The 71,824-nt window shown below is 38.4% G+C and overlaps 5 protein-coding genes and 1 long non-coding RNA gene across 9 annotated transcripts; 3 read left to right on the top strand and 3 right to left on the bottom strand.

Annotated features, from left to right (window-relative positions):
* Positions 1-25,056: 25,056 nt before the first annotated feature.
* On the bottom strand, positions 25,057-31,920 carry LOC141613305 (putative pentatricopeptide repeat-containing protein At1g77010, mitochondrial). 2 transcript variants are annotated; one of them, XM_074432040.1, is made up of 5 exons: positions 29,637-31,920; positions 28,238-28,300; positions 25,965-26,149; positions 25,596-25,720; positions 25,057-25,440 (listed from the first exon to the last, which is right to left on the bottom strand). In XM_074432040.1, the coding sequence occupies exon 1, from the start codon at positions 31,683-31,685 to the stop codon at positions 29,658-29,660; it is 2,028 nt and encodes a 675-aa protein (XP_074288141.1). In that variant the 5' UTR covers positions 31,686-31,920; the 3' UTR covers positions 25,057-25,440; positions 25,596-25,720; positions 25,965-26,149; positions 28,238-28,300; positions 29,637-29,657. The 2 variants fall into 2 exon arrangements, with proteins under 2 accessions (XP_074288141.1, XP_074288145.1); XM_074432044.1 differs by having other exon boundaries at positions 28,238-28,294; positions 29,637-31,882.
* Positions 31,921-39,167: 7,247 nt separating this feature from the next.
* Positions 39,168-40,358, top strand: LOC141588747 (uncharacterized). The gene has a single exon (XM_074410175.1). The coding sequence runs from the start codon at positions 39,168-39,170 to the stop codon at positions 40,356-40,358; it is 1,191 nt and encodes a 396-aa protein (XP_074266276.1).
* A 233-nt stretch (positions 40,359-40,591) lies between these two features.
* Positions 40,592-46,531, bottom strand: LOC141613314 (alanine aminotransferase 2-like). Its single transcript, XM_074432049.1, has 15 exons — positions 46,148-46,531; positions 45,544-45,594; positions 45,124-45,174; positions 44,775-44,840; positions 44,629-44,690; positions 44,302-44,380; positions 43,691-43,795; positions 43,489-43,599; positions 43,255-43,392; positions 43,072-43,146; positions 42,759-42,879; positions 42,503-42,657; positions 42,007-42,081; positions 41,295-41,498; positions 40,592-40,965 (listed from the first exon to the last, which is right to left on the bottom strand). The coding sequence occupies exons 1-15, from the start codon at positions 46,346-46,348 to the stop codon at positions 40,849-40,851; spliced, it is 1,611 nt and encodes a 536-aa protein (XP_074288150.1). The 5' UTR covers positions 46,349-46,531; the 3' UTR covers positions 40,592-40,848.
* A 1,062-nt stretch (positions 46,532-47,593) lies between these two features.
* LOC141613303 (uncharacterized) lies at positions 47,594-49,045 on the top strand. Its single transcript, XR_012529239.1, has 2 exons — positions 47,594-47,845; positions 48,080-49,045. It is a non-coding gene; the product is annotated as an uncharacterized LOC141613303 (long non-coding RNA).
* Positions 48,103-52,106, bottom strand: LOC141613300 (pectinesterase). The gene is made up of 2 exons (XM_074432037.1): positions 50,935-52,106; positions 48,103-48,914 (listed from the first exon to the last, which is right to left on the bottom strand). The coding sequence occupies exons 1-2, from the start codon at positions 52,004-52,006 to the stop codon at positions 48,223-48,225; spliced, it is 1,764 nt and encodes a 587-aa protein (XP_074288138.1). The 5' UTR covers positions 52,007-52,106; the 3' UTR covers positions 48,103-48,222.
* Positions 52,107-59,152: 7,046 nt separating this feature from the next.
* LOC141613287 (ubiquitin-conjugating enzyme E2 34-like) lies at positions 59,153-63,542 on the top strand. 3 transcript variants are annotated; one of them, XM_074432027.1, is made up of 10 exons: positions 59,215-59,373; positions 60,838-60,925; positions 61,520-61,574; positions 61,985-62,023; positions 62,155-62,218; positions 62,325-62,386; positions 62,493-62,532; positions 62,630-62,657; positions 62,885-62,976; positions 63,123-63,542. In XM_074432027.1, exons 2-10 carry the CDS (start codon positions 60,878-60,880, stop codon positions 63,358-63,360), a joined length of 666 nt encoding a protein of 221 aa, XP_074288128.1. In that variant the 5' UTR covers positions 59,215-59,373; positions 60,838-60,877; the 3' UTR covers positions 63,361-63,542. The 3 variants fall into 3 exon arrangements, with proteins under 3 accessions (XP_074288125.1, XP_074288128.1, XP_074288131.1); XM_074432030.1 differs by having other exon boundaries at positions 59,218-59,347; XM_074432024.1 differs by lacking the exon at positions 60,838-60,925 and having other exon boundaries at positions 59,153-59,373.
* Positions 63,543-71,824: the final 8,282 nt, after the last annotated feature.

The following is a 71,824-nucleotide window of genomic DNA, read 5'->3' as shown; positions in this document are numbered from 1 at the left end:
TCTAGGGCATAATCGTCGTTATAACGAAATGCTGCCGAAATTTCGACTCGAACCCGAAACTAGGCTTCAACTTAGGCTTAACTTGACCCTAATTACCACATGAGGGATCGGTTTTGTGAGAATGCGGCCAAAGATGGCGAGAAAAGAGCGATTTTAGGGCTTCGAAAATCTCTTAACTAAGGCTCGTCGCCACGTGACGCGGCCTAAATTTGCTTTAATATCGCAGGTGATGAGGCTTCTACTTCTGGGAGAGCTCCCATAGAGATAGACGCTGCTGTTGTCGAGGAGGCTTTGGAGCAGGCTTTCACCGCCGCGGTGATGGCTGCTGGGGACGAGGTCCACGAGGAGGAGGCTGTTGAGGAGGAGGAGGCCCCGAGGCGGGCTAACGTCGGGCGAGGAGGTCGTCAGCTGAGGGGAGCGCCCGCGTGGGCTGAGACCTGGGAGAGTAGGTACTTGCTTTGGGCGGCAGAGGGTCACCTGTCCTACAGGACGGTGAAGAGCTTGGAAATTTTGAATTCATTACTCATCACTCACCTTATTTCATTTCATTTGCTCATATCTTTTCCAATTTTCATTCAAAACTAAAGATAGCTTTTGTTTTAAATCACAATAGGAGGCCGGGAACATCAGGTCGTTCTCGGGTTACACGACAGCAATGGAGTGCTACGAGCGGCTGTCGGCGGAGGAGCGCGCCATGATCGAGCGTGGAGCGTTTGGTGCCTTGGTGCAGGCCTGGAGGGATATCGCGAAGAGGAAGTTGCGGGCTAACCTTAGCCTGGTCCGCGCTTTCTTGGACCGATTCTGGGACACAACTTCCACTTTTCACATGCCTTTTGGTGAGGTGGGAGTCACTCTGGAGGACTACGACATGATTTCTGGTCTGCCGTGTGGGTCTGAGGCTGTGGAGTGGCCGGAGACTGCCATGAGGGTGGACTCGGCCGAGGCTATGAGGTTGATCGGCTGGAACTTGTCGCCGAAGGCTGTTCAAAGATGCGATCCGGTGCCCGTTCCTATGTCCGAGACTACTTTGCGGGAAGACCCGGCGCCGGGTGACGATTGACGGGAGAGAGACGGCTCCTCCTCCCTGTACAGCTGAGCAGAGGGCTCGTTTGTGGCTTTGGTGGTTTCTGTCTTCGATCTACCTCGGAGACAAGGGAGAGAGGCTGTCGACGAAGCTTCTTCCCTTCCCTTCTGACCTGAGCTCCCTAGGGCGTTGGGACTGGGTCACTGCTGGTTTTGCGGTCCTCATCCGCTTCATGAGGGCCATGGTTCGCCCTGAGTTGATGGAGAAGGGGACTTCTCCTGGTGTTGTAGGACCTGGACTGCTGTTGGAGGTATGAACCTTCATTTAGACTAAAATCGATTCTTTTCTTTATCGAATTACGAAAGATCGTTATTGACTATCTTGTTTTACAGGCGTGGGTGTACTCCTACTTTCCGAGCCTCTCGCCCAAGAGGACGGAGCCGCTGGAGAGGACCTATCCCGTCGTGAGGGATTGGGTGATGTGCAGGACGAGGAGCAAGCGTTCCTCTCACGGTGTTTACCGGTGGAACGTGAATGCTCTGCAGCTGGACAGCGTGAGCATCTCACTTATATTCATTTTGCTTCTTCATTACTTCTAACCGATCATAAGAATGATTCCTTATTTGTTTTGTCCCAGTGGGTTCCCAGGCCTTGGGCGGAGTACGCTGAAGCGCCTCCTTTTGTGGCTGAGGTCCTTCGACCTAGGAGCTCGAGTCGGCTGCTGTTGAGGACGTCGATGAGTCATGTATGGTAGTTGGGCGAGCGCTTGGCTCGTCAGTGCTCTCGGGATGTGTTGATGGTTCCCATCGATCCTCCTAGGACGATGTTCAGGGAGCCTTCTGAGGCATAGAGAGAGGCTGACTTGGCTGGCGTCGGTGGTGACGCCCTCCTTCTTCCTGGCGAGGACTACTCGGCGTTCCTCTATGGGAGGTTGGCGTACTGGCCGGTAGTGGTGAGCATCTTTACTCTTCTTCATTCTTGAATTTTAAAATTACGATGAAAGATCATCGATTAACGAGAGATATTTGACTTTGAAGGAGGTTGAGGCGGCGGGCATCGAGCCCCCAGAGTACCTCGAGACCCTTGAGTACACTGACGCGACCAGGAGGACGACGATCTCCGAGCTACGTGACTTTGACGTGGCTGTGACGGATGCTGGTCTGGTCGACTGGCAGCATCTGATTCGGAGGGTGAGCCTCTAATTTGCATAATTTTTATGTAAGAACACATTTGGTTGAACTTATTCAATTATTGAGAACTTCTTCTTGAAAATGCAGGTTGCGCCGTCTCGGTTTGTGGCATTATGAAGGGTGGCCAACCGGCTGCGAGCTACTGCCGTCGAGGCACTTGTCGGCGGTCGAGGTCGTCAGGTATGAACCTTATGCCTATTCCATTTTTGAATTTTGATTTATCTTGTAATTGTTTGAAATGATTGACATGAGCCCATTTTGTCGTTTACAGGGGGACCGCGAGCTGGAGCGAGAGTTGGCTCATTCTCGGGAGGAGACAGCTCGCTTGTTGAGGGAGCTTGAGGTTCGGGACACCGAGGTTGCTGCTCTCGCGGCAAGAGTTGCGAAGCTGGAGGGCGACCGACAGTAGTTTTGTTTTGTTTTTGTTTGTATTTTGTACACTTGTACATTTCGGACCTTTATTTTGAACATTTTGGACTTTGCTTGGGGCTCGAGCCCCCAGTTTGCTGTACATTTCCCTTTTTGGTTGTATATATGACGGCCTGAGTGCCTTTGCTGCTGGGTTGCGTTGCTTGTACCTGCAGGTTAGCTTTGAACAGGTTTGGTAGATGACGGTTTACGCCGTCATGCTGCCGAAATTTACATAGAAATCACGCAAAACATAAATTTGTATACACACACGGCCTGATTTAGTGCAAAACGAACCGACTCAAGAGAAAGAAAATGTAAAAATGCAAAAAATTTGCCGGAAATGACCGGACGGTAGGGAGGGTTACCCCATAAAAAAAAAATAGAACCATATAAGTTAGAAATGAAATGATTAAAAAGAAATGAAAGAAATATATAAATGGAATAAATATGTGAATTTTGGAATGAATTAAATTGGAATTGAAAATTATTTCCTAAAATGAATTACATTAATTATTTCCTAAAATGAAAAAGTATAAGTGTGGTAAAATGACGAAAATGTTGATATCGCCTCGAGATGCGTGCCCGCGGAATTAGGAAACACGAAATATGGTAATTTCCACGTATTTACCAAAACAATAACCCGTAGGAATAGGAAATTATTCGTCACGGAATTTAGGAAAGATCCAACGCGGAAAATCACCGAAACCTTGGTGAGGAAGAGGCGCAACATGAGCTGCGTCCCATTGAAGAGGCGCAGCAGGTGCTGCGCCTGTTCCCAGGTGTGTCTGCTCTAGCAGATTTTAGGAAACATAAATTAGTATAAATAGAGACGTCGATAGAGCTTTGGTTCACATAATTCTTCCGTCTCTTCTTCGTCTTATTACATAAAATTTCTCAATATAAGCACTCATCATGAATACTTTGGAGATTCGCCTAAAGGAGTGGACCAACGAGTTTTCCAACATGGAGAAACACGACATGGGCGCCTATAATCTTGGATCATTGTTGAGTTTGAAGCTCATCAAGGTTGTCAAACCGTTCTTGGATTCTTGTCTTGATTATTGGGACCCGAATTATCATGTTTTTGCTTTCCCTGGAGGCGACATTTGCCCGTTTCCTGAAGAAATTGCTGCGATTGGTGGGTGGAACACTGAACACTTGCCTGCTATTCCTTCTACTTCGCAAGTGTATAAGAGCAAATTTAGAGACTTGCTTGGATTGACTAGACTTGAGGTGGACCGTCTAGTGACCTCGAAAGGAGTGTGAATGTTGGACTTCATTGACCGATTCATTAACAGGGCCGACCCCACCGTTTCTTATGTTGCTAGGCGAAGAGCATTTGGGTTTTGCTTGTTGCATGTGTATGTCCTCCAAGGGCATGTTGATGAAGACTTGAGAGGTGATCCTTGTCTTTTGGGCCTAGTTGAGCAAATGGAGCTGCGCAGGAGCCCAGCTTGTTTATGCTTAGGAGAGATCCTGTTGGGCTTGGATAATAGAAAAGCCAACCGTGACCTACCGTACTTGGGAAGTCCCGTTATCTTGCAGGTAAAAGAACACTTTCTTCTTCTTTTTTTTTTTTTTTGCTTTTTTGTTTTTCTTTTTTCGTTTTTTTTTTTTTGATGTCTAATACCCGCATTTGGTAGGTCTGGCTTATGGAACGGCTTCGATTGATCGAGCCCCCAGTTCATGTTCCTTCTTATCATGCTCGTTCGATTGCAATGAGGACCAGGTTGTACATGGTGGACTTCACTCGAGTCTGCGATTACTGGAAGAATAAACTGAAGAGTGATGATGGCCCCTTGATTAGGTGGATTGTACCATGGTGGCACCTCAAATCACACCGGAGTGTCTTCTTTGGATCCTACCCGATCTGTGCGCATTCCTGGCTTGGAATTCATGGTGTGCATCTTCCCGGAAAGGCTGATGAGACAGGTTGGACTAAAGCAGACGATCCCGAAGCTTGATACCATCCCGCAGACCGCTGTGGCGCTTACTACTGAAAGTCAAAGAGAATGGGCCATTAAATGGGCCCAAGAAACATATGGTTCTTGAATTCTTCTGCTAATGCCTTATGGGTGTAGGATTCTTATCTGCGATGGAGGAAAGCTACTACTCCGGAAGAACGCGAGAGATTGAGGAAGCGTGAGCCTGTTGATTACAAGGTGCGCGAGGTGGAAAAGGAGAAAGAGAAGCATCTGACCGAGGGAGAGAAATAAGTCGGGTTCCGAGTTGTTCATCCTTCGAAGAAACCGAAGACTTCTCCTGTCGTGGAGATGGTGACTGGCAAGAATGGTAAGGCTAGGCCTCGAGAAAGACCGTTGGTGATTAGGTCTGAAGTGGCGCAAGAACATCCGGCTCGAGGTCGTGACAAGAAATATGACAAGAATGACAAGGGCAAGGGGAAAATGGAGGAATAGCCCTAGTCTTTATTATTATTTATTATTATTATTATTATTGTTGTTGTAATAAAAAGGTGGGGTTTTAGAATCCTAGCCTATTTTATTTATTATTATGTGGCGTATTATTATTAGAAAAAAGAATGAAATAAAAAGTTTAAATGGTTACGAAACCGTTGTGATTTTCTATTTATTATTCTTGTCGAATTCCAAATGCAATGCAAATGTCCTTCTATTTACATTTTTAAAATTAATGGGTTGTATCCCGTGAAGGATTGCCTACGTATTCATTTAAAAAATGAAATCAAACCCTTGCGCGTAGTTCGAGTAAATGTAAAAGAATAATTGTTCTAAGCAAGAGCTTGTAATGAACTTAGAAAATAAGCATGAGCTTTTGCTTACTCTGAAGGTGCAGTTTAGTTTATTTGATGATATGAGGATGACAAATTTGTCAAAATACAAGAGCAGAGTGACATTAGCTTATTTCAGCTTGGCCAGGGGCCGTTTATTTAGTGCCACAAGAGCGACACGTGAGGTTACGCGAGGCGCGTTTTTGTTCCTATTCTAGGCATAGTACCGTTTTAGTTGGTCAAGGTTTGTCGGGTTGGAAAACTCATTCCCATCTAGGTCTGTGATTCTAACCGCACCCCCTGAAAGTATGGATTTGACTAGAAATGGTCCGGCCCAATTAGGTTTGAATTTTCCCCGTGGGTCAACAGGAAAAGAGCTCTAACCGACTTGAGTACTAAGTCTCCTTCTTTGATGTTTCTGGGCCTAACCCTTTTGTTGAATGCGCGTTTGATACGTGCTTGATATGTTTGGACATTGTGCAAGGCGCGTAGCCTACGTTCATCCAGGAGGATGAGTTCTTCATATCTATCCCTCTTCCAGTCGGCTTCTGGGATTTGACTTTCGAGTAAGATACGCAAAGATGGTATCTCTAACTCGACTGGTTGTATAGCTTCCATGCCATAAGTCAAATAGAAAGGAATGGCCCTAGTGGGCGTCCTAACAGATGTGCGATATCCCCACAAAGCAAAGGGTATCTTGCTTGGCCAATCTCGATAGTTGTCAATCATTTTCTTGAGAATTGTGACAACGTTCTTGTTTGCTGCCTCTACCGCGCCATTAGTCTGTGGTCTATATGGCGAAGAGTGGTGATGCCTAATTTTGTACTTGGCTAGCAATTGCTCCGTCTCAGCTTGGAAATGTGATCCGTTATCACTAATGATCTCATGTGGGCAACTGTATCGACAGATGATGTTGTTTTGTATGAACTTTGCCATGTTTTTAGCCGTGAGACTAGTGTAGGAAGCCGCTTCTACCCATTTGGTGAAATAGTCATTTGCCACTAGGATGAAACAGTGACCTCCTGTTCCAGCTGGAGTTATCCTCCCGATTATGTCGATTCCCCAGGCAGAAAATGGCCAAGGAGATGTCATTGTATAGAGCAATGAAGGAGGGACATGTTGTACATTCCCGAAGATTTGGCAATTGTGGCAATGTCTTACGTATTTGATGCAATCGGATTCCATTGTGGTCCAATAATACCCCAAACGTGTGATTTTCTTTGCCATCATGGGCCCACTCATGTAGGGACCGCATTCTCCATCGTGGACTTCTTCCATCACTTTCCGCGCCTGTGAATGATCAAGGCAACGTAGGATTACACCAAGAGGTGTTCTTTTGTATAACTCTCCTTGCATGAGAACGTATTGGGAAGCTAGCAGGCGTATAGCGCGCTGTCCCCTCTTGTCCATATCCGGTGGATAGGTACCGTTGAGCTTGAAATTTAGGATTGCTTGGAACCAGGGTTCCTGTGCGATTTCCACTTCGTTGGTGATTTGATGGACATAAGCTGGCTCTGACCGTCATTCGATATATAAAGGCATTTCCACCATGTCATCTGGCATATTAATCAAAGATGCGAGTTTTGCAAGAGCATCCGCAAATTGATTTTCTTCCCGAGGTAGGTGTAGATATGTCACGTGATCAAAGAACTGAGCAACTTGGTCTATTCTGGCTTGATAAGGTGCTAGGCTTTCGCTTCGGATTTTCCAAGATCCCGTAACTTGGTTGATGATCAGGGATGAATCCCCATGTACTCGGAGGTTTTTAATGCCTAAGCTCACTGCCTCTTGTAGTCCAATGAGACAAGCTTCGTATTCTGCAGCATTGTTTGTCACCTCGAAGTCGAGTTTGACAGAGATTGGTGTATGCTCACCTTCAGGAGAAATGAGCAACACTCCTATTCCAAATCCCCTTAGGTTTGATGCTCCATCAAAGTAAAGGTCCCAGGAGTCTACGTCGGTTTGGAGTATATCCTCGTCTGGGAATGACCAAGTGTCTATTGTTTGTGCATCATTGAGGGGATTCTCTGCGAAGAATTCGGCGACGGCGCGTCCTTTTATTACTTTCAGAGGCACATACTTGAGATCGAACTCTGAGAGCATCAAAGTCCATCTTGCTAGGCGTCCGTTGAGGACGGGTTTTTCGAAGAGGTATTTGACTGGATCCATTTTGGAGTATATTTTGACGGAGTAGCTAAGCATGTAATGACGTAGCCTCTTCGTTTCCCAAACAAGAGCGAGGCATGTCTTTTCGAGTTGTGAGTATTCGCACTCGTACTCCAAGAACTTCTTACTAAGGTAGTAGATAGCCCTTTCTTCGCTTCCTACAGTTTGAGCTAGCATGGCACCCATAGCGGTTTCGGTTACTGTGAGATATAAACCAAGAGGTTGATCTCGTTGAGGTGGCATGAGCACTGGTGGTTTAGTCAATATCTCCTTTATTCGATCAAATGCCTTTTGACAATCATCATCCCACATGGTGTGATCCGTTTTCTTGAGTTTCTTGAAGATAGGCTCGCAAATCATGGTGAGTTTCGATATGAATCGACTTATATATTGCACTTTCCCTAGGAATCCTCTGACTTCTTTTTCCGTTTGAGGTTGTGGCATTTCGATCAGAGCCTTGATCTTGGAAGGGTCTATTTCTATACCTCGTTGGCTAACGACGTATCCTAGGAGTTTGCCAGATGTTACTCCGAATGTGCACTTCTGAGGGTTGAGCCTCATGTTGTACTTTCGTAGCCTTGCGAAAAATTTGCAAAGGTTCGCGATATGCCCTTTTCTATCTTTGGACTTGACAATCATGTCGTCTACGTATACCTCAACTTCTTTGTGCATCATGTCATGTAAGAGTGTAGTTGCGGTGCGTTGATATGTAGCTCCGGCGTTGATTAACCTAAACGGCTTTACCGTATAGTAATAGGTTCCCCATTGAGTGAAAAAAGCGGTCTTATGCATGTCTTATATGGCCATCTTGATTTGGTTATAACCCGCATACCCATCCATGAAGGATAGTAATGTGTGGTCTGCAGTATTGTCCACCAATATGTCGATATGTGGTAGAGGGAAGTCATCTTTAGGACTTGCTTTGTTTAAATCCCTAAAATCAACACAAACACGGATTCTCCTATCCTTTTTGGGTACAGGTACTATGTTAGCTACCCAGTCAGAATACTCGGAAACTTTGATGAACCCGGCTTTGAATTGCTTATCAACTTCTTCCTTAATCTTGAGAGCCCATTCCGTTCTCATTCGACGAAGCTTCTGTTTTACATGCTTGAAACCTTGCTTAATCGGAATTCTATGCTCGGTGATATCCCTGTCGATCCCTGGCATGTCTTTGTAGGACCAAGCGAAGACGTCTTTGAACTCGTTTAGGAGGTCTATGAAATCGGCCCTTTCGGTAGAGCTCAAGGTAGTCCCTATCCTAAGTTCTTGGGGTTCTAGTTCGGTTCCTACATTGATGGGTTCGGTGTCCTCTATTACTGGTCCCCCTTCCCCTTCCTGTAGTATTTCTTTGGCTACGTAGGGAGGTATTTCAATTGAATTTGGGACTTGGTCATCCTCAGTATCATCGTAAACAGAATTGCACTCAAGATAACACAAAGAGTAAGCAGAACCTGATTTATTCATATTAAAGTTTGAGAAAAGTTGAAACAAAGAAGCCATATGATCTGTGGTCAGTGGCGGTAAAGGGACAGTGGTTGGGACATTTCCCGAACTACTGTTACTACACGAGGCTAAGCTAGGAGAAACAAAGGGAATGGGGATGACGACAGGAAGAGACTCCCTAGTGACTTCTCTAGACTCTGACTCTGACTCCGACTCCGACTCGAATTCATCGTCTTTTGGTTCTCTTTTGAACATCTTTCCTTCTCCAGTGGTGAGCTTGAAGAGTCTTCCTTGATTGTTGGTCCACTTGATTGATTTTCTCCATCCTTTCTGCTGATTCGCATTCGTTTCTGTGATTAACGCGGTAGGGTTGAAGTGATCGTCTTGAAGTATCATGGTAATGATCTCATCCTGCGCGGCTCTAACAAATCGATCCTCCCCAAACAATAGACTAACAGCTTGTTCGTCTAAGCAAGGTGCTTGACGGGCTTTGACGGTAGGAACCGTTTCTAGAGGGATGAAGTAGCAATCGTGAAAGATCTCGATTCCGGCTAGCTTCCTCTCGAGATAGTGCCAAGGTTCGGGAAATCCGTGAAAGAGTTCTAGGCTTCCTTCCTTAACGAAGTATCCGTTTAGGGTAGGGAGATAGGGTCGCATTTGGACTCCCACGTACTTACGGTTTTGAACTTGAGCAAGCATCTCGAGAACTTCCTCTTTAGTGGGTTTGTACCCTAGTCCAAGTGGTATCCTTTTTTAGTTGCCTTCCTTGTATGGTGCGAAGGTGTTTCTTCGGATAGGGTTTAAAGGCATTCCAGGGAAGTATCCCTGGGATTTGAGTATGTGGTTGACCACCAAGTTGGAGTAGGGATCATAGTGTAAGGGTGCCAATTCGCTTTCTATGACATTTATGCTTTGGAAGCCCCCAAGTTCATATACTGGATCCGTAAGGACTTGATTGTTCGACTTCTTTTCGATTATTGCCTTGATGGGTGACGAAGTGATCGTCACCACTTTGCCATTTAATGGGATTTTGATCTTTTGATGAAGGGTGGATGTCACCGCTTTGGAAGCGTGGATCCAAGGTCTTCCTAGAAGTATATTGAAGGAAGCTTCAATGTCCACTATTTGGAAGTTAACCTTTCGCTCAATTGGCCCTGTGGCTATGGTTAGGTTAACGAGTCCTACTACCTTTCGTCGTGTACCATCATATGCGCGAACACCTTGATTGGTAGGGGTCCAATATGACTCTTTCATGCCTAATTTGTATGCCGTTTTGAGGGGTATGACGTTGACCGCGGAGCCATCATCTACCAAGGTCATTGGCAAGATCTTCTTTAGACAAATGACGGTGATGTAAAGAGCCAAGTTGTGACTAGCGCCAAAAGGTGGCAAATCTTCGTCTGAGAAAGTAATAGGATTACTTAGCTTTGGTGATTCTTGGAAGACCAAGTTGACTACATCTTTGGGTGTGGAGTTATGTGCTACGTTTAGTTTGGCCAAGGCTTGCAGTAAAGCTTGGCGATGTGGGAATGAGCTTGCTACCAATTGCCAGACTGAAAGATCAGCCTTTGTCTTTTGTAATTGCTTGAGCAAATGATCAATGGAGTCATCTTCGTTATCATTTGGCGTGACAACGTTGGTTGGACCATTTTGAGTAGTGCTTTGATATGGACGGCCCGAACGAGTTAGGTGGTCCACATCTTGGTCCTCACCATTTTGGACTATTTCTTTGACTAGGGAGTTTTCAATGAGATACTCGTCCTCATCGTCATCGGCCCATACTCCATTGATTGTAGCTAGTTCTCTCATTCTTATGATCTCGTCTTCCAGTCGTGTGATTTGGTCGACTAGTTTATCAACCACGGCGACTATTTCTTGCATAGTAGCGTTTTGAGAGAAGATTAGCGGCACATGCTCTTTAGGTGTTGCGTTGGGATCATGTAAAGTCATCACCACATTTTCTACTTCCCAAACTTGTCTATCCACACTCCTTGCCCATGTGATGAAGTCGGAAATGGTAGGAGAGATAGTAGAGTAGAACCCTTCATTTTCAATCGCGTGGATCTCATCTTCAATTGGAGAAATGAGGTGTGAACAATCTAAGGTAGATTCTTCACTTGTGATCACTAGAATCCCAAGAGGGTTCTGAGTGTTGTTGGGTTTACCTCCCGGCGGTATTGGTAGTCGGCCATCTTCAATAATGTCTTGAAGCACATTTTACAATTTTTAGCATTTTTCTGTGTCATGCCCCTTGCCCCTATGGTATTCACAGTACGAGTTCTCGTCCCAGAATTTGGATTTCTTTTCGGGTTCGGGAGTAGGTCCTATGGGTTGGAGTTTGCCTTGCTTCATTAACCTTTTTAGAGCGTTGGAGTAAGTATCCCCAGGGTTCGTGAATTTCCTTGGTGGGGTACTTTTCTTGGATGGTTCGAGAAGGTTAACTTCATCGGTCTTGTTAGTGGATCCGTATGAACGACTTGTTGAGCCTTGATATCCTCGACCTACCGTTTTGGACAAGAGCCATTTACGGATGTCATCTTCAATCCTTGTTCCTAGTACGGTTAAGTCCTTGAAAGTTTTGATGTTTTAGTATCTCAAATGATTGGCATAGATGGGTTTGAGATTATCCACGAACTTTTCCACAAGGGTAGCCTCATCCGGGCGTTCAACTAGTTGGGTACTAGTCTTCCTCCACCTACTTAGGAAGTCGGTGAATCCTTCTTTGTCATTTTGGGTAAGAACCTCTAGAGTGTGCATGTTAACTTAGATCTCGGCATTATCCGCATATTGCTTAGCAAACTCGATCGCGGCATCTTCCCAAGTAGCGATTTTCTTGTGTTCTAAAGAGTAGAACCATTGCTTTGGGATGGTGTCAAGAGATGAAGGAAAGATCCTTAAGAACATCTCGGGTTTGATGCCTTTGATAGACATGTAATCCTTGAAGGCACGGATGTGGTTCAAAGGGTTCTCATGCCCTTTGAATTTAGGGATATCCGTCATATTGAAGTTGGTTGGCAATTTGGAATTGACGGCCTCATTCTTGCGGTTGTTCTCCCTATAAATGTCATCTCCTTTAAGGTACATCAATTGCTCCTCTAAGTATTGGAGTCTTTTCTCGGCTACAGTCATTCCCATGAGAGGATTTTCGTCCTTGGATTCACTCGCGAAGTCACCTACTACTTCACTTTCGTGAGGAGGCAACCTCCCCTCTACGGAATAGATCCGACCATCGATGGTGTCAAGGCGATCATACACTTGATCTTGGGTAACTTGGATTTGAGCTAACGCGGCTAGGATTCGATCATTACCATCTTGAAGTTGGTTGATGTTCGCGTCACTGGTTCCAGGCATCTTGAAAAATGGATAAGAGATCGATGACGAATCAAAACACGATCGACCATTCTAACACACTTGCAAAGAGAAGAAATGTTTTGACTCTTGAAATGGGTGTGTGTCACTTGTGTTGAGTGAGCTTTGAAGAAAAGACGAAGTTTTGAAAATGTGTATCCTAGTCAACTATAGTGTAGTTGTAGGAGTGGACTCGAAGTGAGGTTTTGAAATGGGCTTGGGCCCGAATTTTGACTCGACAAACGGACAGAGTTTTGACTGGATTTTGCGCTAATCAATGGCCTTTTTCGAGAATTCTTGTTAAAAAAGGATTTTGATTTTTACAAAAATCGTCATGGTTTTGTTTAGAAATGGTGATCACGTAAGGTACAAACATTCATACAAGCATTATAACGGGATGCTGAGTGCTTTTAAAAGGGTTTTGGTTTAAAGGGTGGGTTGCCATACCGAACAATCAAACCCGAAGTCTGTGGAGAGGCTCGTACCAAACAAGAGTAAGACCGATTCCTAGTCCATTTCCTCAAGTAGTGAAGGTCCTTGATACAAACAAGAGTAAGCATCATGGTATGGATGACGTCAATCGCAATCCATTCTTAGGCCCAAATAAGAATTAGGACCGTTTAGACGGGACGATTGGTCGAATGGGTTGGGTTGGGCCTAGGAAGGCCGAATAAAACGGTCTAGGAAGACCGAGTTATGAAAACCGACAATTGTCTTGTACAAATTATTCCCTAACCTTGTTCAAGTTTCACCCTTGGCTACACGTAAGTGTATTATTCCCCAGTGGAGTCGCCAAACTGTGGACAACGGGGGCCTACGGGGGCGCTTGGGAGGAGAGAACAAGCGTTTGCATTTGTTGGAGTCGCCACCAATTTTTATGGGAAATTGGAACCGTTTGAATACCTCGTGCCATGTCAAGACACAAAGTAGAGACATGAACACTAAGAAATCGTTACCCTTAGCATTCTATGTCTAGAATGACTCTCGTGGATGCCAATGAACACGGATGTTCACAGAGATCTGGAGTAAGGGGTGAGGGTACGTATTAGGAAGCTCTTTTGATCGAACACCTGATCCCGCCCGCCTCTATAGCGGCCTCTACTAATGATTAGGGACGTCATCTATACTCGATATACCGTCGGTCATATGCATGCAATGCAATATCCAAGTTTTAATCCTAACATGTGAGAATTAGACTAGGTCGGTTGACACATAATTTAGCATACAATTGGGTCGAAGTAGGATTTAATGCTTAATTACACGTGAAAACACGTAAATAAATCATACAAATGCGATAAATATTACAATGATAGAAAATTATAATAAAAATTACAACAATTACATCGGGTTTCATTGATTTATGTCGAAAATACCTTTGAAACGGACAATTTGAGAAAAAGGATAAGAGAAAGAATTAACAAACGAATCAGATCAGTGGGTGATAATACGAGTAATAGTCAATTGTACGTAAGCTAATTAAACTAGGTCAAGCAACAACGGAGTTCAGAGACAGAATTCATCCTGGAACAGGCGCAGCAGGACTGCGCCCTCAGGAAGAGGCGCAGCAGATGCTGCGTCTGTTCCAAGGGTGAGTTCTGGCTGTGAAGCCGGAACTGCAAATCGTTAATGTAAATTGGCGATTTTAATGGTTAATTAATATATTTACTCGGATGAAAGTGATTAATAGGTTACTTACATGTGAATGGGTCATAAAAGCAATAAAACATGGATGAGACGGAATTAAGACGGATTATTTACATGGATGAATGATTGATTAGTGACATAGGTGAACAAATAGGTTAAACAAGATGAATTAACGACAAATTAATGACGAATACGACAAAAGACAGATGAAAATATATCAAAGGTCGAATTCCAGAAACCCGGTATGAACAAATCGAATCTCTACAATCCGGGTTGGGTTTAATGACGAAAACCCACAAATATGAGATTATAAGGGATTTAAGTCGGATTTAATGATGAATTATACGTGTGAATGAATGATAAACAACATACATGAAATTATTAGACTATTGTATCGAAGAATTAAAGAAAACAAACGAAACAAGCAAAGAATGATGAATTACAGAGGACGAAGGAAGAAGAAAGGAAGCAGGAACTGCGGCAGCCTCACGAAGAGGCGCAGCAATTGCTGCGTCCTTTCTCGACGGTTTATCTTCTGGAAATCCGTAAAAAGAGATTTTAAAGCACGGTTTTAGAAATCGGTTTTAAGAGGTGTTTTCGACATAAACCTTACATTAATGATGATACAAAAAGGTAAATAACAATAAATAAAGAAGGATTTACACCCTCAGACTTACATGTTTGACAAAACGAGAAGGACTAAGTTATCGATTAGTGATGCTCGACTCGAATGTAGACGAAAGTGCCCTCGTAAGAGGAAAAACGATTAGATTAATTAAGTTGATTGATGTGGAGTTGGTCAAATTGGTCGGTCATGCAAACGAGGCTGGTACTCAGAAGGATCCGAGCTTACGTGGTTGAATGTTCAAGCACATAGACGCCAAAAAGTAAGAACAAAGGTCTAGAATGCAAAGGGAGAAGAGAAGGGCGGACACTCACGTGAGAAATATGAGGAGCGGAGGCTCCTATTTATACTAATCACGTAAAGGAATAGGGTTTTCGGAGAGACTTTGGAAGTGAATCTCGGAAAGATATGAAAAAGATACGAAAAATACGCAGAAAAGGACCTGGGAAGAGGCGCAGCACCTGCTGCGTCTGTTCCCAAGTGGTTTCCTCCTGCGGAAGAAAGATTTCCATGTTTAAGTTATGGAAGGACGGAATAATTTGGTTTTCCTTAATATTTTGTATGAATATTACGGGAAATTATTTACCAAAGAATAAAGATTGTGAAATAATTATAAAATATGGAATAGAAATATCCGGAACATTCCAGAACATTCTGACTCGGATTTAACGGTTATCAGAAAATGGAGACGGTTTTAGGCTCGGACTCCAAATGTACTCTAATTACTGCCAAAACGACCGTATCGGTACGTAGATGACAACTAAGAGGTAGACATTAATGTTTGATCAATCACTTGACGATAAACTTACGAACTGTCATAAATCGTTCCGCGTACCAAACATGCGGCCCAATCATCACCGGGTGGTTTGCGAGAGGTGCAGAAATGAGGTATCTACATCCATAAACCTAATACGGTAAATGGATGTTTAATTTCCGTCTTGCATGCAAATCAACCATAAATCCAACTCGACATCGTATACTTGATACTTGGATTAAATCAACCGACTTAGAAAGCTCTCACATGTTTGGTTTAAATTATTGGATGCGCATTCATGCATTTAAACCGTTATATGAACTTCGCATCTCTATCGGACACTATATCCTTAGGCACCCCATGAAAACGAACCACATGCTTCCTATAAGCCAAAGCCAATTGTATCTTGGTCCAATTATTTTTCATCGGCACAAAGTGAGCTGATTTCGACAGACGGTCAACTATAACCCATATCATGTTATTATCCTGTTGACTCCTCGGCAAACCCACTATAAAATCCATATAAATGGACTCCCACTTCCACTCAGGTACCTCAAGAGACTGAATCTTACCTTGTGGTCGTCGCTGCTCCCCTTTCACTCTCTGACATGTCAAACAACGAGCCACAAACTCAGCTGTTTCCATCCTCATCCCAGGCCACTAGAAATTCTTCTTCAAATCTTTATATAGCTTGTCACCACCTGGATGTCCCGAGTATGGTATGCAATGTGCCTATGTCATGATTATCTTTTTCAATTCCTCATCACTAAGAACACACCATGTCCCATCAAATCTCACACTACCATCTGTATGAATATAGAATCTAAGCACCGTCCCTTTCTCTACTCCAGCTCTCCACTCCTCAATCTTGGGATCCAAAGCCTGTTTGTTGCGAATGTCATCATAAAGGTCTGGCTCCACTGTCAAATCCCCTCTAGCATCCCCTTTCTAGATCATGTGTATCCCCATCTTCCCCACCTCATCTCTCAACCTCATCAAAGACATAGATGTGCATAGAGAATGCACACTCTTCCAGCTCAAGGTATCTGTAACCACATTAGCTTTCCCTTCATGGTAAATGATATCCATGTCATAATCTCCAGTCAGCTCCATCCACCTCCTCTGTCTTATGTTCAATTCCTTTTGAGTGAAGATGTACTTAAGACTCTTGTGATCTAAAAACACCTTAAAGATCGTACCATAAAGATAGTGCCTCCAAATCTTGAGAGCAAACACAACTGCACCCAACTCTAGATCATATGTCGGATAGTTCTCCTCATAAGGCTTCAATTGCCTAGAAGCATAAGCAATCACTTTCCCATTCTGCATCAACACATAACCCAACCCATTCTTTGAAGCATCGGTATACACCTCAAAGTTCTCGCTCCCTTCAGGTAATGCTAAGATTACAGCTGTGGTCAAACGCTCCTTTAATGTTTGGAACGCCATCTCACAACTTTCATCACAACGAAACCTATTCTCTTTCCTCACCAAAGTTGTCATAGGTCTGGCTATCTTGGAGAAATCTTTCACAAACCGTCGATAGTACCCTGCCAAACCTAAGAAACTTCTGATCTCTGTCACATTCTTTGGTCCTTCCTACTTGGTAACTGCCTCAATCTTTGCAGGATCCACAGCTACACCCTTCTTTGAAATCACATGTCCCAGAAAAGAAACTTCCTCTAACCAGAACTCACACTTAGACAACTTTGCATACAGCTGATGTTCTCGCAAAGTCTGCAACACTATCCCCAGATGCTCCTCATGCTCCTCCTTAGTCTTAGAAAAGACTAAGATATCATCCATAAAGACCACACAAACCGATCCAAGAACTGACTGAAGACCCGGTTCATCAAATCCATAAACACTGCAGGTGCATTAGACAACCCAAACGGTATCACAACATACTCATAGTGACCATACCTCGATGTAAAAGCCGTCTTTGGTATGTCTTCTTCCCTAATCTTCACCTGATAGTAACCCGACCTCAAATCAATCTTAGAAAAGACCGATGCACCATTCAACTGATCAAACAAATCATCTATCCTCGGCAAAGGATACTTGTTCTTTATTGTAACTCTGTTCAGCTTTCTATAATCGATGCACAACCTCAAGCTCCCATCTTTCTTCTTCACAAACAAGACTGGTGCTCCCCACGGTGATACACTAGGTCTAATGTATCCCTTCTCAATCAGATCATCCAGCTGTTTCTTCATCTCCTCCAATTCCTTAGGACCCATACGGTACGGTGCCTTACATATTGGCCCCGTCCCCGGTTTCAACTCAACACTGAAATCTATCTCCCTCTTCGGTGGTAACCCCGATATCTCCTCTGAAAAGACATCTAGAAACTCTCCCACCACTAGTATATACTCAACTGACGGACTCTCCACTCTATGGTCTCTTAGATGGCATAAGAGCAACGGACACCCTTTCCTCAGATAGGACTTCAAGGTCACTGTTGCAATCAACTTAACTTTGGGTTTGACAACAAACCCACGATAAGACACACTAATCCCCTTAGGACCTCTCAAAGAAACCCTCTTTTGATGAAAATCTATCTTAGCTTTATACTTACCCAACCAGTCCATACCAACTATCATCTCAAAACCCTCCAAAGGAAACTCTAACAAGTCCACTGGTAGGTCAACCTGCCCAACTATCATAGACACCCCTCTATACAACCGCCCACAAGATACAGACTCACCCGAAGGTATAAAAACTTCCTCTTTTACAGACTCATACCCACTCAAACCCAACCGTTTAGCATGACTCGATGATACAAACGACTGTGACGCTCCCGAATCAAACAAAACAAAGGTAAAGACTCCATTAACAAGAAAAGTACCGGTGATAACGTGAGCATCATCCTCAGCTGCTTTCTTCTCCATCATAAACAGCTTACCACTGGTCTTCTGCCCACCTCTCTGGACAGTACTAGCTGAGGTAGTTGGCTTACCAGCCGACCCCTGGTTGTTGTTGTTGGTTACCGATTTCTGGTATGAATTACCGCCATTTCGGTTAGCCCCACCGTTGTTGTTACTATGGCCACCCATGTTGTTCCACGACCCAGCCGGCCTGTTACTAGCATAACTCTGCGAAGGACCCTGAGGGAAACTCCCCTGCGACGGCCTCTGGAAACCCTCACTTATAGCACTAGTGCACTCATGCCTCTTGTGGCCCACACCGCCACAGTTATGACAGGTCATACCTCAACTGCTACTACCAATCCCACGGCCACGCGCGTAAGAAGCTCCAGCACTAAACCTCGAACCTGATGAATACGCTTTTGTCTGGTTATGGCCGCCCCTTTTGTAACTAGATTGACCACCACCCTCACTCTCAGCCTTTCTATTTTCAGAGGCTCTCTCTCGGCTCTCCTTAGCCATCTCAACTAACCTCTCAGCCCTCTTAGCACGCTCATAGACCTCCTTAACATCAGTAAGATCTCCCACCGGTAACTTTTCCATAATCTTGGGAGTCAACCCCTTCTCAAACCTCAATGCTAAGTTCTCTTGGCTCAGCCCCATGTCCTCAGCATACCTAGATTTCTCATTAAACTTGTGGTAGTACTCAGCAACTGTCATCTCAGAAGTAATCTTAAAATCATCAAACTCCGCTCTCATCTTACTACGCACATGCTCTGGCACAAACTCTCGCCTCATCGCCCTCTTAAACTCATCCCAAGGTATCGCAGGTAACCCTTGTTCAGATATATCTCCAAAGCACTCACCTTAACCTTGTCCCGCCACTCTCCAGCTACTTCTCTCAAGTAGAACGCAGCTTGTTCCACAAGAAGCTCATCTGGGCAATGAAACAGATTGAGTATATTTTCCATCTCTCTATGCCAATTATCCAGCAAAATTGGCACCCATGTCCCCATATACTCCTTAGGGTTGAACCTCGCTATGTGTATACTGATCTTTGAGTGATCAGGCCCCACATCCTTATCTTTTCCCACCTTTTTCAAAGCCTCGATGAAAGCATCCTGGTGCTCCAACATCTTTATGATCTCATCAATGCTCATATTCTCTGCTCTAGCATACAACGCGTTTCTCTTTGGTGGCATCTTGAAACTATATAAGAGAGAGATAAACATAAACACACATCCCACATCTCAAACACGCATATGACTTGTACTGAACCTACACGATCGAGCCCCATAACCCACTCGATCGAGTTGAGGTCACTTGATCGAGTTGCCCACTTACTCGATCGAGTGCTTCGACTCCAAAACCTGACCAGAAAGCTCCCAAAAACATACTCGATCAAGCCAACTATCTACTCGATCGAGCTGCCTCTACTCGATCGAGTGCCACCACCTACTCGATCGAGTTCCCAAAAACTGACTTCTGCCCAGAAACGAAAAACTACCTACTCGATCGAGTCACACCCACTCGATCGAGTCTCTCACCTACTTGATCAAGTGCCCCCCACTCGATCGAGTCATGCAGACTCGTACACTACCCGCATGTTCAAACTCACACTCCCAACTTTCTATACCCATATGCAAAACGACAAACAACAACATATATACATACGTATCGCTTTATATATATTCAAACAAAACACTTTTCCTTTCGTAATTCTAACATGCCACATTATAAATCAAACATCATGCTTTTCAATCAATCAACATACAATTCACATCATCATCATCTTCCAATTCATATCTCTCATCCTCCACATACATACATCCACCGATTCATACCACACATTACTATATAGATACACAAAGCACAAGGTAAACACATAATGATCCCGACACACACCCCCATGTGACCGGTTCAAAATTGCAGGGCGAGTTCGCGACTTTAGGACGTCTCCCAAGCCTTTGCATTAGCTCCTACAACTCCTACCCCGTGTTCATTTTAATTTGACTTCATATGTTCATTAGGTTCATTGGTTACAGGTTTCAAGATCGTCACTCTGATACCACTTTGTGATACCCCCATACTCCAAGTGCCTTATCAAGACCACTTATGGTATGAGAACGTCACCATCTCGGTTACCCGAGGCAATGATAATCAAATGACAAAAAAGAAACATACTTAAATAGTAATAAAGTTTAAGTGTTACATGTCCAACTCCAAAACTGATAAAAGTAAATAGAAATGTTCTCCAAAACCAAAGTACTCAAACTACTAAATGAAACACAGTGGAAGACTCTAAGACCGGTGGTGACTCTTTCCCAGCTATTCCTCGCATAAGCCATCATACCTACTCAACAACTGCTCACCATCTCCGAATGGATCACCATAGCTTTTAAAACATTTAACGGGGTCAGTACTAATTACATAAAACAATGCCACAATGAACAAGAACACAAACAGCTCAACAAACCCCTAGTCTCCATCTCCAATCTCCACACAACTGACTACACACTAAAGTGTGTAGTCCTACCAAAGTACCCATCGCAACAAGTACTCCACGGCGCCAGTGGGGGACCGCAGCCGTTCCCACCAAATCCTCGCTCATCTCTATTGAGCGATAAACCCAAGTTCATTAATGTGCACATCCATTCTATGGCGGGTTCCACAGAAGGCGAATCAAGGGCGTGAACTCACTCCCGCAAGTGACTCCACTCAGCCAGGGACGCGCCCCGAAGATCACAGACAGATACAAACCAATCAACAATATACGGCCAACAACCGTCAAGATCAACCAACAATATAATTAACCAATAATCACAACAACAATCACCACACATTATGTAGCTAATACTGAGTAGGGAAATCCTACCTGAAAAGCAAACACCAAAAGTCGATCAAGCAGCTAAGGCAGAATCTCTCCTCAACGAATCCTCCTCCTATACATACATACATACATACATACATACAATCACAACCATATTCACATAAATCACCCAAAACCTCCAAATCACCCAATTAGGGTTTAACCAACTTTAACAAAACATTATAAAATTTATATGAAAAGCTTACCCCCGACACAAGGATCACAACGGCGTAAAGAACAATGAAAACCGACACTCCTAGCTTTGAGATTTGCTAATAATGCGGCAAGAACAAAGCAACGTAAATTCTAATCTTCTCTTTTGAAAGGTTTAGAGTGTAAAAGTGTTTTAAGAAAAGTGACGAAAGCCTTAAATACTAATCCCGCATTATTACCAAAACCCGTCAAATATCACCCGTAAACTCACTAACTCGATCGAGTAAGTCACTTACTCGATCGAGTACCCTACAGGCAGTGTACTGTTTTGCGTCAAAAACTACTTACTCGACAGAGTAAGCCTCACTCGATAGAGTACCCTTAGACACATAAAACCGTAGTATTACATTTAGATGGATTGATTTCTCTGATACATATGGAAAGATATAATTCTATTAGATGAATTGCAATGTACGGGTACATGATTATATATTGTTACTAGGGTACTTGGGCTACAAGACAAGTATAATATAATTACAAAGATCAGATTACCTAATTACAAGATTACGGAGATTAAGGAGTTCCCATAATCTTATCATACACGACCAATACCTATACGGATCCAAAATAAGATCGAAGATCCATACCCAAATTAAACCATTAGGGTAATACCCAACCGGTCAGGTAAAGACCTGAATGACCGATCCATTGCCATTCTTAATCTAGAAAAAAGGGGTCCCAGACGTCGCAGGAGGCTCTACAAGACCCACTCGTCTTTCGCGGGAAAGCACCTTTACCAAGCAAGATTCACTCTATGTACACTAAACTCGAATTCGATAGGTTCAATTCGTCTAGATCCATATATAGATCACGATCCATCGGTAAGAATCTCAAAGATTAGGGCCCATACATTTCATAACTAATCTATGTGACGGGTTAGATCTTACAGCTCTAGGTGACGTCCATTGCCATCCTTAGACGATGGAGTCGTAGAGTAGAGCTAGCAAAAGCCGCCCCGCCCCGCCCAAACTCCGACCCAATAGAATCCGAAAATTGGGTGAACCGACACGACCCGTGGCTAATCCGATAACCGACAGTAGCCTTTTTTTTCCAACCCGACCCGATTCATGTTCTAATATTGGCTCAACCGTACTCGATAGATGACCCGATAAAAAATTAGCTTAATTATGGTGTAAATACTAAATAAGACATAATTGACATTTATCATAATTGTTTTCACTTAAAATTACAATTAATACACGTACACATTGTTTAAATATAAAATTAGTCATAAAAAACGAAATACATAAGATAAAATATATGTCGATAACCTGACCCGCTAATGACCCGACCCGACTTGCCACCGATGATCCGCCTGAAGATGACTCGACATAAACTGTAACCGACTCAAACACTTCAGTGACCCGTCATAACTCGAACCCAATATAACTCGACCCGAATGACTCAACCCAAATAACCGGATTGCCACCTCTGGAGCATCAAATAGGCAATGGCCATGCACTATAACCTTAAAACCAAAACCCATAGATAAAAAAACCCAATAATAGGGGAGGTCCATCTGAACATAAGCCCATGTTTGTGAAACTCATTATAAGCCCCAAATTACAGTCTCTAAAACACAATAATTAGGGTTTTACTTTACTTCATCGTATACGATTCGCCAAACTCCATTTTTCTTCCCCAATTTCTTCAATTCCGTATCAACAAATAACATTTTCGAGTTTGGCGATATCGTCGATGATTATCAATTTGATTATTTTCGATTCCGCAATTTCCCCCTTTTTTGTTAATTATAATTCGTGTTAAAATTAAAACATGAATTTATCTATCAATTAATCATCATGGAATTCATATATTAAAGTTTTGATGAATTGGGTATTGAATTAATTATGTAATTAGGGCAGCTGGCCGAGCTAATTGGCTTAAGTACTGCCAAATTAGTAAGTTAATACAGCTGCTTACATTAAATATGTTAAATCATAATTAAGGGCATAAACCAGCTCTTGCCTGTGTTAGTTTCACCAGGTTAAGATTGACAATTGCTCTACATTTTTCTTGTAATTAAAGACTTGTTCATTTTTGTATGTTGTATCAGTTTTTGTAATTTATATGGTATTTTAATCAAAGTTAAACAAATGATTGTGATAAGTGGGTTTTAAGATTATTAGCTAAATCTAAGTTTTTGGTCATGATTTTCCTGAATCATAATGTTGGTAGATAGTAACAATGATGTACTCTGTAGTAGATGCATGAAAGGTTTTATGCATTTTGGATCAAGCTTGTTTCTTTGATCATAGATTCATAGCTAGTAGGTAGTAGGAGTTTGAACACCATGGCTGGATTTAGGTTCTGTTCGTCTTGACTGCAACCATCTGAATTGAACTGAACTTAATTTGAGTAAAATGGAACTATCCTAACCGAACTGAACTTATTTGTGTGATAAAATGATTCAAATTGAACTGAATTGAAATTAAGTTCAAAAGAACACGACTTTACTAGTTGAAAAGTTAAGTTGGGACTTGGTTGCTTTTATTTTGCTCATTGAACAACTTTTCTGGTGAAATGGTGAAGTTCAGATTCACCATTTTTCCATTTGGTTCTAATAAGGAGAGACACATCAGTTGGCGTCTGATCTTTAGTTCAGTTCCTGTGGCCTTTTGAGTTATATGGTTTCCCACACAGTGATTCATTTGATTTGGCTGACTAAATGTGATTAAATGTGATTCGTTTGATTTTGTCGATTGAAGGATACCTGAGTAAATGTGATTCGTTTGATTTGTCGATTGAAGGCTGGTCTGAGTGCGATCTTTCGTCTGTCATTGTCAGTGTATGTGTAACTCTGTTAGGATGCTTGTTTATTCGCCTTCTGCCATAACAGATGATGCATTTGAGTGCTCATGTTGCTTTCCTGTTTGATTTTTCGGGAATACTGCTGTATCTTTTTTTTTGGTTATGTGGACAATGTTCGAGAAGGTCTGTCATAGGCCTTATTGAGGAGCTGAGCATCGTATTTGTTCATGTACTAACATTTCCGAGGAAAGAAATTACTGTAAAAGAATCAAGATATTGTTCTCGAATGCTATGTTTCTGAAATTTGAGATGCGCTTTTTGAGTTTTTGGTGTAGAAAAAGGCTGGTTCGATCTTTGAACTTAGGTGATGATTATCACCGTTCAACAACTTCGTCAATGCCTCAGCCGACATCTATAAAATCTGTTTAACTTGTGCTGATAATGCCGTCAATCTATGTGATGGATTACTTGTGACTGGCCAGAGCAGATGAATAGAAGCAAGAACTCATCCTCGGTAATCTGTATCATTGATTTCATGGGTATGGCTTCCAGCATTCTTTGATCAAAGAATGTGTCACACAGTCCGTGTTTTGCGACTGCAGTCTAAGGAAAGATTCAGGAAAGCCATGTACCAAACGCTGAAACGAGAACGCTCAGGAAGGGTAGTCATATCGTATGCGGACTTCGGAAGTTTGTAAATTTGAGTAGTGTGTTGTGGTAGAAATTTATTCCCTCTGTAAATTTTCTTCTTGTTCGTCCAAAAAATTTCCTCAACGGACAAACCCGATTATTATTAGTAGTGAATTTTATTCTGTAATTTACTTGTGTTTTTTCAGTGTTCAATATATTCAGCAGAATATGATCAGTCTGCAAGTTTCATTAATGTCTTCCAATTTTCAAATCAGCAAGTCTTGAATTAGATGATCTTATGTAATTCGGCATGATAATCAAAGCATGGCTTGCGATAAGCTCTTTAGGTGAAGGAAAAAAGTTCTCAACAAATTTCTTGTGAGAATGATGATCAATATATTACATGATCTCAAGTGATGATCTTATTAAATCACTTTGAGTGGCAACTCCTTTACATGCTACAGATTTTACAGCCTCCCTATGTTTACATAGTGAATCTGTCTGGTAGCGTAAACTGTATAAGAGAGCTTCAAATTCAAGGGAGTGTGCTATTTTTATGTCACTGAAAGATGACACAAGTCTCAACGAAGAGACGAATTTTTACAAAGGGAACGGTCGTTGCCTCCTGCCTGAGGTCAATGCAGCAGATTCAATCCGTTGCATGTATGTTCCTGTACAAGAACACTCTCGTTCGCAGTTTGTCCGTCCATGATTTGAAGCCATCTCTTTTGAAGGCGGTCAAGGATATCAGCATCGCTGTATATTCATCCACATCACAAATTATCAGAAGAATCTCTCAAAAATTTAACTGACACAGATGGTACAAAAATGAAAGCTTTCTTTACTCTTAATGAGCGGTAACTGAATTGCTCTTGTGATTTCGTTTAAACCAGAAAAGAAAAGTACGATACCTCAAAGAACCAGGCGTTGGAGGATGTGGTTGAAGAAGACGAGGACCTTCATCCATACCTTCACATATGATCTCCCCGCTTTCATCTTTATAACAAATTATACCTGTTGCATGATCTTCAAAAACCTGCAGCATCACATTATCACGATTGCTCAATCAAACAATTTTCTATAAGCCTGCTTTCATATTTATCTTTGTGTTGGTGGTCAGACTAGTCACAACTTAATCTCAGTCGAGGTCAACGATGCCTCAAATAGGACGAGGTACCTTACCATATTCGGTACCCTGCCCGACAGTATACGGTATAATATTTGTTAAAAATGCTAACATAAAAAAACACAGGATAATCAGTAAGAGTCAGAGACAATACCAGGTTTTTAATGGACGATCTAATCTGTAATTTAACTGCTTTCCTGACTGGAAGCCGGGTTTTCCTACACATCGCTACGCCGAAAAAAGACTTCTGAAGGGAAACAGATTGGTGAAGTATGGTATAGGGTGAAGAGGAGATTTGTATAATAGCCATATATGAAGATGAATGAAAACAAGATGAGTCTGCAGCAAAAACAGGAAGGAATAAGAGAATGTTACCCCAAGTGAGGTCTTTTATATCAGTAGATTGACAAAACTCATTTAGTTGAAAACTGACTTAGATACCACTCTAGAGTAATTAATTAACTAAAAATCTGTCCTATATCATTGAAGCATTAAACAACATTGAAAATGATTAGAATAGTTGGTCTTCCTTAAGACGGTCATATCTGTCTTAAGTTTAAAATGACCATATTTGTCCTAAGTTTAAAACGGGTAAAGGACTAACCTAAATAGATAGATGGGACATGTTTATCGTCATTGCTAGATCTTTAATTTTGTTTCATCTATTAATTGATCCGTTTTATGTTTAAGACGGATATCCGTTGCAAAGCTATTAGAAAAATGCCTAATCACTGTCCATTATGTAGGGTCAGAGGGTCCCACCTAACTTATCTTGTAGCTGTCATTGCATACAAGAGTTGTTTCATTAGTTAGTAATGCTACAAAGTCGTCAAAAAATATGATTGGTTTAATCCCTCCTATTATTTCATTGAAAATTGGTGTATTGTAGGCGTCATTTTGTTGCTCTTATCTGATCTAAGTTTTTTAATCAATCTAGTTTTTGGGTACAACAACAAAGTCATTGTCTTGAAGACATTGGATCAGTAAACAATAGATGAGGCATAAGAACAAGAAGTGTATGTTTCTAATGGGCAAAAATTTGGCTAAAACGGTTATATGACGGATTGATAGAATACGGTGATCATTCAAGGTTCCGGGTAGGCTTTAGATATTGAGAGCTAACTCGTCTTATCCCACACAACTATATACCATTGATGTCCACACATAATTAGCTAAAATACACATGAACTTGTATACATATAACAGTCTCATATATACGAATACGAATATACGATCATGATCATATATGTCAAACATAGCTAACCATGCATCCTTGTATATGTTTGTCCACTTAAAGGTCATCACGTATTCACGTTACTCCAATTAATATATAACAAAGAGCGCCAATAATCAATCAACCAGAGAAAATTAACATATCTTATACGTCACTTTGCTGGAAAAAGTCGTCAAATAAAAAACAATCCAAGAAAAACTGTCAATTTCAGAAGATGTTTATTGCTTGTGGGACTCTTGCAAAAATAATTAAGTGCTAACAGTAGTAGAGAATTATTTATGCTGGGACAAGCACTGGTTTTATATTTTAAAAGTTTTTTCATAAATATTTCAATTAATTATCCGAATATCCGCCAATAAACCAAAATCATTTGAATACTATTCCTTTCTCCTGTAGCTCTGTCTTTTCCTTTTACATTTTTTCTTTCCTCTCCATTGTTGTTAGATACTTAAGATGAAGACATTTTGTATCGTTGTCGATAGATTTGATATCCCGAGAAACTGACTTGTATATTAACAATATGTTGGACATCATAGATTATTATATATTTTGTGTCAATAATATAAAAAAAATTATGTAAAAGTTTAGACTAACTCCTTATCTTTAATAACATAACATCAACAATCTACTCTGTTATCGAAGTAGTAAGAAATACTCGTATTTTTTTTTAATTATTAAACTCTCATTTACACATAACAAAATGAAAGAGAGTAGCGATTTGAAATAACCAACTGGTCAAAAATAGTATTGAAAAAACTAATCCCAAAAACATTTGGAAGATTAAAGTAAATGAAGTGATGTACACTTTTAAAGAAAGTTAATCTGTTGTGCATTCCTAGTTGCCATTCCACTCTTAGTAAATTAAAATGAACAAAGCCTAATTTCTAATAGAATGAATGTCAGCCACAATTTTCTCTCATATGACCATAAAAAAACTTCCATATAAAATCACTAAGATCTTGTATTCCTAGCATAAGATGTTATCAAAAGGCTTACTCACTCCTTCCCAATCATTTGTTTACCTTTGATTAAAATACCCGTCATAAAAAATAAAAGAGGTAAACAAATGATGGGATGGAGGGAGTATATTGCTGATAAAATACTACCGGAACATTAAAGAAAAACTTAAACATAAGGAAGTCAAAATCCAGATAATAAAAGCCATAAAGATTCAATATTTAGAAAAAATGTACCTTTGCTCAGTCTTGTTCAAAATTCCTCCTGTAGTGCTCCAAGTTTAAAGTGAAACACTGAAACTACAAAGTAATCAAATGACAATATTTTCCAAGAAGAAATATAAGTATAAGATCACTTCCTGATAGCAAAGCTGTAAAGTTATTACCAAGTGAGAAGTTACTAAGTTAATATAATCAGGTAGTTGAGGACTCGGGCCGAGGCATTGGTATCAATCTAGATTACAATTGTGAAGCTAAGTTGTTTCCAAAATGCTTAGTTTTTAGATAGGCAAGGCACATCGGCGAGATGAGGGCCCGTGTTGATCATGTTCATACCACGAGGTGAAGGTGTGCACCTCATTCGTGTACTCTAGGCGCATTATTTTTGCAAACAGAATGGTATTTTCGAAATAAAAATAGTTTTAATGGTGCAAAGAGAAGAGTATGATGAAGGAACTAAAGGAAAATTGCATAGTAGCGACTAGCGGCTTTGTTAGTTGCACCTATGAAGTACGCGAATCCATGGCATCCCCAGACGTTTTGACTAGAGTGTCTGTGAGACTATGCTGAAGTGTGCCTAAGGCGTGGTGTTTTAAGCTAAGCCAACATGAATTACCTTAAAGTGCCATAATTTACTTTCACCTGATCATTCAATGACCTTCACTGTTTTAGCTAAGCCAACATGAAGATACAAGGAAGGAACCACAAATAATCTAACAATAGAATTCCTCAAAAAGCGAGTAGTATAGAACAGGAAGTCTAACATAAATACCTTCTGCAAGAGACTGAACATAAATACTACAACAATGTAAACAGAACAACAAAGAGATTCAGTCGCCAGCTTATTTGTACTAAAGTACAGAGAGTGAGCACAACAACAACAACATTACCTCAGTGCCTCAAAGGCTCCCGCAAATTCCGGGTTGGGGGGGGGGGGCTCGAATGTACGCAGTCTTAACCTTGTATTAGCAACACAAAGAGACTGTTTTCGAATGACTCAAGATGAAAATTGCGTCGAAAACTACCTTGATTGACTGGTACTTCACAACAGAAAGAAGCGCAGTCACTTTAGTGAGCCATTTTGCTTTATTCCATCATTATCCGGAACCAAAGAGTGAGCACAAAATCAAAAAAAAAATTGATTTTTGCACGGGTGTTTTGTTTGTGAAACTATGAATATGATCAAAGAGAACTGGTGTTCCTGACACTTGATAGTGCATTATTCCATAAACTTACCTTATAGTCGCTTATACTTATCAAAGGGAGCAACAAGGGTGGATTTCATAATGACAGCCGTGACAGGTTTCTAACCAATGAGTATTACCACTCAGTAACTTTACAATCTAATCTAGCTAACATCTGCCTTGGATCTTTTAGAGTTGAAACAAAAGAATTGTCTGTCAATAATGGAACTTACAGATCATTTTATCCTGGAGTATCACCAACTAATACCGGCATTTTTCTCTAGATGTTTAGCTCTCATAGTATCTCTGACTTGAGTTGATCCGTCCCAGTCACCTGAAGTAGCAAACATTCCTGACAATTGAATATAAGCTCCTGAATTTTCAGGATCAAGTTGAATGATCATCTCTGCAACCTCCTTGCCCAAAATTTTATTTCCATGGGCCACACATCCTCGCAGCACAGAAGACCATATAACTACGTCATCCTGAAACGACGTTTGCCTAATTAGATGCACTGCTTCATCAAGGCAACCAGCTCGCGCCAAGAGATCAACCATGCAAGTATAGTGTTCATATGCTGGTTTTATGTGATAATCGGATTGCATTAGATGAAACAACTTCCTGGCCTCCTCAATCAGTCCACAATAACGACAAGCAGATAGAATTACAGTGAATGTGACATCATCGGGCTTAACTCCAGAATGTCTCATGTCGGCAAATAAACTGAAAACCTCCATTGCTTGACCATTATTGGCATACCCAGTTAACATAGAATTCCAAGAAGCTACATCCGGTTTGATCATGTTGTTAAATAAATTTCGACCCAAGTTAACAGTACCACACTTGCAATATAGATCAATGAGGGATGTTGACACAATCAAGTCACCCTCCAAGCCTAGGACTGTTGCTCTTGCAAAAATCTGTTCCCCAAACTCACGTGAAGTAATGCTGGCACAAGCGCTGATTGCACTTGCAAGAGTAAACTTGTCCATTCTAATTTCACGCTTATTCATTTCCCGGAAAATATGTAAAGTTGATTCAGGAGAACCATTTTGAGCGAAACCTGCTAGCATTGAGTTCCATGAAATCAAGGTTTTATGTTGCATATTGTCAAATATTTCCTTGGCCTCATTCACTCTTCCACAATTGCTGTATGTGCAGATCATAGAATTCAGCAAAGGAGTATCACGGTGCTTAACCTCCCGGAAAAACTTGCAAGCGTCATCTGGAACTTTGCACTTGGTATACATACTAATAACAGAACATGCGACAACTATGTCTTGCGAAATTCCAGATTTGAGAGTAAGATTATGCAGTTGTTTTCCATGCTGAAGAGCCCTAGTGGTAGCACAAGCATTTAAAGCACTGTTTAAAATAGAAAACTCCGGCTTGAAACCATTATTCCTCATCATGTTAAACAAAATCAAAGCTTCATTCCCCTCATTGTTAGTCACATACCCAGTAATCAACGAATTCCAAACCACAACACATGGTTTAGCTATACTGTCAAAAATCACCTGCGCGTCTTTCATTCTACCCACATTCGCATATCCAGTAATCAATGAAGAGAGTGAAAAATCATCTACTTCCTTCATTGATCCGACAACATGCTTCGCGTTATCCAAAAATCCACACTTGCTATACAAATTCACAAGCGAACTACCCAACACCGAATCAAACTCTACACCATCAATAACAATTCTCGCGTGAATTTGCCTGCCGTACTCATAAGCCATCAAATCAGCACAAGCACCAGTAACTGTTGCCAAAACAAAATGGTCTCTCCAACCCGCTTCACCAAGCTCAAAAGTCATATCTTTAAACAACCGCAATGCTTGTCGAGGAAACCCATTTCGCGCATACCCATGAATCATCAAATTCCAATCCATCCCATTCTTACTAGGCATTTCATTAAACAACATTCTACCGAAACTCAAATCACCCGCTTTTACGCAACCCGAAAGCACAACATTCCAAGAGAAATCATTCTTACATGGCATAGAATTAAAATACTCCAATGACTTTTCTCTATTTCCTGACTTCATGTACCCCTCAATCAAAGTATTCCAGGAGAAGTAGTTTCTTTCAGGCATTTCATCAAACAGTTTAGCTGCACTACTCATTTCACCTGCTTTACTGTATAGCTGTAAAAGGCGGTTTCCAAGTGCAATAACGGAATTGAAGACACCATTTTTAAGGAGTAAAAGATGGATTTGTTTAGTTTGATTGATGGAATTGCAGGATTTTAATAGTTGAGTACAATAACGCAAGTTATATTCCATGCATAAATAATTTAATATCCCACGGATGTACTCCGTATACAAATAAACCTAAAAATTTACACAAATGGTTCCCTCTATTAAAGGTAATAATGAAGGGTTAAGAGTTTAGACAAATCCTTACTTGTTACGGTTATAAGCTTGTGACGCCTCACACACGATTTAAATTACTTGGGACTTTGTGAGACTTCAAAAGCTTTGCGACTGTCATAAGCTTGCTGAAGAAATTAAAGGCGTATAGGAAAATTGGTCACCCGATAACCTCTAGTGAAGTAATGAGAGACCGTCTCGTCAAAATATTTGTGTTAAAATAATATTTTTCTTGTATAGCAAGTTCAACTTTGATAATGGTTTGATTAAGATCATCTCACTCACATTATTTTCTCAATGTTTTAATCTTTAGCTGCAAAGCTATTCTACTCTCTACATACATTAAATTACTAAATCGTTTAACGTATTTACCAATTTTTCGAAAGATAATAGACGAGAATATAAGGGAACAATCGCGTTTGTTTGTTTAGAAATTGGTAGAGGTTGTGTATCTTTTTAATTGAACTGATATGAACTGATTTGATATAGACTGAAATTAAGTCCAAAATAATAGGGACTTGACTTTGAAAGGAAGAATTGGAACTCAAATTTAGTAAAGCTTCCTTCTCCCTTCGTCCGCACCTCTAACTTACCTTCCACAACTATTTTCGGTCACCTTTATATTCAAACTAAAACTCGTAATGTAGATGTTATCGTGGAGTGGTGCACTAGCTTAAGAGAGAGAAAAAAATTGGAGTCTTGCTTAAATTGGATTTTCATAAGGTCTATGACTCGGTTAGGTGGGAATGTGTAATTTACATATTTAAAGTCATGGGTTTTGGTTCTAAGAGCATCTCCAACAACGCTTTTCACTCTCTGCGTTTGTCCATGCCGTACAAAAAAGTGTCAGGTGAAGTCAAATTTGGGATGAGGATTGAAACACTGCGCGGTTACTCAAGGATTGAAACACTGCGCGAAACATTGTCCATATCATCTCTTTTGTTACTTTTTCAATTTTATAATTCTCAAAAAGTAGATGTGCAATGTATTATTTATTATATACACATTTACCCAACTAATTAGTTTTAACCTATTTTTTATTTTTACCAAAATTTAATATGTAATTATTATTTTTCAAAAAAACTAATTACACTATAGTTTCTATTTTTTTTCTCTACAAATAGGTAGTAGTATTAACATATAGATTTGGGATCCTATGAGAACCCATAACATAATGAGAACTGTGAGAACCATTCACAATCGTTACATCTAAAACCAAATGTAGGACTGCGATTAAATCAACTAAGTTCCCAAATTTTCAACCCCCAGACCTTTCATATTCCGTCATTTTGAAAAAATCTCATTCTCACTCCTCGTTTTTCCTCTCTCTTCGATTATCACAGTCTTCTCGAGCTTGCGATGACATTAATGGCGACTTATTCCTCCTTCATACCACCACCTTCCTCCTCTTCAACAACAACAACAACAAAAACAAAAAAGCAGAAGAAATCAGTGAAGATCAATGAGGCTAACCTAGCATTTCCGATACTCCAATTCACCCCCAATTGTTCCTCTGAAAAGTGCTCTTAAACGCCCAAACTGTTATTCTGATTCCACTCCTAATGATTCTTGTAAATTCCTTTTCTTTTCTTTACTTGTTTTAATTATGTTATCACTTTTGATTTGTTTTAATGTTTATAGTAGTTGAAAGTTAATTAGGATCAAATCTTGCTCATAATTAGGGTTTCTGAGTTGATTGAATTAGTTACTGATTGTTAATTTGGTAAAAGAACAAGTTAGTTTAAGCATTTTTAGGTTGAAATTTAAATTGAAATTAAGATAAGTAATGGCAGCGGAAAATGATATTTGTGTTTTCGAGCTTTCGAGTTTTAAACTGCAGTGATAGGTGATATTAATATTCTTAGCTTTGCTGGAAATATCTTAGAAGACCAGGCGAAAATTAATTAGTTTAATTAGTATACTCTTCGATTATCACAGTTGTGAAGAATTATGATAATTGCAGATAATGAAATGCTTATAGTGGATGGCCAATATGCTACTTCGTATAATTGAAAATGTTTGCATATGCCTTTTTCTATGCATACAGTTGAAATCTTTTTGAGACTCAATAAGGTTTCAATATATTATTCTTTTGTATTCACTCTAGTTACTTAATAATCTTCCAGAAACGGACAAGGACTTTACCACTCTTCAAAGCCGTGATTGCTGGCGGAAGTTATCTCGTTACAGCAGCATGAGCTACTTCAGCTGAGCTGATCAAGAAGATTTTTGTGAAGAGATTGATGCTAGATGTTATGGAATGGTAACTCAGAATTAGATTGATGCTATCTGACTTCTAAGTCCTGATGAAAGAAGTATTCCAGGAAATACAATTGCGGTTCAAGCAGACATGCCATTCGGTGGTCTTACATCATTTGGGACGGCCTTTCTGTCCAAATTTGAGTGTTCTCAGATGCCACACCCTGTGAGTTTTTTTCTGGAGGTTGAGAGCTCAAACTAATATTCTTCATTTTCTCTTAATTGAGAACGCAATAAATTCTCTATTTCTTCTGCTTTTTAAAGCTTCTGGAGCATATTACATTGGTGGATACTCCTGGTGTCTTTGTCGGAGAGAAACAAATAACACAGAGGGAGTTACGACTTCACCGGGTAACGTCCTGGTTTGCTGCCAAATGTGACCTTATCCTGCTCCTGTTTGATCCTCATAAGCTTGACGTCAGTGATGAATTTAAGCGGGTAATATCATATTTACGTGGTCACGATGACAAGATACGGGTTGTTTTGAACAAGGCAGATCAGGTTGATACTCAGCAGGCAAATCTAATAAATTGCAGCAATTTCTGGCTTATTGCTTTTTTTTTTTTTTTTTTTTTTTTTTTTTCAGTTGCTTAGCAAATGGAACAGCTTATTGTTCTTTCTGGTTGATTCAGTTGATGAGAATCTATGGAGCTTTGATGTGGTCACTTAGCAAAGTTCTAAATATCCCCGAGGTCACCCGAGTTTACGTTGGGTAAGAACTGACTGTAGCTTGACAAACTTTTGAATTCATTAACCTGTGCAACTTTCAAGGCTCAATGAGGCCTTATCAAAAACAAAGACATTCATATATATGGCGTTGATTTTTTGTATTGTGCTTGTTTTTTGTAAAGGTTATTAGCTCAATGGTAGAGCGATGTGCTTATTTTGCACAAAGGTATGGGTTCGAATCCCATATAACCTAATAAATAAAAAATCCCGTGATTTTAGGATAGCTGTCAGGTGTACATGCATGAAATAAGTTTTATATGTGCATGAAATAAGGTTCTATGTGCATGAAAAAGTTCTTATTATGATACTAATTACTGTTGGTTAAGGAAATTAATTTTACATGGCCGTGAAATAAGATTATAAGTGCATGAAATAAGGTTCTATATGCATGAAATAAGGTTTTATGTGCATTAAAAAGTTCTTCAGTTGCACTAGTTGGTTATATTATGTTACTAATTATTGTTGGTAACGGACATTAATTTTCATTATATGTGCATGAAATAAGGTTCTATGTGCATGAAATAAGGTTCTATGTGCATGAAAAAGTTCTTATTATGATACTAATTACAATTGGTTAGGGACATTAATTTTAATGGGTATGAAATAAGATTATAAGTGTATGAAATAAGGTTCTATATGCATGAAATAAGGTTCTATGTGCATTAAAAAGTTCTTCAGTTGCACCAGTTGGTTATATTATATTACTAATTACTGTTGGGTAAGGACATTAATTTTGATTATATGTGCATGAAATAAGGTTCTATGTGCATGAAACAAGGAAAATGTCTGTGAAGGAGATTTAATATATTTATCGGCCTTTTCAAGGCATTTTAGGCTTATGCATAGAAACTACCAGTCCTTGGCAATTACAATGTAAAAGAATGTAAAAGAAACACCGGTATTTGCTAGCCAATGTGGGAATTGAACCCACATCTTGTGCACTGCACAATGCTCTCCCGTTTGAGCTAATTGGCTCTCGAAATAAGTAAAATGTGCATCCTGTTTTGCAGCCTGGTAACTTCATAGTAAAATAGGACTTTTTTTTTTTTTTTTTTTTTTTTAATACTGTGGTTGGGGTTATACAACTGGGTTTAGGGACAATAATCAAAAGTTGATCTTATCACCAACTAGATACAATAGTGGTACTCCGCATCAATTTAAAAATACGGAGTAGCCTGATCCGCATGCTGCCCAACTGCTGAAGCAGTAGCCTTCCTACTGTAAGTTGATTTCAATTCAGCTGATGCCAATGGTATGTTCTCATTTATCTTCTGCAATCTTGACCCGGTTTCATCTATTTCAACAGCCAGAGACTTCGACTTCTCCAGGGTTTTCCTTAGACACTGCCTAGCGGCTAAGAGCTTACGGACGACTTTACTTTTGAAAAAATCAAACGACATTTGAAGAACTATGTGATACCATTGAACTAACAATGTCATTGTTGCAACAAGAAACGTCAAAAATTAAATAACTAACAATAAAACCATATCAGAAAATTATTACATAGATAAAACCCAAATTTTGATGCGCATAACAACAATTTTAATGCACACAAACAGAAATTACATGCACCTAACAAACTGAATAACAGACAAGGAGAGGTCTAACTTTTTTGTGAGGGAGATTTTGATTATTTGGAGCACTAGGATTTGAACTTTTGAAGTGAGGGAATATGACTATGATGTTCCAAGTTCAGTTCATCATCAATTCTTTTATGGTTGAAGGATGTGTGCGGTCTACAAACTGAATAACAGACAAGGAGAGGTCAAATGTATAGAAGCTTTTCAACGAGACAGCGCTGATTTAAACTCGGTAAATTAGACACTGGATGAAATAAGCGCATTAAGTTTTCACATGCTGATAGAAATTTGGTTTTATTCAAGTTCAAAGAATGAAAAAAGAAGCTGATCACATGCATGTTGGCCATAGCAAAACAAGTAAAAAGAAATATAAAAGTAATCATATCATATAGCACATACCCATTACCCATAGAGGAGAACACGTAGTTTGCTCCGCAGATTGCTATGAAGGAAATATACTGTAGCCACTGAAGGAAAAGGGCAGTTAAGACACCAAACATATTCCTGCACGCTGACAAAAAAAAAGAAAAAGCAAAGTCAATAATTCAGATCGATTTGTTGTTCCCATTAGGTTGTTAGTAGTAAGTACCTCACTTATAGATAAGAGAACGACTGTTGTCAACATTTTTTGCATGACACGGTCTTACAATAATTGCACGACTTCAATATCATTAATAATCTCGGGTGGATAAGAGAATACATTAACAATAAAGCCCTGGTTCCAGATGACGGGTTGACAAACATGATACGAAAAAAAGCGCGAAAGTGGCAAGTAAAACCCTTTTACTTTATCTAATTGTGAGATTAAACCTTTAAGTTTTAAATGGAGTAATTAACCTTCTTAAGTTTAACACAAAGTGAAATCGAAAGTCACTACAGCTTTAGTTACTGGATACATGGAAATTCTCAAATAATATGTGGACTTTCTCATTTGATTCTTGGTGATAAAGTACAAATGGCGAAGAACTTAAGATTTTACCTGGGGAGGGATATGAGATGGAAAATCACTTCTGTTTGGCAGCCATAGTTCTTTGAACAGTGGAAACTCCATCGACAAACTTGGTACGGAATATGACATTTGCATGATAGTCTTTATAATCGTCAAACTTGATTTGACGATTATAAAGACTATCAATTTTCAATGATTTTAGGTAATTTCTGAATTTTTGCAACCCTAATTTCTCAATTTCCCCAATGTAATTCACGAAACCATAACTTCACAAGCATAATTCATCAATTTCTAAAGGTAATCGATGAATCAAAAAATTAATCAAAACCTAATTTCACGAACAATCTAACACGATATTCAAACCCTAAATTTAACTAATTTAATCGACGAATTAAAAAATTACATAAAGATCAAAATATAAACCCTAATTTAACAAAAAATAATCAGCAATTTCGGAATTTTACCTCGAATAAACAGGTTCCATTGATTAAAGCAGCGTCGAATAAGTAGATGGTTGCCGAGATTGATGGTTCAGTATGTGACGATCGATCGTAGAGAAAGAAACATCTAGCATCGTCGAAGATGTTGACAGTCGAAGAGAGAGAGAGAGAAAGAAAGATGAGAGAGAACGAAAAATATGAAAATGACAGAGATTGGAAGCTTTTGGGGGAAGGACGTTTGATTTTCTCAAATTCTATTTTTATCGCTGTACACAGTCCTCCCTATATTATTAGATACAATAGTGGTTCTCATGGTTCTCATTATACTAGTGGTTCTCACCGGATCCCGACCCTTGACATATATCCGCTCACTTTTTCTTATCTTCTTTCTTTGATTTTCTTCTCTCTCTTAAATATTCTTTTTTTAATAGACATTTTAACCTTTTTTTCTATAATAAAACTGAAGTCGATTAATTATCGAGTTGAAAACCCGAATAAATTACGAAAATAGATTTTAATGTAAAAAATGAGTGGAGTATGTTAAAGTAAGAGAGATAAAAGATGAAAGAGAGTGATGAGGAATAAATGTAAATTATTGTTGGAGGAGTAAAATTGAAAAGTTGAGGAATAATGAGGTGGATGAGTAAGAAGTGATAAGAGAGAGTGAGATGAGGAAGAGAAGTGATCATTGTTGGAGATGGTCTAAGTGGAGAAATTGGATCTACACATGCCTATCTACAGCATCTATTTCTATCCTCATCAATGGTACCCCCACCAGACCTTTTAAAATGGAGAGAGGTCCCAGGAAAGGTGAGATGGGATCCCATCTCACCTTTCCTCTTCTTGTTAGTGACGGAGGCTTCCAATCAGGCTATGCTTAAGGGCATTCATTTGGGACTCATTCAAGGTTTGGAAGTGGGTAAGGACAAGGTTGTGTTAAGCCACCTACAATTTGTAGATGATACTCTTATATTTTGTCCGGCTAAATCTCAAGTCCTGACAAATATCGGGAGATTGCTTGATAATTTTCAGCGTGCTTCAGGCCTGACTATAAACTTTAAGAAATTTGCTCTTCTGGTAATGGGTAAGAGTCTGCACTGGGGTGAAACAAATGCACGAAAAATGGGTTGTCAGCTATTGCATTTACCTATCGAGTATTTGGGTATTCCTTTGGGATAACTCAAATAAACTTTCGGTTTGGGATTCAGTGGTGCAGAGAATAAAAAGCAGGCTTGCTTCTTGGAAGGTTGGGTTAGTCTCAAAAGCTGGTAGAGTGGTTCTTATTAAATCTGTCTTGAACTCGCTGCCTCTTTTTTATGTCCATGTTTAGGATGCCTAAAGGAGTAATGAAAAAGATCATCGGACTTCAAAGAAGGTTTTACTGGGGAAGAAGAATGAGAGGAATGTTATCCCATCGATTAATTGGAAAACTATCCAAATGCCGAAGATGATGGGTGGTTTATACGTGGGCGATTTACAGATAAAAAATGCCAGCATGCTCTTTAAATGGTGGTGGCATTTTTCAATGGAGCATGAGGCGCTTTGGAAAAGAATTATTTGCTCAATACATGATCTTAACCCTGACGGAGTGTTTAAGAGTGAAGACAAAGTGGCCAAGTTTGGTTTATGGAAGTCGATTTGTTCTATTAGTACTTGGGATATACACATTGCAGAAGTCACAAAGCAAGGTATGAAGATACAGATTGGAAATGGAACTAAAATTAGCTTTTGGGAAAATCTCTGGATTGGACATATAACTCTCAAAGAAGGGTTTCCCAGGCTATTTAGTGTGTCAATCCAGAAAAATAAGTGTGTGGCTGACATGGGGGTTTGGCAAGGCGACAATTGGGTGTGGCAACTTCAGTGGAAGAGAAGACTATTTCAATGGGAACTATTACTAGTCGACCAATCGAACTTGCTAATCGAGGGTTTCACACCTCTACGAGAAAAAGATGATTGTCATATTTGGCCTTTTGATAAAACTAGATGTTACACAACTAAAACTTTTGTCAACGCCTTCTATAAATTAAAATATACTGATTTAGATCGGAAGCATTGGTTCAACCAAGTTTGGAAAGGACTTGCACCGCCAAGGTATGAAATACTTCTTTGGGCAATACTTTGGAAAAGGGTGAATACAAAGAATAGGGTATTGAAGTGGAAGGAGATGTCTTGGGAGGAGTTGAGAATCTTGAGATGTATCTTTTGTCGTGAAGAGTTGAAAACTTTGAGTCATTTATTTTTGCACTGTAAATTCTCTTGGCAGCTATGGACGGGTATTTGTGATGCTTGGGATACGACATGGGTTTGTCCCTTGGAGGTGGACGATGCCTTTCTGATGTGGTATGACTCTCATTTTGTTGGGTTTGAAAGACGACTTTGGGAAGTATTTTTCATTGCTACAGTTACTCTTATTTGGGAATTGAGGAATGAAGTCATCTTTGAGAACAAGTCACCCAATTGGACGTGTTTAGTAGATCAAGTATTCTTGAGGGTTGGATTGTGGGGCAAAGCATGGAAAAAAAATCTACCTTACACCCTAGAAGAATGGTTGAATAACTGGAAAGCAATGAGATCGTGGAAGGAGAAGAGGTTAGTGCAGCGAACGACTCTTCGTCTTGAAAGCTGAATGTTTTTAATGTCACCATGTTTTGTGTTGTGTTCTCTGTTTTGGTGATTATGTCCTTTGTGGCTTCTTGTTCTATTGGATTCTAGATCTCGTTGGGACTCTACTCACTGTATGTCTCTGGATTATCCCGTCTTATTAATAAAAAAAAAATCGTGGAGTTTCTTCACCGGAAGTGACTACAGTTGTTTCTCATGACATGATAAATGTTACTAATCAAACAATTAAATCGACCATTTGTGTTCACCCCATCATCTTTATTTCCAATTTGCACCAACCAAACGCGGCCTTTAGAGAAGTAACCCTCAGATACACCATGAAAGCTTGGGAAATTCTAGAAGCAAAAATATGTTTATGGACGAACAATTACATGTACGAAAGCCTGGGAAAAAAGGCTCACTCTATATTCCTTGAACAATAATATAGGGATATATATTCAAGCCCAAGTTACTAAACCTTTATTCAGAACATTATTATAAGGGAGTATTACTTCTCAATCGCGATACTCGTCCATAAACTTCTGATGGAAGGCCGTCAGTCGATCAACAATGGCAGGGATTTTATCCTCTTGTGGCAGAATGGTACACCTGATGTGCCAAGTCCCGGGAACCTTCAAAAAAAAAAACATGCGAGGAATAAGCAACCAGGTTTAATAGAAATGAAAAGAGATGCATTAACCAGGTACTCTAAACCCTAAAGCCTAAACTTCAAATTATGGTCAACACGTTCGTTTCATAAAAGTTCCGAGGATCATTAGATTCACCACGGCCACATTGTACATGTCATGTGGGTGGGTCAATTTACTCGCGTCTCCTGTCTATGACAAAGTAAAGAGTACGCAGATTTCATATGTCCATTGAGTGGTGATTCCAACATGAGCCACAATGAAAATTGCATATTGAATCGAGACATTGCACTACAAAATGCTCAGAGGCTCACCTGTCCAAAACCAGAACCGGGAACCACAACAATTCCAGTTTGTTCGAGTAAGTTGCGAGCATAGAAGGCATCAGGGGCAGTGGGCACTGCTTCAGCAGCTTCTATTGCTTTCTTTGGAAGATTGATTCGAGGGAATAGGTACATGGCACCCTCCGCTTTGTTGCATGTCACGCCTTCTAAACTGTTGAATGCATCTTCTAGCGTCTACCAATAAATCGAATGGAATGAGAAGTTTCAAATAACGTCTAATACCCGGCAAACTAGTTACTCAGTTACACATACAACAACAATAGCCACCAACAATAGATAAGGAACTCTACAGTGATCCTCTGAACCTGATATTGACAGATAAAATTCTGGAATGTAAAATTTTAGGACCCTATGGATCCAAGTCAACTGTGGGTTTGGATATCACCTTTGAGATTCAGAAACACAAAAATATGCAAAAAAAAAAAAAAAAAGGACCCAGGTAGGTAATAGGCCTATACTAGCGGATCCAGGATGGATCTAATCAGGATACAAGTTGGACTTCACGGCAGTGAATATCCAACATGATCCCGTCTACATCCGACCCGCAATCCCTATCACCAGTTCACTGAAAGGTCAAATAAAATAAAATTCTAGATGAGCAGGACTAGCACATGTAAAGCGCCCCTTTATTAATCAGTTGCCTGACTGCCTCAAAAAATGTGAATCTGACTATTTAAGATACCTTTGCACGACTGGCCAAAGATGAAAGAATACCCTCCTTCTCAGCAGAATAAGATTCATAAGACTCGTCCCCAACCTAGAAAAAGGACAATGCAATGTTAGTTTTTGAAGCCAGATCAGCAAGTTAAGCAGTTCCATAGCTTGAACAGCATGAACTAAATGATGCGTTCAATTATACTCCCTCTAGCACGAACTAACAAGCTATCGAGTAGAATCATAAATATCTATCGTTTAGCGAAAATAATTCAAGCTTTCACTTCAATACCTTGTCAAGATCAGTAAATAAACAAAAGTACCAATCTCAACCAACAGCCAGAAATTCCAATGTATTTTCCCATCTCTCCATGATTAGAAAGAGGAAAATACATTCTTTTTCCCTTGTAATTTTTTTTGAACATAGATTAAAAAGGATCAAGCAATTATAACACTCAATAGATCCCTGCCGAAAGGTATCCATAGAATTAGGCTGCAGATAATCAAATGGAAGAACGAGTTACCTTTGGCGGACTCATAACAAGACTAGCAAGGATTTGACCGGTAATATTAGAACACAGATTGACAGAGGCAACTTTATAGAGTTGTTCCCTTATCTCGGTACTAAATCCAGTTACTTCCATGTAACCTCCTCTTTTGCCGCATTCTCCATAATATCCTAGAATCATAATTAAAAAATAATTCAACTAGTTAATTTTGAAAACAAGTTTTGTTGTGAAACTCGAAAATCAAAACCAGAATAATCAAGCTGCAAGCTACCTTTAGACACAGATTGAAATGAGACCAAGGAGATGTCGTTCTCCCCAAATCCATTTGAACGTGCAATCTTCTTGAAGGAGTGAAATTGCTTGTCTGGGACATACACATTTTCTTGATATACCTGTTTCACAAAGAATATCGCCATAACCTCATGAGTGGTTGAGTGCATAAGAGATTGTTTGATGTCTAAGTATCCACCCATAAGACGTAGAAGTACTGCAAACCCCCCAGCGACTAGATTGAGTAGATTCTAATTAACAACCTACCAAGGATCTATATAATACCAGATATTGACTATATAAGCAAATTTTACCTCATCTGCCAAAAGGACGAGACCCTCTTTCTTGCAAAATTCAACAATTTGCTGCTGGTTTTCTTCAGCAAGAACCTGAAAATGGAAATTTTAGAAAAGTCGCAAGACAATTGATAAACACAACACTCACCCCCATGACCCCATCCCCCAGTCCAAACATGAAAGACAAATTATGCCCTGTACCTGCCCAGTCGGGTTGCCAGGGTTTATCACAACCAAGGCCCGAACAGTTATACCCTTAGATCTGGCAGTATCCAGTTGTTTCTTCAGATCTGAAATCTCCAAACCCCATCCGGTCGCTTCATCCAAATAGTATGGAACCTATTCGTGCCAAGAAAGACGGTCACCCATTAAACATAAATTATTACAGTTCAAGTCGAAAGCTCTCAATATGGCCCACATTGATTGCGGACATACCAATGTTCCACCATGGAGAGCAATTGAAGCAGAATACAGGGGATACTGTGGAATAGGGCATAAAATTCCATCTTCCTCTGATCTTAGAAGTAATTGCATCATCATGTGGACCTAAATAAAAAAAAATGTGAAGATAAAATCCACCATTATACTTTAAGCTATGTAATCAGAATCAGATAACTCACAATAAAAGGTTCCTTACCCCAGGGCTCGCCCCATCTGTCAAGAAAATGTCGTTTGCATTTGCCGGGAAACCATCACGCGCTTCAATTCCAGCGGCAATTGTTTCACGCAGACCCTTGATACCCTGAAATATTGATCAAACCAAAATAACAAAAAATATTATACATTTATATCATATGGTCATGTATGGAGCATTAAAATCTTCGGTAAGCTGGCACGGACCATGGTGTTAAACATTGGCTACATTTCTGATTCCACAAATGCACCCAATACCACCTCAACTTCAGTCACGGTAACTTCAAACATTTTACAAAGCAGTCTGACACAGTTTCAAATTTCAAGGCCCAGATTTGAAAGCATGGCATGGATATATATGATATAAGTAAAACTTATAGAGAAACCGGCTACAAATTGGATGAAACAAAAAAGGAAGTCCATCTGTACAACTTATACACTCCCTCCATCCCATTTACATAGCCCGTGTTTATGGGTAAAAGTGGGAAACAAAATGAAATGAAATGAGAAGTCTTTTTCCTATTGCTCTATGTGGGAGGGGGGTCCACACCATTTCCAGCATGTACAAGGACCTCATGCAAATCACACTGAACAAAATTAGATCATGTTTATCACCTGGCTGTGACTATACGCACCAGTAGCTCTTCCAGGAATTTGATCCAGAATTTGCCAAGCTCTTTCTATAGAATCAGCGCTGCAGTAAATGGCAGAAAAGAGGAATAAGAGTACTGCTGTACTGGTAGTCTGGTACACAAAGTGGAAGAACATCGTCTCTTTTTCTCATCATTATGGCTTAATTTCCCAAACAATTCTAATACAAATTGATTACGTGTGCACTTTTTCGACAAAAGAAGTATTCGGTATGAGAAGCTCACTCACGACTAGTAGAACAGGAGAACACAAGAGAGAAAAATGATCAAACTTAGATTACACGCAGAATACCTGAACAGTCCTTGTGTTTCACTCTTGTCTAATATGGTTGGATGGTCACAAAGAGCAAGGACCTAGCGCATATCAAATCATAATATTAATACTACGATGTTCTACTTTCATTTTGTGCTGGTGACCATCTAATCGAGAAAACTAACCTCACGGAAGAACGTGATTGGGTGCTGACCAAGAGATTGAGGATTTCCAATGTTACAGTAAAGTATCTGTGCAGGTCAAAAGAAACTCAGACTTGAGGCATGACAGTGTGTATAACATACTGACCTTAAAAGTCAAGAAGAAGCCGAGAATTCCAACTTATCATAGATGTAAGATGGTATACAACTCATTATACCATTACCTCAAAAGCTCCCACAAAGATTATTCAGGCTTTCCCAGTCATAAAAAATTTCCATAGATCATTCGATAAATCTAGCCTATAACTCTCGAAGATAGATAGATAGACACCAAAGAGATAAGAACCACGAAAGAAAAAAAAAAGAACTACACCTCATCAAAGGGGAGAGTCTCTGGCTGCTTCTTCAACTGTTCTTGCAATTTCTGTGATAAAAAAAACGTGACAGTGCTCTTAGACGAATAACTAAAATTGGCCCAATCTACATGATCCATTCAAGTGACTTAGTGCCTGATTTAGTTTGACGACAGTTCGTCAGAAAAACAAATCATCGCTACTTCTGAGCACGAAGTGCACGACACATAGTAGCAAAGCTAGCTCAATTAACTTGTCACTCTCATCAATTACACCAACAGTCTTCTGGCAAGACTGATTGTAGCTAATTTGTACTATAGCTTATTCCAACATATTCAAACAGCTAAAATCTATTTCTTTAACAGTAATCTAACACTAAATTTTAGCAAAAAGGTGATTTCAATCGGCTAGCGTAACCAGAACAACAATAGACTTCATACCTCTGCCTGAGTAACAATCTCACCACGAACAGCATATTCACATTTCAACACCTGGAGATAAGATCATAGCTGAAGTAAGAAACTTGTCCATTACATAAAACAGATGAGCTTCATCGCAACAAAAGGCTCTACAGTTCTCACAAACTAAATACAACACTCTCCCCCATTAAAGTTCCACATCACATACTCCATCCCCCAGTCATTTGTCTACCTTTTGCATTTTTTGCGAGGAATATTTTAATCAAAGGTTAACGAATAGTTTTCAACCATCAAACTAATAAAACACTCTCTTCCACTAAAGGTACACATCAAATACTCCCGCCGTCCACTTTAATCGAAGTTAAACGAATGATTGAGACGGAATTTATACACAAGGACATGATCAAACACCAAAAAAATCACAGAATTATATACAAACCCACATTCAAATCAAATACAGTACCAAATTGAAAACCCTAACTACCCATCAATCAAAATGCAACAAAAACCAAATTCAACAACTACCCATCAAACAAACTAACTCAAAACTCAAAACCCAAATCCCAAAATGCATACACAATCAATTAAACAACAACCAACCAATCAAAAATCAAAAAAATTAGACCTTTGGATTGATAGTTTGAAGAGTAACATGATGTGAAGACCCATTTGAGTGATCCATTGAAGTGGAAAAGGGTGAAGATAAGAAAAGGGATTGAGAAGAAGCAAGAAGGCTATGATTTTGATGATGATACTGTGAAGAAATACAGGAAATGTTTCGTCTTTTGATGAGATGTTTAGCAGTTTCAGCTACGAATCTCCGCATTGTTAGTGATTCAATCCACAGTTTTATGGTGTGTTGTTAATGTTGATTTATGACAAAAGTCAGCAACTTTCTGTCTCTTTTTACGCAAGAAACATAAAACTATGGAATTTGTCAAGAGTCAAGACATTGGTGTTCAACTTTGACAAAGATGTGTGGGATTAATTTGACTACTAGTTGTTGAAATAATGAAATTCAACTCACATGAAAGATTTGGGAATTTTGTGAGAACCCGGTTTGTCCTTTCGGAAACGTTCAATAAATTTGGAACGATACAGGGAAGTAGTAACCCGGTTTTGTGGGGCTCGAGAGTAGTTGAACCACATTTTTCGGCCCAGTGGATTGGGAGCAAGTCCAATATTAGACTGCATAGTCATGGTTTTGGAATGTTGGATACGTTCTTCCATGGCCAGCCCAAGTACTTTGGAGCACTGATTTAGAAGGGTTCCATTGTGATATGGTTAGATCTATCTTGAGGTGATCAAATACGAGATTTGGTTAGATACATGTCGGGTTTATGTTGATTTTTTGGCCCACGAACAAGTAGGTTAATGATCTTGGTACAGGTTAGCTGGTCAGACCTTTGTAAGTTTACGAAAATGCAATATTTGTATTCACTGATAATGCAGTATAACTGTATAAGCATGTTAAATTCAATGGACGAAACAAATCGTGAACATACCTATTCTATCAGAGGCGACCGTGTGAGAGAGTTGCTGACTTAAAACTGATATGTTTTTCTACGAATGTCAAATGAGGTATTTGAATGTGATATGTAGGATAAAGCGATGCGATGATAAATTTGTTATTGATCATGAGCTTTGAAATTATGAAAGTTATAATATTACATTGTAAGTTCGCTCTTTTAACCAAGTGGTGTTAGTCAGGTGGTGCATTGGGTTAAACTCGCTCGCAAATGCGGGAGTTGAGAGGTCCCCAGGGTTCGACTATCACCAAAGCGATGATCACTTGCCATCGCAGCTGCGGAAGAAGTGACTTACATGGTCCATGTGGTGGTGCAGGAATGCATGGGCTGGGGGGACTCAACCCCCTCGTCATAAAAAAAAAAAAAGTTCGCTCTTTTTATTATGAAATATTAGTTAGTGTGGATATTTATTGAGTTTATACCCATTATAATTAGGTTTCTCATTCACCTCTCTTCTATGTACGTACTATATATATACCCCATGAATAATGAATAAGAAGCAACTCTCTTCCCTCTCTCAATCTATTTACTTATTTTCCCTTCAATTTTTCTCTACAATTTATTCTCTATTTCTTATTCTACAACACTTCTTATTTTTTTTTTTAATTATATTTAAAACCTTTTAAAATTTCGATTTTTAATTCTTCCACTCATAATACGTCTTTAAAGAGTGATAATGAAGCTTTTTTCATATTGATGTAAACGGATTAATATAAAATTAATTATTAAGTTTGATGCCATTGGATGATGCAAACTAATGTTGTGGTTTTAATAAGAAAAAGGAAGAAAATGAGGTTTTTTTTTTTTTTTTTTTGATGACGAGGGGGTTGAGTCCCCCGGGTCCATGTATTTCCGCACCACCACATGGACCATGTAGTTCACTTTCTGTGCCGCGAATGCTGATAGCCGTGATCATCGCCCAAATTGGTAGTCGAAACCCTGGGGCTCTCAACTCCTGCATTTCTGCAAGTTTCAAGGTTTAACCCAGCTACCACTGGACTTAACACCACTTGATTAAAGAAAATGAGTTTGATAAATCTTCACACTTTAATTTGGATCAATAATAGGCACTTCACGTTGTTGCTCTTATTTCATCTCAAAAATTAATAATAGTAGTACAAACAATATCCGGATTGAAAAATCAAACATGTTGGATATCAAAATGGTCTATTCAAAGACCAAGAGAATATGGAAAACTAGTAGATGGCAACCAACTACCACCAACAATGAATTTCCCTGGAGTAAATTGTTGAGCTTGAGCATCACTGCTTAGTACCTTAACACCTCTCCATTTGACCCGTCTAGAAGTATCCGAACCCGGTCCACTATTCTTATATTCCGAATATTCCAAGGTATTAAGTGCGAAATTACCTTCCCACTCATGCCACCCTTGTGGGTGTACAATGTCACTTATAGACGATTGCATGATAACTGTCCTAGAGTACTCTTTCCACGGTCGACCCAAATACGTACTAAAGCTGCCCTGAGCAGCCTTCAGGTCCGATGTCGCTCCAATTCGTGATTTTTGGATGACTATCCCGGTGTTTTGGTTAGGATCGGTCCTTGATTGGGCCGTGATCATGTTTTGTTGACCAGGGTTAGGTTTACGGGCATGGATATCACAATCTTGAAATACTACTGCCGCGTTACCAAAGATGAAATCAACTGTGCCAGCGATTAGGCAGTTAATGTAAAATTGACGGTTGTTGTGGACGTAGAGTGTATCTTGGTACGCTAGGATGTCACAATTGTAAAATGCTGAGAGGTCTGACCCAACCCGAAGTGCAACGGCTTGGTGCTTTGATGGACCAGCTGTGTTTTGGAAGGTCAAGTCCCGGGCTAAGAATCCTTCTCCCATGATGGCTGCATTTTTCAATCAAATGGCAAAAATAAGTTCTTTAATATACACAAAATGTGTTTTATTATGATAAAGTTATATTAATCCGTATAAAATACAACTATGTATTGAGATCTCATAGTCATATTCAAGTTTCAAGTCTTGATTAGTATCTCATACACAATTACACACACAAGTTACTTCAAAACGCAAATTTCCCCAAAATTTCATTTTACTTTTATTTGTTTATTTTCCTTTCGAGTTGGAGTCATATCAAGATCTTACATTAATCAACTTCTAGATTGGAATAAAGTTATAAAGCAACCAAATTGATAAAGCATAAGTAAATGGAATAAATAGCTTCAACTTTTTCTTAATTAAGTCGTTGTCTTATACTTTCTTTTTTGTGGAAATTAGGGTACCCAAGAAATCAAGAATCAAATTGTCGGTGATCTTCATCCTTAATGTGTTTGTCCAATCAATTACGAGTGAACCTCGTAAAATTAGGAGGCCGTGATTAAAGCCTAAAGCATGCTTTAATAATACTATAGTAAAAAATTAATTTAAACGATATACAGTCTATAGTAGTTTCACGTGCAACATGTTCCACATGTAAACAAAAATAGTTTATTACTACTATTTAAATAAATAAATTAACAACATTTCCATCGTCAATTATATGTTTTTAAGATAAAGCGTCTTTTATGGCTATGAAAATACGGAGTAACTTTTTTCCGAGCTTGAATAAAGGCGATGTTAGGATTTTACATGTATAATTATTTACGGTTTAGTTCTTAAAATAAACTACAAATAATTGGGCTGACTAGTTAAATGTTGCTGTACAATACTCGTAAAAATTGATTTTGGATAAAATCTTCTTTAAAATTAAACTTAATAGGAGTGTAAGATATGATATATCTTATCTTTGAGTGTAAGCCTTATTTTTCACAAATTATTCAACTATCAGAGTCTCTTTTACCGTATAAATTTTGAAAATAACTACTCGTAATATATAATCAAACTCGAAAACTCTTAAAGCTATATCTACTAGCTAGCTTATATTAGTTATCAAGTTATGGTTGAATTTTAATTAATGTCCAAAATGTCAACAACGGGAATTGAATTAGTACGTACGTAGAACATGCGTGTCATTTTCAAAATGAATAATAATAAACAGCCCAATTATAAGTAGGTTTACAACATTAAAATGACGAACTTTTAAGTGGAGGAAACACAAACACATGTCCTAATCAATTCTCATAATATCAAATTTGTAATAGTGTGCCACCACAATTCACAAAATTATAAAATTGTCTTAAAATAATGTAAGAGAATTATTGGTTAATCATTAATTGCTTACTGTACAAGAATTATTATTTTAAAATAATATAATACTCCGTATGAATGTTTTTATAAGAAATATGATTGTCTATATTATAGTATGACGATTTCACCCAATAGTACGCGAGTTACAGAAGTAATAACATACACTCAATACTCTTACTTAATTTAGTTCAACACAATTTATACATATTTCTACTATATAATTTAATTTAGTCGGTTATGAACACTTCTTACAAATAAAACTGATTGAAAGTAAATCTAACTAACTTTTCTTTTTATAAATATTTATCCATATGGCCATATTTCCTTAAAATGAAGGTAATAGGGATGGTTTTCCTACAATGTAGATCAATGGACATTGGATTAAAATATTTTGTTTACATAATTTGAACATTTTTGAAATATGACTAAGCAATTATTAATCTACTAATTAAATACGTCTTAATCCAACATTAGTTAATGTCAAATCTAGCTAGCAAGATAGTGGGACACACGCTTATATAAATCTTGATCTGCCATGCAAAATACTCCCTCCGTCCCAATTATTTATTTACTTTTTTATTTTTTACAAAAATATTTTAATCAAAAATAAATAAATGATTTGCACAGAAGTAAACGATTAACGAGCATGTATGCGTAATTAAAATACAAAAAAAAAAAAAAAAAAAAAACTAATTTGAAGATATGAGAATAATTACTTACCAACAGTAGCAGAATCATAGGTAGTACTACCATCAATCACATTTTTACTGCCGGTAATAATAGTCTTGGACCGTCCATCTCCAATAAACATAAGATTAGTCTTTTTCTTATCAACTTCCACATTCTCCCTATAAACTCCTGCCTTAATCTTAATCACATACCTCTTCTTACTCTTCACCGGAGCCGCCGCCACGGCCGCTGATATCGTCCGGTGATTCCCGCTACCGTCGGCCGCAACCACCGTGTCCACCTTCACACCACCTTGTTGTAACATCCTTCTATCACCATGTGACATCCACCTAGGCCAATTATTTTCACGTAAACTCTCATTTTTCTTATTATAATTATCAATATTATCATATAATTGTCTCTTATTATTTTTCGTACGTAACATTTGGACCGTTTCGATATCTTCATCGGTTAATTTCTTTAGCATGGCTAAAGCGTTACTACACATTTTTTCGACGTGTTTTTGACCTTGTTCTAACACTAGTCTTACGAGTTTATCCGCATTATTATGCGAAAATCCGTCTAAACAAGTCTCTTGATTAGTAATAGCGGAAGAAATTAATGTCTTCATATCGTCGACATAATCTTCCAATACAAAATTACCGCGGTTAACTTTCTGAAAATTGTTACTACGGTGATATTTTATAAGGTCGTCTAAGGCTTGCCTAAGCTCGTCTAGGGTTTCGTCGATTGTTTCAAGGCAATCATGGAGGGCATTCTTTTCGCGAATGGTTAAATTTTTGCGATTTTTGATGAGTTTTTGGACGGTAAAGTAATTGTGCTCAACAGTGACCGTGGTTAGGTTAAGAGACGCGATAATGACATCTTTGATATTGGTGATCTTCGCGGAAATGTGAGGTGGAGCCGAGGCTATGGCATTGTAGCATAGGTCCGGGTATCGGGTTGTTGAACATGAGGCTTGGAGAATGGTATGGATTGAAAGGGTTTGGGTCGGGTGGTCGGATTTTGCTCCGATTGCGATTGGAAGTAAGGATGATATGAGTAGAATTGAAAAGATAAGGGTTGAGATAAGTTTATTGTGTTTTTCATAGAGTTGTTTCATGTTGTTTTTCTATGAGAAAGGAATGAGAGATGTATTGAAATGTATGTAGTGATAAGTTAGTGATGGGAAGGTCCTTTTTATACAAAAATAATGAAGACATAAAATAGGTACATTTTGCTAGCTAGTATATTTAAGTTTTACATCTAATTAAGGAGCTTTTTTTTTTTTTTTATAATTATTATAAGTGAAATTAAATGTTTGGATTTGAAAGGAGAAAGTATCATTTATTCCGTATTTGTTTTTGTTAGGTGGTCGAACGTATGAAACTCGATTTAGACAAATTTAACAAAGTTAAACGACAACTACAACTAACTAAATAACTTATGGGGCCTTGAAATCCAGTAAATCTGATGTCTGCTCAACTTATGGTCGATTAACTTGAATTTTTTTTCCAAAATAAGCGATTTTCCCAATTATTTAAAGAAATGGGTCGAATCTCAAATTAATTACCCAAAATGGGTCCACGTCATACCCAAAGCTAAGTTCGTATCTAAGTAGCCATCTCGATCGGCGACCAAGCCCAAAGTCGCCACCCACCATGGCGTTTTGGTCTGATTTTGCATGAATAAAGTCATGTTGGAAAAGCGCGGGAAATATGACTTCGACACAAGTCGCCACCCGCCATGGCGACTTGACCCCTCACACTAGCTTTGTCAATACCAAGCCTACGTGGACCCATTTTCGACAATTAATTCGAGATTCGGCCCATTTTGATAATTAATTGGGAAAAATCGCTTATTTTGAAAACGGATTCGATTAACTTTATGTATTTAAATAATTAAAAATATATAAGTTGATTACAAACTGACTAGGTTATAGAAACATATATTCTTTATTGCCATCAGATAAGATACAAGGTCAGTATAATATACTTTATAAATAAATAGTGGAATTTTTTTGTCAAAAACTACCTAATATTTACCTCATTTTCATAAATACTACCTAAAGTTTTTAATTTTGGGAGAAACTACCTAATATTTTTTACTTTTGTCGAAAACTACCAAATTGAAATTAATGAGCAAATTCGACAACCGTTTTTCCAAATTAACTAAAATTCCGACAAATAAGTCAAAATGACAATCGAATTAATCATAATTTTGTCCAAATTAGCAATAATCTCGGCCATACTAATCAAAATTGTAGTAAAACAAATTGAAATAAATGTGTTAGTAGCTAATCAAAACAGTTGGCGGTGGTTAAGTATAGTAAATAATGTATGTTCAATGCCAAAAATAATGTTTTCGAGTTAGAATTTTGTAATTTGATCGGATTTTTCAATTTGGTAGTGTCCGACAATAGTCAAGAAAATTTAGGTAATTTCTCGCAAAATTAAAAACTTTAGGGAGTATTTATGAAAATAAGGTAAATTTTAGGTAGTTTTTGACAAAAAAAACTCTAAATAATGAGTAGTAAAAAGATTTAAATCTGTAACTAAGCAATTGCAGAAACTTAATATATGGGAATCACATATAGGTACGTAGAAACTAATAATTGGAAGTGATAATTGCTCCTATTATTGATGCATGCATATAATGTGTTTATTATATAAAAAAGAAGGATTAATTCATGTGAATAATCCATACTATGAGGGTCCTTCTTATAATAATCCAAACTATGTTTTAACTTACTATAATCCTAAGTATCCTACTTTTTTCTCTGGTTGCACTTAATCACTTTGCTTACTTCTTAATACCGGTCATTTCTATATTCACAACATTTATTTTCTTTCCCCATATTTTTCCATTCTTTCTCTCTTCTGAAACTCTTTTTTTCCTGGGCATGTTATTCTTCCTTCCCCTTCTTCTTCCCTAAATTAATTTACACATCAAAATTAAAACATGTAGCTGTTCTTTCTTCCTCTCTAATAAAATGGAGAACTCCTCATATACATCCTCCGTCACCAACCACCAGTCCACCAGTCCACCACCACCACTCCAAAATTGGCAATTGTTTTTGAATCAAATTCAACTAACCCACAAAAAAATTCCCAAATTATAACACCAACGAACAAAATCAAGTGTATAAACCGACGATTCTCTTGAAAAGATTGGATTTTAAAGCAGATTAACTCATGTATTTGGTAAAGCTCTACATTTCTAGGGGCATGACAATCATTCTCTTGAATGTAAATTCAGTGGTTTTTAATTTCAGGTGAATGTTTGATTGATTAGCCACTAAGATTGGGAATTCATGTTCTGCGTTTTTTTTATCAAAGTGATCAATAATTTTCTCATTCAAAGAGTAATTAGAATGATTATACGATACGACTCCAATTTGTATGTATCAACTTAAAAGGTAATGAGGGCAATGAGATTATAATTTGATGTTGTTCACTCTGTTGTTGTTCAAATGGTGACGGAGACGGGACGGGACAGAGGAGAGAATGGTTGGATTTCGTGCAAATGAGGTCGGCGGCTTGTGAGAGAGTAGTGATGGGATTGACGGTGTTCTGGTGATGCAAAATTGGTGAGATCTGGTGATGGTGGTGGGGATTGGTAATTGATGATGAAGGAGTTAAAGGTTGGTAAATGAAGAAAATAGACGATGAAGATTGATAGAGTAAGTAGGTGAGGAAAAAAGAAAGGGTTACCTGTTATTCAGGTAGCCAGTCACTTGGGTGTAATATGGGAAGGGAGTAAAATAGTTAGGATTAAAGTGAGTTAAAACGTAGTTTGGAGTATTATAGGAATGTCACTCATAGTATGGATTATTTATATTAATTAATCCTAAAAAAGAACTTCAATTCAGCTGGCCTAAGGAATTGATGACATTCTGTACAATCTTGTATTGTTACTAATAAAGATTATTGACTAATGTTATAATATTGCATTTACACATTGCTATTATATGAAGAGTACTTCTTCCGTCCCGTTTATTTGTTTACCTGTTTTATTTTAGGTTTAGGTTGTTTTAGTCAATTGTTTATCTTTTCTATTTTAGGAATGTCTTTTGTTGATGAACAATTTGATCCTCCACACAAAGATATTTCACTTAAATTATAATCCGTGTAGTTTGGTGAGAATCATAATAACATTTTAATATCTATTTTTATATATTAAGATATTAAATTATATGGGTAAATAGACATAATATCGGATGAAGGTAATATGGAACTCCTTAATTGGACATTGTGATACAAAACTAACCGTGTTTATTGAAACTAACTATGTTAATTGAATAGATGATATGTCCGTTACTCATTTTCATCATTGACAAATATTTTTTTTACTTTCAATTTATGTCTCATATATTTTCATCATTAACTATGTCAATTGCACATGAACCACCTAACGTAGGCCATGATTTATTTATTTTGCAGTAATTTGTTTTTTCATAATTATGTATCAAATTTGATTATTTTCTTTTATTTTGTTGGCTTTTATTTGATTTAGGGTTTATCTTAGTTACAATTCATGCTGGGTCGTTGGTGGTAGTGACCCTGGTGGGATGGCGGTGAGGGTGGCAGACGTTAGGGGAAAGGCGGTGTAGGCGGTGGGTGCCGATGATGTAGGTGTCAAGGCGACAAAAGAGGAGTCTTGTGTGATTTATGGGAGGTCAGGGACGTGGGAGGTGGAGGGAGGTCGGCCGTTGAGCAGTGTTGGATGGTGCATGTGGTCGTCGTCGTCGGTTGCTGGCGATGGAAAGAGGAAGGTACAGTCGCCTGAAGGGGAAGGGGAGGTGGTGGTCAACGGCGGTACGGTGAAGGGTGGTCAACGGTGATGGTGGTGGTGGTGTGAGCTTGTTTGAGTTTTTGCTTCTTTGTTTTCCTTTTCTCTATCTTTTCGATGTAGTACGTAACACATTTGAGAAATAAGAGGGGTAAAAATGTAAATAATGTATTGCGTCAGTAAAATGTGTATTGCGAAAATCAAAACCCATTCTAAAATAGGAAATTTTAAATTATTTTACAAAGAAAACTAACCATATGCCAATCTTAACCCGGTAATTACCAAACAATCAAACTAATTTTGCTAATTAAAATATGTTGGTCAAACGTTCTAGTAAAATCTGTCATTTATAATCCGCTTTTGCAATCTGCTTATACTAAAATTAATCCAATTACCAAACAAGAGCTAATACTTTGTTTCACTTATCATCTAATAATTGGTCCCCTCATCTTTTTCGATCTTTGTGCTAAATTAAAAGTAAACAAATAATCGATTGGTCCCCTCATCTTTTTCGATCTTTGTGCCAAATTAAAAGTAAACAAATACTCCCTCCAATTTCCTATTATCTTCCCTCTTTCCTTTTTCACACAAGTTTGATTATCTTCCCTCTTTCCTTTTAATTTTTGGTAAGTTTCATTCATTTTTTATTAATTTCTCTCTCCTAAAAAATCAACAACTCTCATTACTTTATCTATTATTTATTCATCATTCATTCTTTATTATTTTCTCTCACCTATAAATTTCACAACTTACAATACTTTATTCTACTTTATTCCTTCTTTCTTCCCCTTTCTTAATTTTTGTGCCCAAAAAAAGGGGGAAGATATAAGGAAATAGGAGGGAGTAATTGAAATGAAGAGAATATTATTATTGCTAATAATTGATGTTGAGATGTTTTATTCTTATTATATTCTGGACAGAAACGCCCTTGTGCATGGCAGGGGTTCTTAGACCCATGGCCAAATAATGCCGTAGATTATGGGGAACAAACAAAAAAATGTATGTATCGTAAAATATCATAACCAAAATTATTGCTTGTTATGTCCTAATCGACATAGCTAGGGTACATTTTGTTATCTTGTACACCACCAAATTGAAGATGTCCCTATACATGGACTCTGGCTCCACTTGTATGTGACTCGAGTGTATGAAACTCGGCCATGTATAAGAGTTGATACAAGAATATACTCCCTATATTCTTTTTATTTTGTCTACTTTTTTCGCTACGTAATTTAATTATCTCGTCAATTTCAAATATTGTAAGGAAAAAAAAATGAACTTTTAATATTGTCCCGACTTAAGTGACTGGTTCACTCTCGATCAAATTAGGTTAATAAGGAGTAGATAATAAAAGTGTACTTTTATTATTTTTGTTTAAATCATCTCAAAAAGGTAAGTAAGACAATAGATAGAGTAATATTTTTTATGATGTTAAATTGAACAATATAAATGAGATGAATGAACTATAGTACTATAACATATTAACATGGCATAAACTTGGAAAAAAATTGCGAGATAGTGGAGTTATAAGCTCTAAGCCACGGCAATCCAAGGGAAAGGTTGGATAGCGGTGACGCAATTAGGGGAGAACTAGTAGGAGGGCTCGGCTCGCTGATAAATTGAAATTTTAAAGTTTTTAGTTAAAATTGTGAATTTACTTCATACTATTACCGGTTTGCTCTCGCTGAAGTTTCAGCACCGTTAATTCAAATTCTAACTCTGCCGCTATTGAATATGAGAGATGTTAAAATCATTATTTGCATTGTCACATTTTGTGTCTTATAACTCTCATTTTGTGTTTAACTAGTTTTATCTTGCGATATAAAATTGGAAGAACAAATGCACTCTTTGAAAAAAAACGGCTATCGTAATGTGAAATGGTAAAAGTAAAATGGTCAAATTAAATTTTATTGAAAACTAGAAAAATTGAAATAACCATGGAAATGTAATTGTGTCGGTTGCTCGTATTATTACGTACTCCGTATATTTTAGAGATGAGCATACTCGCTAAGTTTCTGATAACAAATAAGTGTCCTTTTAAATCATATTCCAAATTAGCACATGTTTCATATGCAAAGATGCAACTCTCTTTTCAAATGAAAGTTGGAATTTTGTGCATAGCTTTTACCATAGCTTTTATGCATGATAGTGCATACCATTAACCATTTTTTACTGTCGATATCCACCACAAATTGGTAATGGATCAAATAAGACCCATATAAGAGGATAAAGACAAGTTATTTGTGATTCCCTATACATTCTATTTTTTATCTTACCTATCCATGTGAGTGATACTTGACCCGTTACAAGTTCGTCACAACTGAGACCTACGAGTATTGTTTACCATCCGCCCTGGCTTATTCTCTAGCTTTTGATTAGACTGTCCAAAAGCAAGTTTCATGAAACACAAATTATATGTTACAATTTTTCTAAAGTGTGTTGTACGTTAATAATCTAAATATAGAAAATATTCATATAAAATATTCTCAATAATTATGATAATGTGAATTTATAGTTAATATCTTTATTAGGTTATTAATCTGGACTCTTAAAAGACACGTTAAAAAAATCAACTTGATAAAAATGAGAAAAGTTAGAAGATAGCCGACAATTAACATATTTGACGCAACTTTATCTTTGTACAAATGCAAAACGTAGGTGAGATGCTCCACTATTGGCGGAGAATGTAAAGAATCTTGTCATATATCTTTACATGTTGCTTAGGTTTCCTTTAGTTCGATGTAAAGATGAACAATAATACAATACTTATTATCTTTACCTTAATAAGGAAACTAGTACTTTTTATAATTTGTGTTTTAGAATCGCCTTTTGTAGATTTGTAGCTTGATTGATGTGATTTATCAGCTTTTTAATTCTTTTTGGCCCGCAAACACCAATTTCCCGTCACAAAGAAGACTTACTGTAAGGTGAACAAATGCCAGAAATGGCCAAGTTTATATGAATGTTTCGGCACTATAGACATGCGGATTACGGGTTGGGCATGTCTGGCTAATGGGCTATATCTGGTTGGTACATATTGGTAATTTTAGAAGTCAGTCCATAAAATAAGCCCAATGAACACGAGGGACATACGGCTTTGCTAATGAGGTTCTATTTACTCATGTTAATTCATACTCGACTTCAAGTGTCGGACACAAGATAACGTCGGGCATGGACGTGTGCCCAAGGTATTGGTTATGGGTTTTGCCAACACACCCATCGACTCATAAGTCATAACCGAAGAGGTCATAGCTTAATGGTTATATCGTAATAATAGGTTACGGGTTCAAATCTCACTCCCTATTATTGGTAAGACTCTTTATTCTTTTGGGCTAAATGAAGTTGAACTGAACTAAACTGAAATTTGCCGAGATGAAAGAAGCTGAAATAAGTTGAGCTTAACTGGAGTGAGCTTGAAATTAAGCCGAAAAGAACAGGGCCTAAATTCTACGAGTATCACACTAGCTTCCCACTAACTTTTGACCCGTAATCTAACCCATTCCGTTTCGAGACATGTATAACCCAACCCGCATACGTCACAATAGACCAGTTCACCAAAATCTAACCATTTTGGCAACCATATCAACGGGACAAACCACGACCCGTTCCAGAAATAGAAGTTGTCGTCCCTCTCTGCAAGAACTTGCCATAAATAGAAGTTTTCCTTACCGAGGCATATACGTCTTCATCGTTTTTCAGGTATTCTCTTTCTCGTTTTGATTCCTTTCGCAATGTTTCTCTTGCGCCCTCCCGTTTCATGATTTACATTAATTTCGCCGTTTCTTAGGTTTTTTTGTTGATTCAACAGTCGATAAATTATAGAATAAGACGGTTGGACTTAAGTGTCGCATTTTTTATTTATCGTTGTTCGAGGTGTTTAAACATATACAAGGTTCGTTGTATGCCGCACAATGGACTTACTTTAGAATTACTCATTTGCAATTGCAATGGTATACTGATTGGGTTTATGATTGTTAAATTTTACTCCCTCTATGTCGATAATTTGTTTACCTTTTATTTTTGATTAAAATACTCCATCCGTCTCAATTATTTGTGTACTTTGATTACAATATCCTCAGAAAAAAATGCTCTAAGTGGTTCAAACTTGGGTGAACCTTCTTAGGGTCTAAGGTCCTCACCAAGAGGAATCTTTTGTGCTAAAAATAGCCCGAGGCTATGCCTTCTAAATTTCGAGACTGTCACCCCCTAAAAATTGTGGTTTGTGCCCAAAGGTTCCCTAGTTATTAAACCGAAAATAAAAATAGGAAAAGTAAACAAATGAATGAAACCTAGGGACTAGGGAGTACCTGATACTAAGAAGAAAAGGGTAAATAATTGATTGAGACGGAGAGAGTAGTAATTGCGCCATTGATTATCAACTTTACATGGATTTTGATGTGAATTTTACGTAGCTGTCTACGAACGAGTAATTTATTGCTACTGCGTTGAAATTTAGTGTTTCTGAGATGTTGTATGTGATGTACTGTTTTCAATTTGTAGTTGTTCTTGTAAGCATTACTATCGAGAATTTGAGCCATTTTTAGTTGTAAGATGCTGGTGTAGACTGGGACGAATGATGATGCTATGTTACTCCGACTTGCTTTACTGTTGTCTGCCATATGTTGTCGAGCGTGGACAGATAAAAGTTGTGAAAGAGTTTCATTTTGTTTGGCCTATGTTGAAGTGTCTGAGTGTGGTCTGGTGTCGTAATGTTGCAAAGCGACACATTGCTAGAGTGAATTGTCGAAGTAACATAATGATGCTTATAGTAGCTTTGTTGGAGCAAGAAAAGTTCTGATGGCGAGTTGTTGAGCTCATAGGGATATGGGATTTGGTTAGCAAACCACAATCTGCCATAACAGTTTAGGCATCAAGATTTTCTGCAGTGCCTCATCCCGCATTTTCCATCCCTATTTTTTTTTTCCTTTTCCATTCCTTTTAGACGGTGATATTTAGATCTTTTAGATAGACATATATTCTTCTCTGCCATTGCCCTATGCAAAGTTTTAAGCGATATCTTATTTTCTAAACAATTGTACCTTTTATAGCGTCTCTACTCAAAGACGAACACATGAAATATATGTTTCTACAATACTTCTGACAAAGTTCTTGGTTAGGTACTTAGGTGTTTCTTGATGAAAGAATTTAATTTATTTCTTACAGTTTCATCTATGAGCTAAGGATCCCATTTGTGAGACCTTAAATGGCGTGTGTTAGGCGCCTACAAATGGAGTTTAGAGCTCTTTGTAAAGTACGTTCTCTCGTCCATTTTCATTTCCATTTCCATTTCAGTCTAAGGAACAAGTTACTTGTGTACAAAACAAAAAGTTCCGTGAAAGAGCCTGCAAGTAGTTAAGAAGTTAGTTGTTCAAGTAAGGTCGCGTTCTTTTGGACCTTTTTGGTTGACTTCAGGTCAGCTAAGTTCAGTTCATCTTTGTTATTCACTTCAGTTTAGTTCTGGTCAGGTCAGGTTCAAAAGAACAGGGCCTAACTCTCTATCACACCGTGTTTATTTTTAATCTTTACTTTGTTTAGTGTAACGAGTACCTATACATCAATTTTTGATTGAACTGAACTCTTGCTCTGGGTCGCTCTTGATAACAATTACGGAGTAAATCATCCAAGGAATTTAAAACTGAAGACTTATTTTTGCCCCTATCCCCCCTCCCTGACTTCTTCAAACGGCCTTTTTCTGAGAGTAGTTGTTCATACATTATCAAAGGTTGTTCTCATTTATCATGATGCATCCTATCGATGGCTTTATTTTACATTTTGTAGACTGCAATGACACAATGTGTACTTTCTGAGAGCAGTAAGATGAAATAAGCATTTTTGGTTTTTGCAGGAGCCTGTACCTCATATTGTTGCTCGCCCCTCTCCGGATGACATTCTTGATTGGCGTAAGTTCTATTTCTACTGTTTTTTCTCACAATCTTTTGGAAGAGGTGAAAATTTTATTGTCAATGTGATATTGTTGCCTTGTCGGTTGGATTACCTGTACCGTGCCCATCATATTCGTTACCCTTTCGACTTAGTGCCCCTTTAAAATTTCATAAATATACCACGCAACTTCCCTTTAGAGTGGGTGGCGGAGTTAACTTTTCTTGTTTGCTGTAAGTTCGTTCTCTTGGATTGTCTAAACCAAATGTCTAAATCTAATCCTTAATTAATGAACTAGTATTGGTTATTTGTTAACTGTTTCGGAAATTGTCTGTGCTTTCTCTGTTATCTCTTTTCCTTTTGTTTTTTACATTCTGATTGTGTCTCCTTATTTATTTTATTTGACTTATGACTCCCATTTCAACCACAGATTACGTACTTGAAGGAAGTGAAGGAACACCATTCGCAGGTTTGTCACATCTAAATGGCGTTTACTGCATTCAATTGCCACATGACTCTTCTGATAAATGGTTCCGATCTAATGACAATGCATATATGTTGGGTGATTAAATGTTTTATAATTCTTGTTATCTGACAAAGGTGGATATTATTATGGGACGATCAAGTTTCCTCCTGACTATCCATTTCAACCTCCGGGAATCAGGTTTGTACATGCTTTTACTTACAAAAATCTTGATTTATTTATTGGTGTATTATTCCTGCTTAAAGCATACTGATATCTGACTTTTGATATGTCCCTGTGAGCACAGTATGACGACACCCAGTGGTCGATTTATGACTCAGGAGAAGATTTGCTTATCCATGAGTGATTGTGAGTCTCAGAGCTTCTTCTGTGTTCTATTTATTTTAGTAAGCGCGACATTTTTGTTCGTTATAGCTCTGTTTGACAATTGCTGCAAATGTTTTCTTTCCTGAAGTTCATCCAGAGAGTTGGAATCCAATGTGGTCTGTATCAAGGTAAGTTGGGCAGTAATTGATGCAGTATTTCCTAATCTACCTCGCAGACTCGCAGTTGTTTCCCTGATTGTACTGACTGCTTTCTAATCTAATACAGCATTCTTCTTGGGCTACTGTCATTCATGGTTAGTTCATGCTTGTGCTGAGTGCTTTTCTACGATGCTTATGACATACTCCTGTAGAGTTTCCTTTAGCTCGAGTCATTTTGAAGCTTTGTGATGGGAATTTTTTAAACATGTGCTTGGCTCACAAGTCAAAAATACAGAAACAAACACCAACAGTTTGTTCGTTTAAAGGCTGATAAATAGTTTAAGCTGACAGAAATATGGCGTACATGCCTTGTAAATTGCAGGTTGAAGACATCCCTACGACAGGAAGCGTCAAAACTACCAATGAAGAGAAACAGCGTTTAGCAAAGGCTTCTCTTGCTTTCAATTGTGAAAAGTAAGTGAACATCAGCTTGTGCATTATTCTCTCTTCGGGTAATATCTTCTGCTGTGTGAGTGGTCTCGCAGTCTCGCTTGCCACACCAACTAATCATCTTCCTCGTATAGTTATATAATTAATTCCGACACTTAATTTTTTGTTAGCCCAACGTTCAAGGAACTGTTTCCAGAGTATGTGGAGAAGTTTAAACAGCAGCTTGCTGAACAGGCTCAGTCAGCAGTCTCTGCAGCACCTGCACAAGAAGACACTTCCGTGTCCATATCTGATGGACTTGATAACAACAGGAATGAGGAAGAAGATGTCGCATATGTAAAACCAGAGGTCCAGAGAAGGCAGTTGGTACCACCGGTCCAACCTCGATGTTCTTGCTGGTGTTTTTAGTATTTGGTGCAGTTATGGCGCTACCTCTTCTTCAACCTTGACGGCACTCACAGCTTCAGCTAACCTGAGTGCATAAGACGGCTACTAAATTCATTGTGAATCGGACATAGCGTTAATATGAATCTGGCACTCAGCTGACAAATATTCAGTCCAGTGCGTCTTGCTTCAGACGGGCCTTTTTGGTCTGAAATAATAAGACGGGATTTTGTAACCATTTTACAGTTAAATATGACCACTATTGAAAAACCAGTTACCATAAGCTGTAACACTGTCATACCATTGTGGTTACATTTAACTATAAAATGGTCACATATGTCTGTCTGAAAAATAAGACAAAAAGTGTCCGTCTGAAACAAGAATTTGTGTATTCCGTAATACTTGTCAGCTGCTGAAAGTATACCATGTAAATAGAATTGAGCATCTAACATTATTGTGACTCCCTTAACACCCAAATCGGAGAACTGCGCTGCTGCAATCTGAATATCCGACAATGCTGCTGCAATGCTAGGGGTTACTGTAGTAGGTAGTTTCTTAGATACAGTGTATTAATTAGCAGTGGATCTAATGGTGTCGGATATTCAGATTGCAGCAGCGCAGTTCATTCTCCAAGTACTCTCTGTAAATATTATATTTACACAAATCAAGTTGACCATTTTCAACCTCTAGATTTAGCTTAGATTTCCGTAATTCACTACTATTTCCGCTGTCTTGATTCGTCACGGCTCGTGCACCCTCAACACTTGCTGTATGCTTATATAGTTGTTATATGTAAATGCCAGGCCACCGCATTAAAATAATTTCAATTAAGAGCTTATCCCAAATTTGTAAGATCGAATAAAGTCACTGGTTGAGACAACGGACTACTTGTTCAATGTTCGTCTTATATCGAGCAAATGGTGGAGCTATGAAGGGGCGGACTACTAATAGAATAATCAGGGGCGGACCCAAGATTTAATGTTTATATATGCATGTAAAAGGATTCAAACTCGGGGCAATTGCTGGAAATCAAAGCCTTTACCATTGAATCAAAAGATGATTATTGTACATTTAATGGAATAATATCTACTTATCTACTGTTCAACAATAACTGGGTAGCAGAAATCCGTCTTGTAAACCATTTTTCTTTTACGTTTGGGGTAGCGGACGCCACCCTTTACTACTAGGTGGGTCCGCCCCTGAGAATAATGCATACTAGAAAAAAAAATCGGAAATATTTAAAATCAGGACAACGGCTTTAGACTATATCTATAAGGTAATAAGGAGGACAGAGCGACCACTTTATAAAGAATATAAGTTCAATAAAGTGTCATTCTAAATCAATTGGTCATAGATGAAATTCGGGCATACGGCCTTCGTTTATAAAGTAGTGAACTATTTTCTCGATTTTGTCAATATGAAACACTCACTTGCGAGTTACGAGACAGAGCATTAGCCAATGTGAGGGAGAGGCATAGACGAACCTTCCTGACTCTCAACTCTGAACGTAAAAACGTAAACCCACCGACTTGTGATTAATTTACCGTTTACGTAGTTATAAAATTTAGTGTAAGCTTAAAATCAGCTGTATTTACGTGCTCCTTATTTGTCTGCATGCCCTTCATTATTCAATTAACTCTCATTGTTTTGTGTTCCCTTTTCACCTATTTATACTCACTCATTTCTACACTACACTCTCATACAATTATTTGAGATAATATTGTAGAGAAAGTTAAAAATATAGGGCAAAATCATGAAGAATTTGTCACTTGTAACTTTATTTGTTATATCATTGGTTTTGTTTGCTACTTTTGTTGAGAATGTTGATGCTTATTATTCATCGGTGCCTCCTCCGGCTTCTGCTCCGGCCCCTCTCCCATCCGGCAAACATCTTCATTTGAGGCCCGGAAGTAAGTTTCCTTTGTATATACACTGTTTTATTCATCTTATGTAAAATCGTTTTATATGTAATATATTTGAGTTGTTAATTTATTACTACTAGTAATAGAGAGTTGCTAAACATAAAAAGGATTATAACACATTGTTTAACTGTCTTATTTGAGTGTTTCAGTCAATATAAAAAAATTGACTACGATGAAGGAAGGACGGACTTTGATAACCACCCTTTATCAAAACTATGTTAATTACAAGAAAATAACTTATTGTGTAAGACATTTTTATAATGTGAGATGATCATTTTACTGGTTAAACTTGAAATGATCATCTCACACGATAAGACAGTCTTATTCTATAATACTTTATATTTTTTTGCGGTTATCTAAATGGAGAGAACAAAATGGTCAATTATTATGTCTTTAATTTATGTTTTTAACATGTTTATGAAAAAACAGTGCCATTATTCTGTCCATGGAAGTGTAAACACAGATGTTCAAAAAACCCAAGGGAGCTATGCAAGAAATTGTGCATGCATTGTTGTAACATATGCAAGTGTGTTCCTACTGGACCCAAAGGCGACAAAAATGTGTGCCCTTGTTACCGCGACATGAAGGGCAAGAAGGGCAAGTCTAAATGCCCTTAGATTTGTTTTCCTTATGTAATCAAATTAGTTTTCTTTACTTTTTTATGTACGGAGTACTTTATTTCCTGTATTAAGGCTAGTTAATTAGCAAGGTCCTGATATTTTCGATCGGTCCACGTTATTAATTAGTTTCTTGATATATTTTAGTTATATTTATGAGTTTGTAGCCTGAATGAGATGCTCATTTCGTTTTATATTATTATAGTCCGTATGTCCAACTCTTTATATTTCACCATTGTTATTGCACTCATTGGCCTCATACAGTCATTATCCGTGTTAACAAAGGAAACATACAAACTTAAGAGTCAAGAAGAAATTTGTATCTCAATGTGTATTTGGTGTGGGTGGAGAAAGTCTATCGAAATTTTTTTCTTAAATGGAGTTTAAATCTCAAAGTATTAACAAAAATTGTACGCGTTTTAAACTATTTATAAGAAATGAGTCCACGTTATCATTGAAGAAAGTTTTTATTTGTTTATAATGAAATTGAAGCTTGTAGCTGTGTGAGACAACGACCATTTCTTACTCCATTTACCCTTGACATGCCACTTTCGGCGCCTTTATTCTCCTTGCTCCGACCACCAAACAACAAACCACCACCGACATTCTCTTGTTCTCACTTCCTTTATTAAATAAAAATCTTTGTTTTGAGTGATTAACCTCGTCGTTTTATACTCCATAGGTAGGGGCGTTTTTAGTGGGGGTTTATGGGGTTCCATTGAACCCCCACTGATACATAAAGGATAATGATAGGGCGCTACCGAGTGGCGCCGATATTGGGTGCCACCCTCTTACATGCATCTTTGTTGAAGGAGTTTCCACTTATTGGTTGTGAGAGGGTTTCGCCGAGATTGGGTGCCACCTGGTGGCGTCAATTCATTTTCCATAAATAATAGAGTAAATTATCAATTACACCCACGTCAAATGCACTTTTTTACATTTACTCTCACGTCAAATTTTTTTTTAACTTACACCCAAGTTAATAGCTCAGGTTAGAAATTGCACCCCAAGCCATTTTCAGGTGAAAAACTATATGAAATAACAAAATTGCTCCCGCGTGTTTCTAACTGTGAATCAACCCAGTCTTCATTTTACTTCCCCCATTTCAGTTTTTACCCTAAATTCATCCCAATTTTTTTTCCCCAAAATCTTCCCCTTTCAAATTCTCCCAAATTTTCGCATAAATCCCAATTAAACCTTAATTATTGATATATTGATCATCCGTCACCATCAATCGCTTTACTAATCATCTGTTTTCATCAGTTAAAAAATACACAGATGTTGAAGCAGGAAGTATCAAATCATGGAGGAGTGTTAGCAGGAGCACTACTACAAATCCAGGCAACTACAACGCCCCTTTAACAACGTTTATGCACAAAAATCACAATAGACGTTGTAGAATGTATGGCGCGATTTTTACTATACTTAATTACAACGGGTGTGGTTATATAACCGTTGTTATACGTTTTAACAACGGGTTAAATTTGCACAACCGTTGTTAATAATTTGGCGCAAAATTGGCGCAAAGTTAGTGAAAAGTAATCACAACGGGTATTTTTAAACCCGTTTTTAAAACTTATTTGACAACGGTTGTTGATTTACAACCGTTGTTAAAACTTTCCATACTATAAACCACACAAACACGGATCAACTACGACCACAAAACACATACATAACCTAACACAAACACAAACACAGACAAACACAAACACAACAAACACACTTTCTCATCGTCTCTTTCTCTCTTTCTCATCCTCTCTTTCTCTCTTTCTCATCGCCGACTTATCATCTCGCCACATCGTTGGTTTCATCGTCTCTTACTTTCTCTAATTATCGGGTAAATCTCGCCGTCATTTGTTGGTTTCATCGTCTTTCATCGTCATTGTTTTTTTTTTTAATTATTTCATTTGCATGTATATATGATGGGTTTTTATCGATCATTATTATGTTATTATTCGCTTAATTAGCTCGTAAAACAAATTAAATAAAATAAAACAAAGAAGAAGTAAGATGATAGAGAGGAATGCATGATAAACTTAATTAATAATTCATTAATATATATATATATATATATAAATACATAAATTAAAAAAAGAATTACATTTCTAAAAATGCAATTCTTATATTTTCATAGAGAGTCTTATTCTCTTCTATGATATCCCTCCTCTCCTCCTTAGCTATTTGGAGGTTTCGTTCGGCCAGATTGCTATATCGTCATATAGCCGCAACAATCCGCTTCTGTCAAGCCATTTCTTTTGGCGTCCTTGAGTGCGGCTTGAGCATCCACAAGATAGCTCCTAAAACTGTCCTCGATGTGGAGCAACCGGCGGATGAAGCTAGTATTTTTCTCGGTCATAGTAAGAGTTTTAAGGATGTAATCGTTCATTTTGTTGATGAACTTTGGAGTTGTTAGTTTGAAAGATTAATTAGGGGTTGGAGATTGTTTTAGCAGTTAGGGTTTGAATATAGTGAGATAATGGAATGGTGATAGTTGAGATAATGTATGTATTTATACTAAGTAATGTGTCCTTTGAGTTGGTTTTTAATTAATATAATATATGCATGTTTAGGAAGTTGTGCCATAATCATCATATCTCCCTGCTTCAAATCTAATGTAAACCCTTCTCATTCCATATATTGTCCATTCATATGCACACAAAGATATACGGGGATGGCGGTAATAATGCATGCATCGGAATTATAACGGGCCCCGTAATTATGCATGCATCTAGTAATATTTAATTTTTTTTTATTTTGTAAAAACAAACAACAACGGTTATGTAGATACAACCCGTTGTCTTTAGTTATAACAACGGTTCCTTGTTAATTAACCGTTGTTATAACTTTCCCTCCAAAATTGAGTCACACTTTCCACAACGGGTTTTTATACTTAAAACCGTTGTTAAATAGTTTTAACAACGGGTTCCTTAAGAAAACCAACCGTTGTTAAAACCTTTTACAACGGACGCTTTAACAACGTCCGCTTTTTTATATAACAACGGTTTTCAACCGTTGTTATAGCCTGTATCTGTAGTAGTGGAGAGGAAGTAGAAGAGTATTTGGGGTGTTAAACCAGTACTCACAACCACAACAACAAAAATAATAATAATAATATTGGGGTGTTAGCAGGAGAGGAAGTAGACGAGTATTTGGACCTTTTCGAGTATAATACGAATGGGGATAATAATTACTCTGAGCAGTTTGATAAGCAGAAGACGGAATTATGCATTTCTGGGTTTGTATTTCTTGGTTTGTTTTCTGGGTTTAGGGGTTTTGCTTTTCAAACAAACACGAGGTTAATAAAGAAAGCAAAAGGGCAAAATCGTCCTAAAAAATATGTTTTAACCCAAAAAATTTGAAATTTGACGGAAATGTGGTCGGAATCCGATATTGAGTGCAATTTATAAACTGAGCTATTAACTTGGGTGTAATTTATTAAAAAAAATTGACGTGGGAGTAAATGTAAAAAAGTGAATTTGACGTGGGTGTAATTGATAATTTACTCTAAATAATACTATACATGATGGTATCAAGTAATATCTCGCAAGTGCACGATTTTATCGTTGTACACTTTAGAGGGTCGATCCCACAAGGAGTAGGTGGAGTACTAATCGTTCTAATTCACGAGCTTAGCTAAGTCGATAAAAAACAAAGAGGGTGGTAAAGAACTAGCACTAAACTAACAAATTTAAAGGCTATAAACTAGACAAGATAAGAACAAGCTAAATGATAAAGGATGGATCAAATAAAGAGAAGGACTAGAACTCGGTTCTCCCACGAATATAAGTAATTCCACATACTAATCGTCTCGGCTAATCAAAAGGGGTAGAAATGGTAAGGGGGAGATGGCTCTAATTCGCCTAGAACCTCCCTTCCGGGTTCGCAAAAGGACACTAGCTACTCCAACTAACCCCCCTCCCGGGTTCGAAAGTTGGTATTCCTAACTCAAAACCCAACAACTACGAAAACATGCATTTTTCCAAGGAGGTCAAGAATTTGGTCAAGATCATTAAGTACTCATCGTATTCCGGGTCATCCCACTCCTCCTTCCGGAGGTCGATTTCAAACGCTAGCCTAGAGGCACCCTCCCTCGGTTCTCCCTTCCGGTCTCAACCTTAGTTGGTGACAAGGTCAAATTTCGGGTATCCAATTTACAACCTAACCAACTCCCGTTGGTGGACAAGGGTCACAAGTCGACACTACCCAAAAGCCAAACCTTAAACATGCAAATTCCTCTAAACTACCCTCACCAATTTTCCCCACAAATTAGCCTTAATGATAATTAGTTAGTGAAATTACCCATATCGGGTCAAACCGAGTCCTAGAAGGAGACTACTCACTAATCATGTTTCTAAAGGCAAAATAAACAATAAAAATGGAGTCTTTTAGCATAAACATGGTGGGAGGATGAATTTTACTTCTAAACATGCAACAATCCAACAATCCAACAATAATTATGAAGAAAGATGGTTTAATCTAATAACAAGGATGAACAAACTAAAAGACACAATCTTTAACACAATCCACTCAAAGATTGAATCTTTGAGTACAAATAACAAAAGATGAACAAAGGAAAGAGAATTAATGAGAAGATGAACAATGAAAAGATGAACAATGGTGAAAACAACAACAATCAAACAACAAAGATGCAAATTTAACAACAACAATCAAACAAACTTGAAGGAAAAGCAAATGTAAACAAATGAAAATAGGGAGAGAAATAATACAAACTCAATAGCATGAAAGGAATTAGGATAGAAAAATAAAGAAGGAGGAACCTTCAATCTTCTTACAACTAGTTAATTGAAGAACTAGTCTAATTAAGGAATGATTAACAAAGTTTGAAACTTGGAAAAGGAAATATTCTCAGATCTAGGGTTGTGTGTACAAAGGGTTTAAGGAGGGGGTATTTATAGGCTTGTATAAGATTAAGAAGAAAAGAGGAGGAAAGAGAGAAAAAGCCCAAATCCGCTGCTGTTGCGTTCTGCCGGTGGGCCGGTTGCCGGTCCTCCTACCGGCAGAACCGTCAAATTAAATAAAATATCTGGCATGTGTGTTCTGCCGGTGGACCGGCTGCCGGCCTGCCGGCAGAACACTACCTTCAGGTCTTTTTCTTCTTCCTTGAGATGCGTTATACCGGTTGACCGGCTGCCGGTGCTCCTCCCGGCAGCGAGGTCAAGCTTCTTTTTCCTCTAAAACTTCAATTAATTCTTCCTGCTGTGTTCTACCGGTGGGCCGGCTGCCGGCCTGCCGGCAGAACACAACACTCAGTGATTTCTTCAACTTCTGGCTTGGCTGAGGGGGTGCTCTGCCGGTGGGCCGGCTGCCGGCCTGCCGGCAGAACACTACCTTCAGCATTTCTTCACCTCTTCTTCATGCAAAGGCAATGGGATGCCTTTCTTGCCCCAATTCCTTTATACTTGACTCGGTTCCTGCAAAAGGATACACAAAATCTCTTTACGGGGATTGGGTACAAAATGAAAGGAAAGGCACACTAAACCGACTCGATACGAGTCGGAATGCATAAAAGAAAGAGGGGAATTAAGTGTAAATTAATCGTATATCAAACCTCCCCACACTTAGACCTTACTCGTCCCCGAGTAAGTCCCAAAACCAATGTACAAATCATTATTATGATAGATATTGAGAGTGGATGCACAATATAAGCATCACTCAACTAAACTATTACCTAAGCCGATCGAGTATTAGCGCACTCAACGCCCCTTCAACTCGCAATTTGACACTCATGAGGGGAGAGTGCCCTATTGCAAGGCAAGTTGGGTCTTGCTACAAAATTTTTGACACATCCATCATGAAAGCACGTAATCAATAAATAGAATGCATCTAACAAAATGATCCACTTTCCTCATCTAAGTGGCCGAATTTTTCAAACAACAGAACACGGTCTTGGTCGGGAGTACCGTCTCAGAAGTGCCAATTAAGGTGCCA

This window comes from Silene latifolia, chromosome 1, assembly GCF_048544455.1.
Source record: "Silene latifolia isolate original U9 population chromosome 1, ASM4854445v1, whole genome shotgun sequence".
Taxonomy (NCBI): Eukaryota; Viridiplantae; Streptophyta; class Magnoliopsida; order Caryophyllales; family Caryophyllaceae; genus Silene; species Silene latifolia.
The sequence above is the reverse complement of the archived record's forward strand: the minus strand, read 5'-3'. Positions and strand labels throughout refer to the sequence as shown.

Excerpts from the sequence above, each read along its gene's own strand:
- LOC141613305 (XM_074432040.1), bottom strand. The coding sequence starts at position 31,685 with ATGGAATATAACTTGCGTTATTGTACTCAACTATTAAAATCCTGCAAT.
- LOC141588747 (XM_074410175.1), top strand. The coding sequence starts at position 39,168 with ATGCCGAAGATGATGGGTGGTTTATACGTGGGCGATTTACAGATAAAA.
- LOC141613314 (XM_074432049.1), bottom strand. The coding sequence starts at position 46,348 with ATGCGGAGATTCGTAGCTGAAACTGCTAAACATCTCATCAAAAGACGA. Across the intron at positions 44,841-45,123 it reads AGACTCTCCCCTTTGATGAG|ATACTTTACTGTAACATTGG; the intron begins GTGTAGTTCTTT and ends TGACCTGCACAG. Across the intron at positions 43,600-43,690 it reads CAGATGGGGCGAGCCCTGGG|GTCCACATGATGATGCAATT; the intron begins GTAAGGAACCTT and ends TTTTTTATTTAG.
- LOC141613300 (XM_074432037.1), bottom strand. The coding sequence starts at position 52,006 with ATGAAACAACTCTATGAAAAACACAATAAACTTATCTCAACCCTTATC. Across the intron at positions 48,915-50,934 it reads CTATGATTCTGCTACTGTTG|CCATCATGGGAGAAGGATTC; the intron begins GTAAGTAATTAT and ends TGAAAAATGCAG.
- LOC141613287 (XM_074432024.1), top strand. The coding sequence starts at position 59,188 with ATGTATAACCCAACCCGCATACGTCACAATAGACCAGTTCACCAAAAT. Across the intron at positions 62,533-62,629 it reads CCAATGTGGTCTGTATCAAG|CATTCTTCTTGGGCTACTGT; the intron begins GTAAGTTGGGCA and ends AATCTAATACAG. Across the intron at positions 62,977-63,122 it reads CTTGCTTTCAATTGTGAAAA|CCCAACGTTCAAGGAACTGT; the intron begins GTAAGTGAACAT and ends ATTTTTTGTTAG.